The following is a 72,089-nucleotide window of genomic DNA, read 5'->3' as shown; positions in this document are numbered from 1 at the left end:
GAAGGATTGTAATCCAAATACTATTTTAATTAAAAAATTGTTTTATGATAAAAAAAATAAAATTGTGAGCCTTGATCAAGTTAATGTGTATGCCAATCCTTTGAGTTGGATAATTATAAAGTTTATAGATAACAAAATGACTTATATAATTAGTAGTTTAGCAATCTTTGTTAACTAACTTTTTTATTGAGCAATAAATAAATGAATTAAATCTTTAAAAATTAGTAAATGAGATAATATTAGTTAATCAAGGCTTAATCAAAACATGTACATAGTAATCAACATTTGAGGAAGAATATTCTTGCGTATACGCATTTGTTTCAGATTGTTATAAACATTTTTAGACTCTCAAATGAGTTAAATTCTAAGTTTAACTGTACTTATACAACAATATATATCTTTGAAGAAGATGCCTTTGGATAATTTTTTTTAGACATTTTAGGAGAAGACAATAAAAACATGAAACAGGTTGTTTTATTAACTAAAATTAATTAAGTTATAAAAATACTATATTAGTTTATTAAAAATTATTTTATATACAAGTTAATTTAATTCGTGAAAAAAATATATTTTATTTCTAATGTTTAATCTGAATTTGGAAAAGAAGAGGTTTGATTGATTGATTTCAATTTGTCGCATGTGCAACAGTAGTGCACAAATTAAGTGTTGAACTGTGTGTATAATGGGTTAATTAAACATTAATTAATTAAACATCCTTTGCAATTTGTTCAAAGTAGAAGCTGCTACTGTTTTGAGCATGCTTCTCTTCTTTGTTTGCACATCGATTAGATCAAATTGCAGAAACTTTTGCCATCACAAAAAGAAGTAGTCAAAATTATGGAGTCCCAAGAAACTTCATGTAAAGTTCATTTGGGCAGAATGGAGGATTTTCAGTTCATGCCAATATAATTTAAAAAAAATGCTTAAATATATTCTTCTTATAGTATGAAATTTATTGGATATTTATAGTTCAAATAAATTTATATTGTTTTTAACATGAATTATATCTTCTTTGTTTCTAATAATATGAGATTTGAGAAGTCAACCAATTATAGTTAGGATAAAATATATTAAGAAATAGATTTTAAATTTAACTCAGGGAGATCTCACCTCAACTAGAATGAAAATATTTCATTGTATATAAGTGGGTGTAAACCTCAACCTCATAAGTCGATGTCTAAAATTTCGATTAGACACAAAAATTAATGTTAAGTGAAAATGCTAATTGTGTAAAAAATATATAATTAGCTTAGATTAATGGAAACATTGGTTGTTCCAAAAAGAAAATAGGCAGAGAGAGATAAGTGTTTGGCTGTATGTGGGTTGTGCAAAGTCCCTAGTTGTGGCATTAAAATAAGGTTGCAATTATTTTGGTAGATGATTTTAATAGTATTATTGTGATTGCTGCTTTTGTCCTTCTTATCTGTTGGAGCACATTAAGGGTCATTACAAACTAATACAACTATTAATAATAATAAAAAGGGTGGACATGGCAGATCGATGTACTTTGGTGTGACATACAAACCTTCAATACATTGACCCTTGTTTTCCTTTTCTTCACATTGGGTTTTCAGATTAAAAAAATGCAAATTCATCACATTTTTCTACTTTTTTTAATATGTTATTTAGAATTTTTTTTTGGAATATAGACTAATATTTTGTTTGTGTTGTATTGTTTTTTTTTAAATATTAGATTTGCAGGTTGTATTAAGGCAGACAAGTAGTAGTAGTTTTTTTCGATTTATGACGTGTTGTATAAAATTTGAAATATTTCTGAAATACTTTTTATTATTTTTTTTTACGGATAAAAAAATAAAATTATTTATTAATCATATTACAATTTATAAAATGACTAAATTTTATTAATATAATATTTGGATATTCAATTAGCACGTGAAAGATTTATTATATTGTGAAGAATCTAATTGACACAAGTGTGATTTAAGAGATTAAAATTAAACAATTTAGGTATCTAGAAGATTAAAATATATTTAATTCTTAGTTTTCATGGTTAAACACTTGCTATAAAAGAGAAGTTAAAGTCTATATATTAAATAATTGTTGTTACAATATATAGTATTATAAACACTACATTCGATCCACTTTCTGCAAGTCATCGAAGATTAAACCTTTAAACAATTATTTTATAAGGATGATAACCTAATTTGCTTTAAAATAAGTTAAAGCAAATAGCAAGTGCTGTTCATGCTCCATATAAAAAAATAATTGTAAATTACAAGTATTATAAACTCTAAATTTGATTTAGTATTTGGAAGTGATGGAAGGTGTTTATGGTGTGAGATCTTATACCTTACAATGGTGTTTGAAAAGGTTTGGAAGGCACATGGAAATGGAGGACAAGTATTCTATAGTGTTCTATAAGATGTGTTTGAAGGAAGGAAAGAGCAAGTTTACATGTTGAAGAAAGTGGTGTATGGATTCAATCAACTAAAAGTGTGGTAAAAAAAGATATCTTATGCAATACGGTTTTCAAAATTTCACTTTTCACCATGTTTTATATATTTTTTTATAAACATTAATTTGTACTATTTGATAGTTAGAGTTAAATACCAATTTAAAAACTAGTTTACAAATTTTGATTAATAATATAAATCATTTTAGATACCAATCATTTTTAGTTTGTAAAATAATATCTAACTTATTTTGTTTTGATTTCTAAACTTAATTGTTATTTAATTATCTTCTTGAGTGTAACAATATTAGTATAAGTATTATTATAAATGATAGAGAGGTCTCTTATATATTAAATTAATTTTAATTGATGTAATTAATTAAAGTGTTGAGTTAGATGAGGGATTGAAGTTGGTAGTACTTCCTCTTGTATGTGTGGGGAAGAAGAGGAGACAACAAGACATCTATTTTTTGAATGTAGAATTGTTTGGTTAGTTTGGAACCAGTGTTATGAATGGCTTGAGGTGACGTCAATTGATCATAGTTATTCTATTTCACATTTTCTGCATTTTAAATTGTGCCATTTGTAAATGTTGTTTGTGGAAGTGTTTGGATTAATTGGAGGCATATGAATAAACACATATTTAAAGGAGGAGTAATTGACCATTATGAGATCTTTTCCTTGGCTCAACTAAATATTTGATATTGGTTAACATCTAAATGTGTTTATGCTTGTTTGTTTTTTTTCTGATTCGTGTTTTGATCCGTGGACTTGTTTTTTTTTATCCATAGCCTTTGATTGTTTTGAGTAAGTGGTTTTTGTGGTGTTTTCTTTAGCTGTCCATGTTGATTTTGAATTGACAGCTTTTGGTGAGTTTTAGGGTCTCTCTTTTGAAATGAGTTGTTTTGTAAAAAGGTTGAATCATCCCTGAAGTGATTCATATTTATTTATTTTTTCATCCTGATAAAAAAAAAAACTTAAAGTGCACGAAATTAGTGTTTTTGTCTCTAGTCCAAACTTTAGACATACTAGATACTTGTAGTAATAAACTATTGAAATGACATTTTCATTTTACCTAGCAAACAGATTTCCCGTATGAATTATGATGTTAAATATTTTATGATGACTAATAACTGACATAAATGTTATAATATTATAATATAAAATATTAAAAATTTGTTTGTTAAGTAAAAAAAATCTTATTCTAATAATTTCTTTTTTATATAAGTATACAAAATATCTAAAATTTATGCTTGAGACAATAATTAATTTTACGTTATATTATAAAAAAAATATTTAACCTTAAATTAAATAATCATCTAATTGATTAGTTTTATTTTAAAAATTTATGAGAAACTCATATGAATGAATATGTAATTTTCTTTTTATGTAATAGGTTGACTCTGTTGTAACTGGTTACGGTTACAGCATATAAAATGCAGTTTGTAATTCATTGCAATTCTATTGTAATTGGTTTGAATATACACTTTGTTTTTTAAAAAACGACAAAAGATTGAAGTGACATGGGAAAACTAAATTATGATGAATTATTGAATTCACCCCATCCACAACTTTAACCTTTCACAATCTTTCAAGACAAAAGAAACTTGAAAAAGGATCTTGTCTTTTTCCTCATTCTAGTTTTTGTCCCACAAAGAACCCTAGATTAAGATACCAAGACCTTACTAAACACACACAATTTTTTCCTACACACCTTTTCATACACGACAACATAAATATCTATAAAAAATTCTTCTGATCTTCTGTTTTTAAAATCATTTTATATATGCAGAGACTGTGATTGCATGCTTTAAGAAATAAAATTATATTTGTCATTTATATCATGTTATCATAATTAAAAACTTGTTTATTTACTACAATACAACTTTATGAATTCCATATATGTATATATAACAACATTTGTGAATACCCGAATGAGGGATACTTAATTAAAATAAAATAAACTATCTTCTTCCATTCTAATTCTAGATGTTAGTTATGGATTTTGATTGATTATACAAATATGCTACCTTAACTTACTTATTCTCAACATTTAAATAAAGTTGAACAATATTTAATAGGTTATATATTTAATATTGTTATTATATACTGGTGATATTTGAAAGTTTATATAATAAGTAAGTGTTCAATATTCAACTATTGTATCAATGATGTAACTTTGTTTTGTCTTATGTATTTAATTATACGGTTTGTGATAGATTATATTATCATGAGTTATATTTAGTGTATATAATCATAAAAATAAAAATACCTAATTTATTATATTTTTTTTTATCTTGAAATTTTTATCCTTAATTAGTTAGACAGTTTTCGATACTCAATGTTACAAGTCTGGTCCGACCAATACAAATATAGATAGTCTTCTTTCAACATTTTTCATATTAAAAGTGATATGTTATTATTTGAATTATGATTCACTTTATTAAAATATAAACATGCATAATGTTTTACTACTTTAATTACATATATATATATATATTGACTAACACACATGTTTCAAACAATAAATTTGCATTATTTTTGGCTGCTTAAAGATAGATTTAATAATACCTTACATATATGACCTTTTAACTTGTGCCTATAATGTTAGTTTCTGAGTATTTTAATTATGTGATTTTAATATTTCAATTTCTTAGAATGAATTTAAATATAAATATTTTAGTTATATGATTTTAGCCATTGTCAATTTTTAATAAAATATTAAATATATTTGGTCATGGTAAAACATGTGGCATAGTCAAACACACATAGTTAACATGTCACTAAAGTACTCATGTAATATTAATGTGACACGCTAAACCTAGAAAATAAATCATTCCTTCGTTTAGTCAACACTACTAACCTTGTTTAATATTTAATTGCATGATTATAAAAATCTAAAGTTATATAATTATTATTTTTAAAAGTCCGAGTATTTAAAATAGAACACTTTTAACTACAAAGAATGTATACAGACAAAAAATCAAATCTTTAATTTTGAAACATATTGTAAAAGTTTAAGACCACTCATAAAAGAATGAAAAAGAAAATCTTCATTTTTGTAATTAAATCAACATTACTAACTTAACTTTATAAGATCTATCACACTGTACTTTTTCATTTTTTTTATAAAAATTCTTATGTTATGACTATGAAACTTGACATCTCAACTAAGCTGACACCCCAAGTAACAATAATCATATATCACTACATGAAAAAAATAGTATTAAAAAAAAGAAAGAAAATACAATTCTAAGAAAAGACTAGATGAAAGCCTATTATACCAATGAAAATGTTCTCTATGAATAAAGCATAAATTAACAAATTTATCAGCACATGCATTCCATTTACAAAAAATGTGAGAAACGTTAAACCTGATTTTTCTACAGTAATTAAGGCATGTGTTCCATCTATTACAAAATATTCAAGAAACATTAGTCATAGCGGTAAATACAATACAAACCAAGACAAAATCACTTTCAAATTATAAACTAGTAATATTCATCTTTTTGAACTTGTTTAATAACATGTATAACTCACCGTACAAATTATCCTTTTTTTTCTTCTTTTCGAATAAAGCATAACAATAATGCACAAAACGAAGACTATTTAGGTAATAAATTAAAAGTGGAGCTAAAGTTATAACTTTCTACTTATGACCATTCATAGTTATCCTCATAGCAAAATCACCACTGATCAAACTATTATTTTCCTTAACTTTTATTTTCTTTATGAAATCATCACCCATAGATGGATGCAATATAAACAGCACTCATCAATCACCTCACAAATAGGATCACAAATGAACCCAGTTATCAAATTAATTAATTTTAATAAAGAATCATTGTATTTATCAGATATAGGTACAATATTTATTCAATAATATTTTAAACATGAACGTAGAAATGGAAAATAATTATATATTATTAAGAGGTGTGACTAGGTGGTACCATATGTCTCCATTGGTGGGTAACTCATCTACTTATGCCTTTGAAGAAAAAAAAAAAAACTTTAAAAAAAGCATAAGCATTCTTATGATGAAACTTGGAAAAAAAAGGAAGAAGAAAACGAGATTGGAGCATCCAATATTTAATATTTTTAATTGAATAAAAAATTTAGCAAATACCACGTTGATTTTAGTAGCTCAATTTTTTAATAAGCCTAATAGATACTCAACCATTCAAAATTTCCTAAAATTGTAATAAAAAACTACACGAGTCATGTGTTGTTATTTTATATATCATGCTGGGAAAATGAACTATTTTAAGCAAGTTTTTCCATTTGAAATATCATAAAAAATATAGAGCAATTGATGGTCAATGATGACCTTTTCTCTTTATCACGTTAATTAATAGAAAGATTGTCATATTTATGAAACTCATTAAGTACTTATCCAAAAGTTCATGTGATTTGCAGAACTAACTTTTCTTTTAACTACAAAACAAAACATTGAACATGTCAAACTTTTCTTTATCCTAGTCAAAACTAAAACAATTTTTTATAACTAAGTTATTGATATGGATTTTTAATCACTAATATATGTTAAAGATTATATTGATTGGGTGAAATATCTTATAATACTCAGTATCGCTATTCTAAACATTAAGATAAAAAAAAATACATAATTTTATTTTTATGATTATATACATGTTCATTAACACTAAAAAAAAAAATCGTAAAATAAAAATCAATTTTATACAAAAAAATAATTAGTTGGTATAGTGACTAAATTAGAAACCATTTTAGAGATTAAAATTTTTTTTTATTTCTAAATTAGTTTCTATTATTGTTAAATGATTTCTAAATTGGTATCTAATTAGCAACCAAGGTTTTTGCCACCAAATTTAGAATATAAAACCTTGGTAGCTAATTAGGTACTAATTCAGAAACCATTTAACAATAATAGAAACTAATTTAGAAACCAATTTTTTTTTTAGTTTCTAAAATGGTCTCTAATTTAGTTATAATTATTTTTTGTCTCTAAAATTTGTTTTATTTCATGTTTTTTTTTTGTAGTGTAATGATAGAGTCTGTTAGCATTTTAGACAAAACAAATGTGCGTTTTTATAACAACAATAATAACACCAAAATATTGAATAGTCACTTGGACGTCAAAAGTTATGCACTTCGGACTAAGAGTTGAAGTAGCTTGAAAACGGAAAAAGATAAAAAAGAAAGCACGACCAAGAGAGAGGAATCAATAGTTTAACAAAAAATAGATACTATCTTAGTCCTTTACCACTCTGATGACCATTTTTATCGAGTCTAATATTTCATTTATATACTTTAAACTAAAAAAAATCATTAATAAACTTAAAAATTGACTTATTAAAGTTTAGCAAAAGTTTAGCAAGTTGTTTAATTGATGAGTCCCATTAAAAAGAAGTTGAAGTATAGTGGTGAAAGCATCCTAGAGGCATAGCAATGGAGGACCCATATTTCACATGGAATCACGTGTCTTAGTTCCTAATCCACAATTATTAAATTCCAATATTGTTAGCAACTTGAATGCAACATTCCAAAGCAAAAGTTGGAAATTTGATGGACCCCATTATTTGTTAATCCAATAATTACGAGCTCTTGAATATTATAATCACCCCCATGAATGCCCATTATTAAACAAATATATTCTCTCCATCTAACCCAATCAACTAATTATATTGAAAGGAACCCACTAACCTTGCATTAATGAAATTTCGACCGCCCATTAATCTTTTTTTATTTCTAAAAGTGATAGTGAGAATTAATCAACTAAATAACTTGCTATGGTGGGGTAGATTCAAACATCATCAAGAAAAATCATGGAAAATCTTGGCTTTACTCTCTAAGTCCTTCTCCTTTTCTTTATTCTTCTCATGGAGTACACATCATCTTTTACCCAATGCATAGAGTTTAACCTAATTTTTAAAAGTGTGGAATAGTGTATTTGTGTGTTGAAAGGCAAATATTGGTGTGGATGTATTGGGCTTTGTTAGATCTTTAGTGGTGTCAACAAAAACATGTCTTAAATGTCTTTGCCATGCTTCTTCTTTATTATGTTGGAGACTTGGAGACTTTTCACATGCCAATAATGGAAACTCTCCATGCTCATAAATCGGTTTAATATATATCAAAGCAAGACAGCAAGGGAGTTTTTTTATAATTTAAATTTAGAATTTAACTCAATCTATAATAACCCTAATAAATTTTTAATCACATTTGTGAGTAATGTAAATAATGATGTATTCAAATAGACTTTAATATCATTTTAAAATTTGAGTTTAGATTCAATACAATTCTATACAAATTTGATTTCAAAATCAGAATCTCAAGCTTTGGCATAGGTGTGTTATAGGTCAACTTTTGTTGACAATACTAATTCTTTGGAAAGAAGTTAAAAAACCATAGGAGAAGATCTCATGACACTTAGTTAAAAAAAAAACTTTCTAAAAGGTATAATCATGATTTAAGATGACATGGTTATGATTTTTTTGGATTGTTTCAATTACCAAAAGTTTCAAATATGTGAATTTATAAATTTATGTGGTAAATATAATATTGATTGATTGATGTAAAATAAATGTAAAAATAAATATAATAATATTGTAAATATTAGGTCCTAATTTAATATTGGTTATGAAGTCAACTAATTACAAAGAGAATGAAGGAGCGAGACAAAGTTTTTTGAAAGAAGCTAGGAAGAGGACAATATTTTATGGGATAGTTGTTGTGGTGGAGTTGACGCCATGTACTGAACAATAAGTCTAAAGATTTTCTTTTCGCTCATCTCGTGTTTATAGTACATGGTGTTTTAATATGGTTTACAAAATATCTTGATCGTCATGATGTTATTTATGTGGTTCAGCTTTATTTTGTATTATAGCTTAATTGATATATTTTGAACCTTTTTGATGTATTTAGTTTGTTTATATGTCTTTTTTGGCTCATAAATATAGTATGTGGAGGAGTCCGTACTTGATACCGGTGGTAGAATTTTGTTAGGTTTTTGTAAAAGGGTTGAAGTACCTGAAGTACTCTCATTTATTCTACTCTTTTTGCTGATAAAAAAAACAAAGAGAATCGATGTAGAATGTCCTTTGACTAGATTGATTATGAAGTCAATTTATTACAAAAAGAATCATTGTAGAATGTCCTTTGTTTATGGTGCTAACTCACCCTCTCACTATAAATTTTGTCATGAATTTTCTTTCTCTTTTCTATCGCTCTCATTTCCTTTATGCATTTTCAAACTTTCACACACCCTCTTTTTCCTCAACCGACATACTCTTTAATTATCATCTTCACATTTTCTATGTTTTTACATACTACTCCATTTTTTTACTTTAAGCAACACTAAACTAAGTAGGGGTGGCAAAACGGGTCAACCCAACCTATTTTGACTTAACCCGTCAAGGCTATTACGGGCTGAAAATAATGATTCATCTCGTCACAAGGTGGGTTAGCAAACTGACCCACTATTTTTTTTTTATCTATTTACTTGATTGTAGTTATTGATATCCCTTTTTGGATAATAAAAATGCAAGGAATAAAAAAAAATTGAATCAAACTTTAATATTCTAATAAAAAAATATTTAATGCCTAACAAAATAAAGTAAATATCAACAATACTTCAATGAATCAAATTTTGTATAAAAAAATTAATGTAAATTAAGTTTTATATAAAATATTGACCATCAACAATTTTAATTTCAAAAGCACGAGATTTCTCTTTAAATTTTTTTTTTAAAAAAAATAGGTTAGCAGGTTAGGCGGGTTAAGCGTAGTTCAAAAAATTGACTTGTCCTGCCTAACGACGACGGACTGACAGACATACCCATTTTGCTATCCTATATTAAATACTAGAAACCATAGCAATTTGAAAAGATGAAGGGATTTGACTCAAGAGTTTAGAATAAACAATAAAAAGAAAATTAAAAAAAAAATAGTAAACTCTTTATTCTTTTATCATTTCATTTAAAATTATTTTTTGTTTTTATTACAAGAATATATAAGAACTATCAATATATACTCACATGGACATTTAAATCGACCCAATTAGAACAAGGTTGGTTTGATTCAATAACTGTTTTCATGATTGAATTCTTCCACTATTACAATCTTTTATATTTTGTGAGACTTCTCTATAAACATACTCATAAAAAAATTCAAATTTTTATAAAAGTAGTTTAGAAATTTTTTCACAAAATGTTAACAAACGCAGGAACGAATCTTTTTACTTGTCTGAGAAGAAAGAAGAAAAGAAGTCCCCACAAATTGGCACCTTAACGATGTTGAAAATGTAGTGTTTTGGAACAGTTTTCAACATTTGAACATACCACTTGATGTAATCAATATTTCTTGCAAGCTTAGTTTGCTTAATATTCTTTATCTGTTTAATTATTTTATATATATTCATAACTGCTACCATGTTTGGGCATAATGTATGAATAAATTATTGCAATTTGTGTGCATATGAGATTAGAAACCCAGTTTGGCACTTACTTGACATTGTACGCAATTAATTTAAAACATAGACCAAGAACATGTTTTGTCTATTGCGTGATGTGTACAATGGTATCACTTTATCACTTCATTATTGTATAAATTCTTTGACTCTACAATTATTATATATTATAATTTTTACTGCTCAATAACCTTACTATCAATACTAATACTAAAATTGTACTATTATATTTTTTTAAGAGGAATATTAAAATTGAACTATTATATTTTTAAGTTTAATTCAATATCATAAAATTTATTATATTTTTTAAGAAGTGAACTTTAAGTTTAACGCAATATCATAAAATTTGTTATATTTCTTAATAAATGAACTTTAAGTTTAACTCAATATCATAAAATTGGTTTATAAAGTAAGGTTTATAATTATTTATATACTATGAAAAGGTTCTAATCTTAATCGATATGAGATCTTCAGCACATCTCTCGTGCGTGAGAGTATGTATTATGAGTGGTCCGATAACGGATAGTCTAATAAACCCAACAAACAATCACTAGGATAAACCTGAAATGACTCTGATACCATATTAAAAAATGAACTTTAAATCTAATTCATCCTCAAAACCAACTTATAAAGTGAGATTTTTGTAAGAAATTCCAAATTAAGATTACATAGTTTGTTAGAAGTTGGTTCCTATGTGATATTTTATTATATAACGTATGGTATGGTGTAATAATTCTTAGAAATAAGAATAATTTCTCATTACCAGGCAGAAATATGCTTTCTAAAAGTATATATAGAAGAAAATGTCAATAAATAAGATATAGAACTCTTTAAATTTTATAATTTTTAGTAAATTTGAAATCATAAGAAAGCGTGTTACAAAAAATATTCAGAAAATATGTGCCTTTGACATTTTTCATTACATAAATACTTAGTGACCTGCTTACTTGATTCAAAATCGTCATAGTTGTTGTTCAGTACTAATCAGTCAGAAAATTATCACATTATCTTACAAATATTTTTTTTAATTGAAAAAAGGTACTTTTATGCTTGTGTAAATATGGTGAAGACATCAATGGCACTCTATGGGATAACTGCTTCCCCAAATTACAATTAATTATCCAGTAAAATAAACTAGATAAACGTGAAATAAAGATTTTAAAATGAGTTTTGTAAAATAAAGATGTTAAAATGAGTTTCATTGCGAATAATTAACTTAGAATTTAAAGAGACTCATTTCTTTAGTATACTAAGTTTCTATATAGTTTATACTAAGTTTCTATATAGTTTATTCTTAGTTTATTTCATTAGTATAATAAGTTTTTATATAGTTTATCTTTAGAGTTCTTTATAAATAAGTATAAATTATTTATATATTGTTTTTGTCAACATATGAGTTTTGATCTAATTTTTTCATATTTTTTTCTTTTATTAATATTTTTTTTTCATGTAATAGCAGATGATTGTTATTACTTGTGAGTATCAACTGAGATTTCAAATTGTATAATAATTCCTAACATTAACCTTTATAAAAGAAATGTTAAAATGAATTAACTTTTGAATTGAGTTTTATGGGTAAGACATAAATTTTGTAACTTAATTGAAATTAATGATTAGGACAGTTGACTAAATTAAACTATTTTTGTTTTTTCTACTTATTTTATATATTTATTTTAATATAATTAAATTTATTGTAGTATAATTAATTATTTTATTGAATATTTAGATGTTATTTGTCATGTATTATTAGAGAAGGAGGAATTATAGAAATAGTGAAAAATGAAAGAAAAAAGTCTCCAATATTTGGAGTAAGTTATTTTATCTACTTTTATTTTCTAGACTATAGACAACATATTATTCATTGAGGGCATGTGATTCACATATTACCATTTGAAGTATAAGTATAATGTAAATAATTACTCAACAATTTCAATAACAAATAGATAAGTCCTCTTAATTTTCTAACCTTAAACATGAAATATTGGTAAAATTTTAAAGATGTATTACATCTTTGTGCCTCTTTACCATATATTAATATTAATTAGCTTTTTAAAAATTTAGAAACATTCATGTAAAATCATAGATTTATCCCATAGTGTGTTTCAAATTTCAACTTTACCTAATTTTTTTTTCCATGACTAAGAATGTGATGCACTTTATTTATTATCTCAATATTTTTCTCAAACTATTGGGTAATTGCAACAAAAGGGCTCTAATAAGAACTGGGCCATGCTGAAAACCATGGGCCATGAGAAAAATATGGGCCATGAATGAAAACATGGGCCATGTAGTCATGCCATTGTTCCTACATATGCACCCATATATTTTATAAAAAAAAGGGGTTAACAACTATCTTTAAAAAAATTAAAAATATAAATGTCTAATAAAGATATATTTTTTTTCGAAACATACTTTAATTAATTATTATTTTAATATTCTGAAGATTATTTTCAATATTGACGTTTCAATTCAACTCTGGTTGGATTAATAGAAAATTTGTTATAGTTTTTATTAAAATTGAATATATTTAGAATAGAATAGAATAATGAAACGAAAAAAATAATAATATTAAGAGCATTTAATTATCGTCATAATACTCTGAATAGAGAAATAATTCCCAAAGTATATGTCATATTGAAAGACAATAATTAAAAAAAATGATATATAGCTATAACATCATAAACTTCAGGGGAATATTATATCCAGGTTCCAACAAATAAATAAGAATAACACATTTTTCCTTTATGGAATGATAAAACAAATGTGCATTGAATTAATATGAGATTATGAATATGGTTTGTTTCCTTTTTATATTTAAATTTTTGTTATTTTGTGAGTGCAGGGTCAATATTTGACAATGAAAGAAACAATAAATGAAGAAACAGAACTACCAAATAGACAAAGATTGAGCAACCAAAAGGTTAAGAGGTGATTCTTCTTTTTCTTTTTGGTTTAGAATCCAGTACAATTGTTAATAATAAGTGATATTGAAATTAATTATTCCATCTAAGATGAACATTTGATCACAAAATATGAATCTTCCAAACAATAATATTTTATATATCTTTATTGATGTAGGGAAATTTATAGCTCGACATATATCTTTATTTCATAAAAGATAATAGATTGAATAACACATTATTATAAAGAATTTCACTTTTTATTGTTTCATTTTTTATGCTTGAAAAAACATAATAAAATTCACTCCAATATAATATGCACATTTCAAAAGGGTTAATGTACTTATAGAGTCTTAGAAATCATTAATATTCTTCTTCTCTTTTCGGTATCTTGAGCTTTCACTGTTATCTTAGATTTTCAATTGCAAGGTCCACTGATTTGGGCTTAGGTTGGTTCTCGAATATAGGTTCTCACTCGTCTTGTTTGGTTAGGTTCAACTTTCGACTTCTGAACTTAGGATCAACTCTCGGGTAAGTGTATTGTAAGGGACTCCGATGATAAAATCAGAATCAATCTGCTTAATTATCAGATAAAATTCACTTTACTTACCTATGAAGCAGATCACCTAATTATGGCATTCACTTATTAGCCTTTTAACTTAATTAGACTTTTACTCTTTACAACCTTGCCATTACTAAATATAATGTAGATGTTTTGGACCTATCTTTTAGACTTTGGTATAGTATTTCCTGATTTTATTATTTATTTATTTTAATTTAACTTTTCATTGTACTAATGACTTCTAGATCTTTCGGCCATTACAGTTAATGTTTGGAATGGATTGCAAAATATTATGCATGCATCCGAATTGGAACATCATACATAACACTAAAAATGAAACAGATTGAGAGAAATAAAGAAACTAATTTGTATACCATATAAATTTGTAATGAAACTTGAGTATAGTAACTCATCATCTCTAAAAGATGAAACATTGCTGCAAAAAGGTAGCCAAAAACCTGCCAAGAATATGACTAAAAATATTATATGAATTAGTTTTTTACATGTTGAAAGGGCTTACACTTGCAGCATGAATGAATCCTCACATGACAGTATTTCCCTGCAACAGGATTCTTCTGAGTTCAGTGGCAATTCCATGCAACAAAACTGGCTTTCTTATGACTCCATTTATGCCTACTTGCATGCATTTTTCCCACAAATCTTCTGTGCTTGCAGTCAATGCAACAATCACTGGCCAGTTTCGGCTTCCGAACTTGCGAATCCTTGAAGCAACTTCAAATCCATCAAGCTCAGGCATGTGAAGATCCAACACAATGACTTGAAAGGAGCATCCACCAGTGCCAATCACACTGAGGCATTCAAATCCTGAAGACACAGAGGTCACAGAGCAGCCTAGTTTCTGAAGCAACTTCTGACTCACTGCTCTATTTACATCATCGTTGTCCACCAACAACACTTGCAGACCTCTGAAAAAAGAGTTGGAACTTGATGGCTCAGAACTTTCCCCAGTTTCAGAGATGGATACAGCAATAGATCGCTGCAGTTGAAACCGTAGAGAAATGGCCATGACCTGAGGATGACCTTGAGAGTTTGGTACATACCATATGTTCCCTTGCATCAACTGTAATAATAATAGTAATAGAAACAAAGCAGAAAATCATTAGAGAGAACATAGAAACTAGTGTTATAACAATATAACAGTTTCAACTATACATATAACATTGCTTAGTATTAAGAAGTGAACTTTAAGCCTAACTCAACCTCATAAAACCGGTTTATGAGATTGAGTTAGGCTTAAAGTTCACTTCTTAATATGATATCAGAGTCATTTTCAAGTTTATCCTAACGATTTTTTGTTAGACTAATCAGGTCACCCGCTATCAAACTGTTATCGGACCACTTATAATATATAGTCTCACGCACGAGTTGGTATTCTCGACGTGAATGTCGACTAGATATTAAGACATTTTATAGTATATAAGTGAGTGCAAACCTCACCTTATAAGCCGGTTTTATAAGGTTGAGTTAGGTCTAAAGCTCACTTCTTAATACTTAGTACTGTAAATATACATGGAACTAGTGCTATAACAGTATTCCTTGCAGATTGATACATTACAAAATGATTAACCAAATAAGCTAATAAAAACTATGAAGAGAACCTATCTAGATTCAACACTATTATGTCTAACAATGGTAATCCACAAGTTATGTATAGAAGTTCACACCATGTGCTAGTGGAGGTAAGAAAACATACTCCAAGGTCAAGTCCTAAACAAAGGATCAACTAAGCCCCCTAAGAATTCAAAGATTTTTCTTATACATGCATCAAATAACAGATGCAAATGTCTATTTAAGTGAATCATTTGGTGCTAGCTTTGGTGTATTACGTATAATGTGTTAATGCCAATTAAAAACAGTATCATAATGAACTTGGTACAAACCAAATCAATAAACACACCTGGATTATTCTCTTGCAAATGCTGAAGCTCAATCTTTCCTCAACCCTATCACTAAAACGCATTGGAAGCTGCCCTGAAGGAACTGAATTTTCCATTTCAGAATCACCAATATTGATCCCTATCTCAAATCTGATATTTACATCCCCACTTGAAGAGCTTGGTCTCCAATTTGTCCATCCCTGCTCATTCCTCCCTTGACTACCAGTTTCTGCATAAACTCGGAACACAAGAATCCCTCCTCCTTGGTTACCATTTATTGCACTCCCAACTATATGCAAAAGCACTTGGAACACCCTCTTTTCATCACCTATAACATTCTCTGGCAAAGACTTATCAGCATCAACAACAAAGGCAAGGCCCCTATAAACACACATGAACCTGGCAAAGCAAGCTGCATCCTTCACCATAGCATGCAGTCCAAAAGGCTTCATCTCCAAAGGGAATCTTCCATCATCATTTAGCAGGTTTGACATCACAGTGCTGGTTCTGAACATACAATCCACAATGAGTTTCTGTTCACGCTTTAACTTCTCTTCTTGCATCACTGAAAGCAGCCCCAGAATTGAGTGCATAGGCTTTCCCATTCCACTACTCATCACCTTCTGAAATGCTGCTCTAGCCTGGTTGGCCCTCATAGCATTGATCTTTTCCACTTGCAATGCTCGATTCTGTTCCTCCAACTTCTCCCTCATCAGATGAGACTCCTCAAGAATTGCAGCATGAGACAAGGCCACAGCCACCTGATCAGCAACCACCTTAATGATCTCAAGCTCTTGAGTGCTCCATGATTTAGGCTCCGTGACAGGAAGAATCAAAACCAATACAGCATAACATGTCTGCCTCAGCTCTGGAGTTCCCCCTTTGAAATTGCTAACCCGAAGCATCGGCATTCGAATTGCAGCAACTGGTCCTGCCACACCAGAATCTCCTCTGCTCGCAGTGGCAAGTGCTGAATCAGAATCAATCACGTTTACTTCATCACTCTCCTTGATTCTCGCCACATCTGGATCGGTTATGACAATAGAACAGTTGGCATTCCTCCCATTCAATTCATGAGTAAGGTTCATCTCAGTTTTCTCATCATTTGGCATCCAAATTGCACAGTTTTGCAAACCAAGTGTCTTAGAGAGCTCAACCAAGGTGGTGTAGAGAATCTTGTGCCTGTCCAAGGACTTTCGAATCTCTTGAGTAAGCATTCTTACATGCACTGAAGCCTCCTTCTGTTTCATTATGAACCCAACCTCCCTCCCAAGATCCCAGGTCTTTTTCTTCAACATGAATTCCCTGACCTTCACTTTCAACAGCAGAGGGATCAGAGTGAGGAGAGTAAGAGCAGTGGCACATGACACCAAAGCAGTGAGAGTCTTAAATACAGTGATTGCCACCATGAGTTGAAAAGTGTGGGGACCATAAGTCCACCCATTCAGCAAATGTGTCATTCCACAAAGTACAATGAAAGCAATGAACTGAAAGAGGACCCATTTGAATGGGAAGTTTGAGCAACTAACGAAGTAAAGAAGCTCAACAGGGATAGAGAAGTAGGCCACAGCAATCAGAAAATCACCAACCCTTTGGCACTCCAGAATGGTCTCAATAGTCCAGAAGCTCGACTCATCATCACAGTTACATCTTTGAATATCTGTTGCAAACACACACGTGAGCACCAGAAACCAAGTTAACAACACTCCAAATGACACTGACTTTAACATTATCCCAATGTGTAGCTTCTTCAATCCATTCAGTGAATAAGAAACTCAAAAAACATGAAAAAGCCTCCAACTCCCAGTGTTGCTTCTTCAACTATCGTCTCCTCCTGCCACAACACAGTTAAATAAAAACAATTACAATCTTGGTAAGATCCAAATCACAAAAAACACTACAATATTCAAAAGGGAAAAAAGTAAATAGAGAAAGAAAAAGGTCTAGGAAACTATAAATTCTTTTTGTTTTAACCTTTTCATCCACACCCCTTTGGGTGGAATGGCATGAACCAGTAAATAACACAGTACAAACGGTAAAGATAACATTTTTATTAACCAAATCATAATACATATATATATATATATACACACATACATATATATATATATATGTATATATATAGTATATATCCACATAGGGAATAAACAAATGCAAAAAAAGCAAGGCCAAGACAAAAGCTCCCTCCCTAAACACCCACACAAAAATCATTAAAAAAATAAAACTACTCCAACAACGTTCACTGCTTAAAAATGAATAAACAAAAGACCCAGTTATGCAGACCAAATTTTTTTTTTAAGAAAATAAAGTGTCTGCAAAACACAACCCAGTAGTTATTTAAAATAAACAAAACTCAGATTGCAATCATACATATAATCCAATCCTGATTAGATCGTAATTAACAATTATCTTAGCCCTACCCATGAGACACCAAAACCAGATTAAGAACACACAACACATTACCAGCAATCACAGCTTGTTTGAAAATCCTTTGAGAACAAACCTGAAGGGAGATAAGACGCTTCTCACATTAGACACAAGAAACGTGCCACGCCCCATTTCTCTCTACGCATTGATTGAACAAGTGCCACCCTTTTGATCATTGGGAAGAAGTAACAGAAAGAAACCGACTTTATAGCATGCAACAAATCCCACCACTGAAAAAAAAAACTTGTTTACTGTGGTCAAATCCAGCTACCTCGTGCCTTGTAATCCGGTGAGTGGGGTATGTTGTGGTGTGTGACAAGCAAAGGGTAGTAGTAGGACTTGGAAAAGAGCAGAAGTAAGAGACACACAGATGGAGAAAAGTAATGCAAGTGGTGTTCCTGTACTTGTTGTGGAAGTTAAGGTACTGCTACTGGTGCTACTTATAACCTCAATAAAAACAAAAACAATAGCAGTAGTTGTTCTGTGTTGGAGTATATGGAGAAAACGGAGAGAGGAGAAAAGATGTGCGATGATGATAGGTATGAGAATTGTGAGAAGTGCAAAGAAGAGTGTGGTTTTGTTTGAAGGAATGAGAGGGAAACCACAAACCATAAAAGGAAAGAGTATAGCGCCGTTGTTTCGTGAGGGAAGAGAGAGAGAGAGAGAGAGAGAGGGTCCACGGTTCTTACATGAAGAGAACTTAGACGCTCTTTTTGAACTGAGATGTCTTTGTCAGTCCCAAAAAGATTTGAATGTTTTGTATTCTGTTTCACTCTCTCTCTCTCTCTAGAACACAAAAATACCATTTTTTTTATTAGGTGTGTTCTCTTCTCTTTGGTGGATAAATAATATATAGAGAAAATAGGAAAATATTTTCCATGCTGTATCTTGTCCCTTTCCTTATAAGATAATCACCATCTTAAAACATTCATTTTTTCAATTAACTAATATTGAAATTATATTATAATTGTTATTACAATGAGAAATGTGAGAGTGAATATTTTCTATTAATTGTCTTATTAATTGTTTTCTGGCTTTTTCTTCTTTTATTCATTGTTAAGTATGTTTGATAGATATGATACCTGCAAAAATACTTCAACATTTAAGTTAGTTTGTTTGAATACAATAGTGTTTAGTGAGTTTAGAACTAAAAAAATCATTACCCATGTATTATTTATAACCTTCTGACTTAATTACATTAGTTGCTGTCCAATATAATAATGTTTATAAATAGATATTTTGAACATATAAAATATATTATAAATTCATAATAACTAATATGTTTCCAATTTATGATAACATAGGTGAAAGTCAATAGAATTGAATTCATGCATATATATATATATATATGTCTGAATCTATTTACTAAACATGATGAATGTAGATTATAAATAAAGTAGAGTATCTTAGTATATGCAATATACATAACAAATATTTATTTTATACACTTAAAAGTTGCAATAAATATTTTAAAAATATAAGATATGTTCTAAATTTATAATAAAAAATTTGTATATAATTTAATAACATGGGTGAAAAAGCTAATGTAGTTAAATTTATGGTATATCCGAATCTATTTATTTGACATATGTAGATTCTGAATGCATTAATGATATTTTCTTATAATGAATGATTTTAATATTGTATATATAAAGAAGTATGTTATATGTAATATACACACACAAATATATTTTATATAATTAAAAGTTGCAATAAAAAATATTATTTAAATTTATAAAATTATATTATAATTAATGTTTGTGATAAATAAATATTTTTTTATAAAAACTCTCATTAGACATCATTATAAAACTTGACATATAAACTATTTTTTAGTGACAAAAAATAATTAATTGCTATAGTGACTAAATTAGAGACCATTTTAGAAACTAAAAATTTTTTGGTTTCTAAATTAGTTTCTATTATTGTTAAATGGTTTCTAAATTGGTATGTAATTAGCAACCAAGACTTTTGCTACCAAATTTAGAAACTAAATAATTTGTAGTTAAAACCTTAGTTGCTAATTAGAGATCAATTTAGAAACCATTTAACAGTAATAGAAACTAATTTAGAAACCAATTTTTGTTTAGTTTCTAAAATGATCTTTAATTTAGTTACTATAGCAACTAATTATTTTTTGTCTCTAAAATTGGTTTTTATTTCATGTTTAAGTTGATACCTCAAGTAACAACAATTATCTATCACTACATAAAAAAATATTATTAAAATAAAAAAAGAAAATATAAAAAAATACGGGAAGAAATAGACCAAAACTCATATATATTAACACAAATGGTATATATGTAATCTATACATATTAATAAAAAACGATTAGATAGAAACCTATTATATCAATAAAAATATTCTCTATGAATAAATTATAAGTTAACAAGTTTATCTACACATGCATTTTCTCCGTAAAAAATATGAAAAACCTTAAACCTGCTTCACAAAAACATATGAAAAATATGAAAAATCTTAAACCTGATAAATAGGATGTAGCTAGCTCCATTTGGGAGGAAGAGGTCACAGATGGATTTTAGCACCGACAGATATATCTGTGTTTGGCTTGGATGCATTAACGTAACTCTTAGACACCACAAATTCTACATTTGTGCTCTCATGAATCATACTAGAAAAGACACCATTCTCTCATTTCCCATTCTTCGTTCCTTTAAATAAATATCATCAAATATAATAATAATAATAATCTCCATTTTATTTTATCTCTATCCAATTAAATAATCCATATTATTATATTCTTTTCTTTCTATTTTCATCCCATCAATAAAAAATTAATTAATTGCTTTTTATTTCGACCATCAACATTTCTTATTGTTACACTTAAGTTTGACTAGGAATCAAAGATGAAGAGAAGTAACTAATTTTAGGGATCTAAACAAAATCTTGAAATATTCAAAGACTAATTGTTTGTATTTTATACTAATTAATGTAAAAATTTCATAGCCACCACACTAATAATAAATAAACTCAGTGTGTCTTATATGATCTTAACAATTACAAAAGCAGACTCCATTATAGAAAATTAGGGCAATTTAAAAGTTATTGATTAATGAGTCATTGTAGTGCAATAGTAAAGTAGTATGGTTTTAGCATGAGAGAAAGGGATAAAAAAAGTCAAATGTTAAATAGTTGTTAATGGTGTAATAATAAGAAACATAAAGTTGATTTTGCCATTGCTTCTCCACGAAGGAGACATGTGTGAAAGGAATGAAAAAGGGATAAAGAGATTGTTTTGTGAGTCAAAGCAAAAATTATGATACAATGAACTTGGAATAGATATTATACAATAACTATTACTCATTCTATTCATGTATTGGAATATACCTAGTTGCCCACTTCCCTTTATAAACTTCCCAATCAATGTTTTCAGAACAATTCCTAATTTTTTTTAGGTCTTAAACATTTTTTTTAATATTTTTATTAAACATATTATTTAGTTTATTTAGTAAATTCAATAGGATGAAATTATACTTTACAGTAATCTAATATAGTCTCACTTAAGTGTCGAGATTATTTCGGTCGATATTAACAAATCATGTTATAAGATATATATTTTTTTTTTATTTAATTATATTAAATTTTTTATATTATTATATATTTTATAATTTCATTATTTTATCAATTAATTCATTTAGATTATGAATTTCTAACAATTGCAGACAATTTATTTGTTGAGTTATAATGACATTTTTATAATTTAGATTTAGATGAGGATAATGAATTTCTAGATTTATTTAACTACCTTTGATATTAAAATATGATGATTTCAATATTATTATCAATGATATAATCATAAAAGGTTATATATTAAAGAAAACCTAGGAGTTTACATAGAGATATGGACTGAGGTTTGACTTAATTTGATTTGTTAAAAAAAATCTAAATAAAGAAATTTGGTTCAGTTTGAATGTAATGATAAATTAAATCAAATCAATATTTTGCATATTGAATATATTGAATTGGATGGATTTTTTAATGAATCTCACCATTCTATCTCTACGTTGTTTTATTTGACTAATTATAATATTTTTGTTATTAATTGAGTTTACTATGATTTTTCAATTACATAATAATAAAGTAGTTTGATGAAAAAAATCTAAAAATATAAAATTCATACATAATTTTATGGGTTATAATAGTACATATATTACTTATATAAATCTTTAGTTACAGATATTAACTACGAATTAAAATCCGTAAATAATTATCCATTTTCCCAGTTAATATTCTTATCCTAACTTGAGTGGAATCATGGAGTACTTGACCTAAATGGTTTTCATCAGAATTAAACCATCATTAAATAGTTTGAAGATTCCATTCATTCTTGTATTTACATACCTAATATGTTAGAACTTTTAAATTATAATTAATGTTGTTTTTTTTTAAAAAGTTTGATTTTTTTTAATTTATTTTGATGCATTCAATTATTATTTTTATGTTATATTCATTGAACGTGCTAGGTATGGGTTCCATTAGATCAAAATAATATATATATATATATATATATATTTTTTTTTTGAAGAAAACTAAAATTGAATTGAAACCTTCTTAACTAATTAGATGTTAATTTAACATTTTATTAATTTAAAAATAATATCTAACTTAATTAATTTGATAATTTTTTATTTTTTAAAATTATTTTCTATTTAATATTTTTTTTTAATTAACATTTATATCCTTAATTACAAAAGTTGAAGATATTGTTTAGCAATATTAATGGCAGTGGTTTTGAGATTGTGTAGTCTATTTCCATTGATATTCCCTCACTAAAGATCTTATTCCATAATTTTGCAACAGCAATGATGAGGAAAAGAAAAGTCTTAGGTCAAACAAACCATAGAGTTGGGTATTTATTCTGAGGGTCCCCTACCTCACACATCTCATATCAATGTAATTAACTTAATTAAAGGCTATATATTGTACACTAGTTATAGGAATATATACCCTTTAATTTTATAATAAAGTTTTAAAAAATTAATTACACACTTTACTATCATATTATATGAATTTTCACATTTCATCAATATTTTTAATGCATAAAAGTTTCTTAAAAAAAATTGACATCAAAACATTACTTGTTTTTTTTATCAAAATGACATTTTATCAATACTTTTAATGTATAAAAGTTTCTTAAAAAAAATTGACATCAAAAGATTACTTGTTTTTTTTTTATCAAAATTACGTGTTATTTTTCTTGGCATGTCATGCATATTCATTATTATTTTTACTAATAAAATAGAATAAATAAATATTAAGTAGAATAAATGTTAAGTGTTTTAGAAATGATGTAATTCTATTACATAAAATAGGTTGTGTTTTTGTATAAATTTTTAAAAAAATAAAAAATTAGAACCATACATCTTCCCAACTAGCACCTAATTAATGATAAGTGAACCAACCAAACACCTAAACTCTATGTAATTGCGTATTTATTTAAACAATATAATAGGTGAACATTGATAAAATATAATAGTAAAAAAAATGTGAATAAAGAACTTTGGTAATAAAATTTACAAAATGATAATAATTAAGTGATAAAAGGTGCCATTAAACCAAAGAAAGGTTTATTTTGTTACTAATTTTTACATAACCAAGTTATTTTGCCGTGGTTTCATTTTGTTAGCTTCCATTTTATCATATATTAATATAAAGTTAAAAATTTAACTGATCATTAAATGCATAAAAATTAAAATATAATAGTAAAAATGTGTGAAAAGAGCTTTAATGATAAAATTTATGAAATAATAATAATTTATGAATATGGTCTTATATGTGTATTTAAAGTAAATATTAAGTAGAATAAATGTTAAGTGTTTTAGAAATGATGTAATTCTATTACATAAAATAGGTTGTGTTTTTGTATAAATGTGATTTTATTATTTTAAATATTAAGTATACATATGATATAATTGAGATACATATCTTAAAAAAATATTTATTTATACGGATTATCTACACTAAAAGCAGGATTTAATCTTCCATATCAATAAAATATCTGATAAATATCATATAGTTTTCACCCTACTTAAAACCCACTACATTAATAAAAAAAAATTCACTACTTTTTAATAAAATATTATATGACGTAAATCACATACACATGCTTAGTAGAAAAATATGAAAAACTTGAGTGGGTCTTTAATCCCTCCCAAACGCGACTTTACATTTTTTATTTGTTTCGTTTATGTATTAAATTCATTCATAACAAATCATTTTACACAACAACAAACACCAACGTAAGCCACTACAACAAAGATATTGTAATACCATAATGTATAATAATTTATTTAAAGAAAAGATAATAACTAAATTAGAGATATTTTAGAAACTAAAAAAATTGATTTTTAAATTAGTTTCTATTATTGTTAAATATTTTTTAAATTGGTATCTAATTAGTAACTAATATTTTAACTACCAATTATTTAATTTCTAAATTTGGTAGCAAAAATTTTGGTTGCTAATTGGATACCAAGAAACTATTTAATAATAATATAAACTAATTTAGAAACTAATTTTTTTTTAGTTTCTAAAATATCTCTAATTTAGTTACTATTACAACTAATTATTTTAGTCTCTAAATATTAGTTTCTATTTCATGATTTTCTTGTAGGTATATATTAATTGTATTGAAATAATTTTAATTTAAAATAATATATATATATATATATATATATATATTTACATTACCATTTAAAATTATGTTGGTGTTGAAAAATATTGGTGTGAAGTGAAGGGTTGGTATTATAATGCACATGCCTCCATCCATGTTCACATGGTGATGCAACATAGCATGTGTAGCAAATAAAAGTGCTTGCATTGCACCCCAGCACTCTTCTTTCTCTCTTTCTTTTCTTCTTCCCTTTCTCTCTTCACAATCTAATTCTTTTTTTTCTCTCTCTCACCCCATTGAAACCTTCAAAAGCTTCAAATAATTTTTTTAATGTTTCAGCGTCAAAAAAATAAATGGTGTTAAAAAATTTACAAACTAAAGTTGTTTTTTATGTCCTATTTTTTTTTTATAAACTTCAAAAAAGTTCTGAAATGTCAACACGGCATATTTAACAAATTCATAAATATATAAAAATAAAAATATAATAAAAAAGTAAAAAATGATGACAAAAAATTGAGAAATAATAATATTTTGTATTGCAAAATATGTAATTAAAATTGGAAATTTACGAGCATATATTGGAGAAGGCTAGTAACTTTCATAATTTGTTTTAGAGGAAAGACCTGAAATCTTCTTTATTATACTTTAAAATAGAGTAATGTCAAAGGCTTAATTCATTACATGGAAAATAATTTTGATTATTGTGAATGTATTAAAAATAAAAAAAACAATAAATTTAACTAAATCGTAAAAAAAAAATTGTATATATACTATGTGGTACCAAAATTAGAAAATAAAAATATCCCACGTGTTTGGAATTGTGACATAATTTAAATTGGGCCTATCAGTTTTGTTGGGCTACTACAGATTTACCATACCCAAGTAGCCAAGATGAGCCTTTAATTCAGGCTGCTTCTTCCTGCACCCCGTAGATTACTGTGGCACTCCCTTATTAATTAATTGTGCAATTATATTTTTGTCTTTCAGTTAACAAAATAAGTAAACTCTAAAATCCGACTTAGGTTTTTCCTATCCCGTTTTCTTATTTTTCTAAACATGTATATACTTAAACATGTATAATAAGTTATCCAAATATAAGAAAAATTCAGTGTATGATAGAAAAGTTGAGAGAATCACATTTTTCATCTAACTCCTCAAAAATTTCTAAAAAATTGATGACCAAATAAAGAAAATATAGAGAATAAAAAATCTTTAGAATAAATATAAACTTATTTTTTTTTTAAATCTCAGAGTAGAACTGATCTTTGACTTATCACCTATGTAGACATAAAAATAGAGAGATGCTGTCATTAAAAATCCACATTTTTTTTCTATACATAATAATAAATGTGCATTTAAACTTTTATTAAATGTTCTAGTAATTTTTTTTTCTAGTATGTCAAGAATAAAAATAAAAATATAATTTTTTTTATTATAATCATCTCTATCTTTTAATAAATGTGTAATTTTTAATTACTTCTATCTTTATTTAAATTACTTTTTAAGTGTTGTTCAAGGTGTTTTCTAAAAATAAAAATATAATAATTTTTTATTTTAGTAAAATACTTATAATATTTTTTATTTATACATAAAAATAAATAAATGTGTAAACTGTTTAATTATTCAGTAAAGATTAAAAGGTCAACGTTAAAAATGTATTTAATGTTTTTTTTTAAACTTTAGAAATGAAACTTGAGTTGAATTAAAAATCTTTAAAACATAGAAGACTTAAAACGCAATGAATATTATTAATGAGAAAACAATTTATTAGTTTCAATAATCTTTAAATGAATATGCATAAACACTGTTGACTTCATTGATTAGTTTAGCAACATTCTGAAAATAACCTACATTTTCTCTATGCAAAGAAGAAAAATATTAAAAATATAATAAAAACAATTAATATATTCTTTATTATGGTCAAAACTGAAAGATATTCACTGTTTTTATTATGCATATGTGAAGGTGTTACATTCATATATAGATATTAAATTCAATAATTCTTTTATTAATGTTTAAATGAGGTTAACTTCATTAATTGTTATTCTGAAATGAGAAATATAAAGAAGTGCATTGCATTGAATAGAAAGAAAGAAGACAAGAAAATGATTAGCAGATTTTGTTTCCTTGTGTTTGTGTTGTTCTTGTTTGGTTCAAGCTCGAATGCAATCCCAGAAAGTGAAGTGAAGAGCATCTGCATCAAAACACAAAACCCTCCATTCTGTGTCACTCTTCTTAGCTCAAACCCTAATGCAACCATTGCTGAGCTCACTCAGAACACCATTGACATAGCAAGAACAAATGTGAGCAACGCAATCACATTGATCAAAAAACTGATTGATGAAAGTGAGAAAAACCCTAAGGCAAAAGGGCACTACAAAGCATGCTTGGATCATTTTGGTGAAGATGGTGCTCTTGGTGATGTTGATTACACTCAAGAGTTGCTTAAGAAAGGAGATTTCCAAGGTGTGAATGTGGCTGCTGCATCAATAACAGATGATGTTGAAGACTGCATTTCAGGAGAATCACCAACTGATCCTGCTTTCGATGATCATTCTTCTCTTCCATCATATGCTATAGTTATTGAGTCTGTTGTTAGTGTTCTTCTTGTTCTGTCCAAACATTTAGGGCACTGATTGATTCATCTTATTCAAAACAATAATACAAAAATTGCTTCATCTTATTGCTACCTTATATCCATTGCCTTCCTTCATGATTCTTTTTTCATTCAATTTAAATATGAAATTTTTATTTTTATATCATTTTTAATTAAATAATTATATCTTTTAATAAATAAAATATTTTTTTAATAAAAATTATTATTTTATAATTATTTTAATGTTATCTTTTAATATTAATATTATTATTTATAATATTATTAATATTAATAAATAATAATAATAATAATAGTATTAGTATTAGTAAATATTATTTAATATTAACCATATTAATATTATTCTTAATATTATTATTTACTAATACTAATACTATTATTATTATTATTATTATTTATTAATATTAATAATATTAATAACATTAATAATATTAATAATATAATAATATTAATAACATTCACATTATTAATAATATTCATAAATTTAATGATATAGATAATATTAAAAATATTAATAATATTAAATTATTATTACAATATTAATATTTATAAATAATTATAAATAATAATTTAAAAAATTTATATGAATGATCACGAATTAGAGTTAGTACCTTTAAATTTAAATTTGAATTAAAGATATTACTTATGGATAATACTTAGATTATAATTAAGGAGTAGGTAAGAAATAGAGTTTGTGAGTATTAACTATGAGTTAAAGTTAATAAATATTAGTTACGAACTAAAATTATGGATAATTAGTGGGTAAATTTTATATGTAAAATTGTAGTACTTTAACGGAATTAGAAATGCACAGACAAATATGTTTCCACTTGTTCATAAGAATTGAGATCAAATTAAATTAGATTGAATTTTGACTGAATAAAATTATTAAAAACAATACAATAAAATATGAAAAGACTAAACTAAAACTCATATTGTTAATATATTTAATTTTCTATTTTAAATTATTGGGCTTTGTTTGTTTGATCCAACTTTCCTTTTCTGTTTCAGTTAGGTCTTAATCTTTTTCTTATATATACACAATGTATTTTACTCTCTAATATACAAGTGAATAAAAGTTTCTTTTTTCTCTACAATTAGGTTCATCAAAATCTCTCTTTCTTCATTACGACTACGTGCGATTACGTACGCTACATTAAAGCATCAGACAAGGAATATTCATCTTCATTTACTGTAATACATATATTAACAAAAATGATACATAGATAATTTATATTTATTAATAAAAAACTCTAAAAAAAATATTAGACGGAAGTCTATTATATCAATGAAAATACTCTAAAAATAAATTTTAAGTTAATAAACTTATCAACACATATATTTTCTTCGCAAACCAAATATATTATTGTTAAATATAATTAGAGAAAGCATGATTTAATTTTGCTAAACTGAAATTTTAAATATCAATTCTAAAATGAGGAATAAGGATTTTACTGTGGTCATGGGTTTAATACAGAAGGGTGAGAAGAGAATGATAACTTTTTTTATAGGCTAAATCAGTTAAAAAAAACATTTTAAAAATGTTATTTGTCATTATTCACTCAATAAAAAATCATGTAAAATATTTTTATCAATCTTTTCATGGTTAAATATTCACAATTAATCCACAAAATCAGTACTACCTCAAGTATTCTATGTATAAGAATTAAATATGTTATTGTGAGGACCAAAAAGTAGTTAAATTGATATTGGTTTGTAATTAGGACAAAACTTACCTACAATACCATAGCTATTTTCAGTGTGTTTTTTTCAGTCATATTTAGATGAGTAATATGATTGATGAACAACATAATACTAAATGCAAAATTTCTCCTTTTAATTAATAATATTATAATTTTTTTTCAAATATATCCATAAAATTAAATAGTGGCAGTTATGTAACACTCATAAAATATATCTAACTAGTACGATACAAGTTTTTACATACCGATTTCTATACAAACTTTGAGTTTTTCAAAATATTTTTATTACAAGATTATGACTTATAGAAATACAAATATTAACAATATAAGATTCAAAACTACATCATAAAGCCCTCCATACCCTCCAACATCATAAATTGGCTATCCGACTCTATTCAAACAGAGATAATTTTCCCTACCTGAAATTTTGTATTCCAGTAAAAATTATAACTCAAGCCGGGGAACTGTTCCAAACTCTAGGGACCTAGAGAAAGTTATCCAAATATAAAAAAATTTCAGTTTATGATAGAATAAGTTGAGAGAATCAAATTTTTCAACTCACCCCTAAAAAATTGATGATCAAATAAAAAAACGATAGAGAATAATAAATATTTAGAATAAATATGAACTTACACTATTTGAAAATTCTATCAGATATAATTGATCTTTGACTCCTCACCTTTGGAGACATAAAAGTAGAGAGAAGAGAGAGTGAAAATTTGAAAAAGAAGACTAGATAAGACATCGAGAATTTTGGTGTTATTCATCAATAATGTCCTTAAAAATCCATATTTTTCTCGATACATAATAATAAATGTGCATTTAAAATTTTATTAAATGTTCTAGTATTTTTTTTTCTAGTATATCAAGAACAACAATAGATATATAATTTTAAAAATAAATGTATTATAATCATCTCAATCTTTTAATAAATGTGTGATTTTTAATTACTTCTTTCTTTATTTAAATTACTTTTTTTACTATTTTTGAGTGTTGTTTAAGGTGTTTTAAAAAAATAAAAATATAATAATTTTTTATTTTTTAATAAAATATTTATAATATTTTTTATTTATACATAAAAATAAATAAATATGTAAACTATTTAATTATTTAGTAAAGATTAAAAGGTCAATGTTAAAAATGTATTTAATGTTTTTTTAAACTTTAGAAACAAAAATGAGTTGAATTAGAAAACTTTAAAACACAGAAGACTTAAAATGCAATGAATATTATTAATGAGAAAACAGATTTTAAACAATTTATTAGTTTCAATAATCTATAAATGAATTTGCATAAATACTGTTGACAGCATTGACTAGTTTAGCAACATTCTAAAAATAACCTACAATCCAAATAAGAACAATATTAAAAATATAATAAAAACTGAATCAAACATTTTAATAAACACTTTATTACGTTTAAAGTTGAAAGATATTCACTGTTTTTTCATGTATATATATATATATATATATATATATTTTTTTTTTTATTTTTTTTTTTATTATAAAAATAAATAAATATGATTCAATTTGGTTGAAATAACCCTGATAAACATGCATATATGTTACATTCATAGATATTAAAATCAATAATTATTTCATTAATTTTGAAATGAGGTTACATTAGTTGTTATTTTGAAATGAGAAGTATAAATAGGTGCATTGCATTGAAGTGAAAGAAACAAGAGATAAAGAAGAACAATGATTTGCAAAGTTAGTTTCGTTGTGTTTGTGTTGTTCTTGCTTGGTTCAAGCTCCAATGGAATCCCAGACAGTGAAGTGAAGAGCATCTGCAGCAAAACTCAGAACCCTGCATTTTGTTTATCTCTTCTTGGCTCAAACCCTAGTGCTACCATTGTTGACCTAACTCAACACGTGATTGACATAGCAAGAGGAAATGTGAGCAACACAATCAAATTGATCAGTAATCTGATTGCTCAGAGTGGGAAAAACCCTAAGGCCAAAGAACACTACAAAGCATGCTTGGAACATTTTGGTGAAGATGGTGCTCTTGGTGATGTTGATTACACTCAAGAGTTGCTTCACAAAGGAGATTACCAAGGTGTGAATCTTGCTGCTGCTTCAATAGCAGATGATGTTGATGATTGCATTTCAGGGGAATCACCAACTGATCCTTCTTTCAATGATCTTTCTCCTCTTCCGTCACATGCTAAAGTTATTGAATCTGTTGTTGCTGTTCTTCTTGTTCTGTCCAAATCTTTAGGGCACTGATTGATTCATCTTATCCAAAACAATAATTACAGATTTTGTTTTCTTATATTGATATACCTCATTTTCTTGGTTTGTTGATGATTATTTTTCTGCGAAAATCTGCGATTGTGTTGTGTTTTTGGTTCAAAATATTTGAGTATAAGTTTTACTTAAAATGACCTAATTGAATACCACTTGAACCAAAACCTACTTGTCAACCAAAATGTTCATTGGATTCTTTATATAATTTGATCAACAATTGAAAACTATTCATGCGATTGATAACTAATTTTTATGTCATTTTTAATTAAACAATTTTATCTTTTAATAAATAAAATATAATATTTTAGTTCATAAAATAAGTGTTGGATTTATTTTTTTGATAATTATTTTAATGTCATCTTTTAATTAGAAAATTTATAAAAAAAAATAAGATTTATCCATAAATTATTACTCGTGATTCTGAATCTGTATTTTAAGGATTATTTTACCCATAAATCTAAATTATAGGTAAATTTAGTATTATTTTTGGATTATTATTCACAATTTTTTATCCGTAAGTTAAATTTAGATAAATTTGTATAAGTAAATTCAATATTATTATTAATATTTTTATTTTTATTAATATTTATATTTATATTATTATAATTAATAATATTAAAAATAATAAAAGTATTAATATTATTATAATAATTAATAATATTAAAATATTAGTGATATTAATAATAATAAAATATTAATGATATTAACAATATTATTAATATTAATTAATATCACTAATATTATTATAATATTAATTAATAACATGAATACTAATTGATATTAATAATATTATTAATAACATTCATATTATTCATAAAACTAATAAAATTAATAGCATTAACAATATTAATAACATTCACAACATTAATAACATTCAAAATATTAATAATATAGATAATATTAATATTATACATAATATTAAAAGTATTATTATAATATTAATACTAATTATAAATAATAACAATAAATAATAATCTAAATAATAATATTGAAAAAAAATTAAAATAATATACATAATTATCTATGAATTTACTCATAAACTAAGGTTGGTAGGGATTATTTACCCATCAAGTAGTAGTCAATAATCAAACTTTTCATATTTTGAGTTTTTATTATTTTTGCCATAAATTCGAATTTGACAGAAGGGGAAGAAATTGCAAAAGCAAAGTTTTCTGGAATTGGGGTTTTGATGCATTTCTTGTTTAACCAATTAATTCTTGTTAACTATAATAAGAGAAAGCATGATTTAATTTTGCAAATTTAGACACTGAAATTTAAAAATCAATTATAAAATGAGGAATAAGGGATTTTACGGTGGTTATTGGCAGAAGGATGAGAAGAGAATTACTTTTTTTTTATAGGATAAATCAGATACATTTTAATTTATATTGTATGGGACGAGATATAAAATTCATTAATCTATTTTAATCAGTTAAAAAAATTTAAAAATGTTATTTGCCATTATTCATTTAATAAAAATTCATGTAATATATTTTTATCAATCATTTCATGATTAAATATTCACAATTAATCCACAAAATCAATACTACCTCAAGTATTCTATATATAAGAATTAAATATGTAATTGTGAAGACTAAAAAGTAGTTAAATTGATACTGGCTTTTAATTAGGACAAAACTTACCTACAATACCTTAGCTATTTTCAGTGTTTTTTTTTTCAGTCATGTTTAGAATTTCATCTGAGTAATTTGATTGATGAACAAATATTTATTTTTTATTTACAAGAAGGTAATTTTAAGAAGAGTATATATATATATATATATATATATATATATATATATATATATATCAGTAAATTTAATATAATTAATATTCTCAATAAATTGATGATAAAAAATAAATTAATAATGAATGCAATTGCAAGTGGTTGTATGTTTCTTTTGTGTAAGAAATCTTGAAAATATAATCTGTCAAATCCAAGACTCATAACTTATCATATTAACATATTTAAAGATCAAATTAGCAAATAATTAAATTTAAACACTTTCATAATAGTCTATTGTAGTAGCTTTCTACACATGGAGAAACTACAATGGCACTTTATCCTTCATACAATTGGACAGTGACAAAATTATGAATAGATGTTGGACTGATTCTTCCGACACCTCCATATATTCTTCTCACACTACCACAAATTTTTGGTATTTCAAAAATATTTTTCTAGATTCTGGATTAATCTGAAAGTTTTTTTCTAAATTTATAATTAACTTTCAGATTATATAATTTTTTCAAATTATATAATTTATAAATTTTTTTTATGCAAGAAGTCCTTTTTTAATATAATATTAGTTTTTAGACTACTCTTAAATTCAAACTTTCAGATTATATAATCCAAAATACATTCTTTTCAAATATATTCCAGATTATTCAGATTATATAATCCAAAATACCATTCTTTTCAAGGATTACATAATCCGTAAGTTATTTCCAAATTCAAAATCATATAATTCATGGGATAACACAAAAATGATAAAAATATATTTTCATATTTTGTATGGGATGACAGAAGAATATGGAGGTGTAGGAAGAAACAGTGTAGATGTTGAAATTCCAGTCAAGAGTTCATATTTTCAATGATCTTATGAGCGTCTTAGGCGAATGAAAGAGTATGTACAAAAAACTCAACTTTTAAGATTACATTGACAACACGCATGAAAGAGTATCTATAATCCCAGAAGGCCCAAATCCCAACACTGTTAGAAGGTAGGACATGTATAAATTTATGAAAAACTGGAACCAAATTAAATCGGAAACACTCTTTACAAAATGTTTTCCTATCAAGGGGATACAACCTCACTCCAATCTAAAGAGACCCAACAATTTCCTGAAATACATTATTACACTTGTGGATGACCACTAATTTGTGGCCACCCTGTCATCTTTTCCCTCTAAGGACCATTTGAAGGCCTGAATACAGTGTAACCATTGACACCATTCACACTGCTTCCCATGTTTGGGTAATCTTGATAGTATGAGTAACTATTCTCTGTGTTTCTCATGCCTAGATAAGATAGATCAGAACCAGCAACCTGCCACCGGTTTGGAGTCAGCCCATCTACCTTGCCATTTCCATATGATGACTGTGTACTTGCCTGTGGAAGATATTCCGGCCGAACATCGAAATGCTGCCGCCCGGATGAGCTATACCCTTGTTGAAACCTGGCATCCTGATAACTTCGTGATCTCTCAAACCTACAAGAACTGGCGGATGATCCCAAATCATCATTTGTACCCAAGTCTCCAGGAAAAGTGAACTGACGATTTAGCAACTGTGGTCCATCATTGAGGGAGGGGAAAACTGAACTTGCCCTGGCTGCCTTCCCCATACCATGCTCCTCATCAAGAAGATCATTTATGATATCAAGGTGTGGGAACTCATCCACCAAACCACCTTGGTTCTGGCGTCGGGATGTGCTAGCAGGGAACTCACTCGATACATTGCCCAATGATCTACTGTCTATTGGCTTGTACAAGTCTAGGTTTTGAACATCACTAAGTCGGGAAGGTGGTTCATAGTGTAAGTTTCTGCTGGCTTCCCTATGAGAACTATCAATCCAATTTGGTCCGTTTTGTAAAACATCCCGACTAATCATACCAAAGGGTCCAGATTGGGAAGCATTGGAATCCAATTTGTCAGAGATCCGCGATAAAAATAGTGGTGATGAAACCAATGGTGGTTGTGAATAGCCAGGAGATGGGTTTACTCCTGAACTAGAGTTGGAGTGAGGGAGACTGGCAGCAGTTGAGACTGCAGGATTCCCCATCATTGCATTTCTGTAGGACTGAGGAACATAGCTATGAGTAGCAGGCGAGGGATCAGGACCCAATCTACCAGTTGCACTCACAGAGCGTGCAAGTAATGGAGCAGTTTGAACCACTGAGACAACGGTGGCAGTGGGCCTGGGACCTCCAGGAACTAGTGGAGCACTGGAAGGCCTTGACATCATAGCGACTTGTGCCATGGACCTTTCGGTTAATCTTGGCGGTGAAGTTTTCTGGATCTCTGCTTTTGGACCAGTTGTTACTTGCGATACAGAAGCTAAAGATGAAGACACCTCTTTATCAGTCGGCTGTGAGGCACTAAAAGATGTTTTCCTGACATGGACGGGATCTCCCATAACTCTAGTTTGGTTTTCCAACTTCATTTGAACAGGTAAGTTTCGTGGAGGACTACTAGATGAGGATGGCACTGCTAATTTCTTCTCTTTTTGTAGGCTTTCATTGTTAACAGTTCTTTCTATGATAGCTTGGTCTTTGATGATTTGTTTATTTTGTAGCGAAGGTGTATCCTCTTCCTATCAAACAGAACAGCAAAATATATAAAAATCAAATCAATCATCAGTTTTACTACCATTTCAAATCTAATATCTCGTACACTTCAAGAAAATAAAGTCCAGATTTGTCATATATATACAATGAGGTCCATTTTAGGACGAGGTTAAAGCAGCACATGTCAAATAGTGAAAGGTGCGGAAAGCCTAGAAAGTGCAAAAGTATAAGATTACAGGTTCAGAGTACAACACTTCCCATGTACTGAAAATGCATGATATTGAAGCTCTCAGCATATCTATATTTGTATATATTCAAGTCTGAATCAGAAGTACAAAAGATAGGATAGAGAGGCGTACTCCTAGGACCCTATCGATCTGACAGGTACAGCAAAAACCGCTTTTATAAAAATTAAACATAAGACAACAATAAACTTTCTAACAATTACAAAGCCGATAATCTTGACATCTACATAGCTAAGAGGTATGACAGCAGAATGGAAGGATTTAAAAAAAATGTTGTAGTTCAGATATGCAGATCAACCTTTTAAACAAGATATATAATAAAGCATCACCTACTGGTTTTCGGCCTAACAAATTTTTAGAGTATTATTATTATAAAGCATATCTTGCTTCATGCATACATATTTTTCTTTCTCATTTCTGTTAGTGGATTGGGGCCAGTCAATTTGCTAGCCCACTGATATTATCTGCACCTAGAAGTAAGGCAATGCTTACAGTAATCATCATTTTAACAAACAATAATACAGTTACAACTAAGTAACGGAAATTTTGAGTTTTCTAATAAGGTATAGAGAGCAAGATTCAATCCTAAATGCCATTTTCGGGAACCCTATCTTTGTGATTCTACTTCAATCTTTTCCCACCTCTGTTGACTCTTCAAAAGCGGCTCCATCAAATGCTTGAGCCACGTTTGCATACTCAATTTCTCCAAACCTTTGCAACTCAAACTAATGCCATGTTGTCAACAAGTAGAATCATCACTAAAGCCCATCGGTTACAACATCTTCTGGTAAACCTAGATATTCCACCAAGGTTTGTTATAGTAGAAGATCGTAATGTTGATTGTGTTTTAAAGTGTTCCAATCATGGGAGAAATAGAACCGATTACTACTGTCCTAGCTCCAATTTTCTATCTCCTATGAGATGTTACCTCATGTTATCAGTTGCATGTTAGACACAAGTTAGTGTTTGATGATGTCTAAAGTATTGGACCCAGACTACCCTTGGATGATGTTTAAGAAACCTTGGACAAAACTCTGGTAATGAGTTTTGACAATAACAATACATAAGCAAGTTTTGGAGGAAAAACATTTTTACTGGAGTCCAAAGTGAACATTGAAAAACACAAAAAGATCTTATCACGTAGTAAATTTAACATAGTAATATAAAAGATTTCTCATGTAAATATATTTAACCATTCTGATTTCGAACACTGCATATTGCTATATTTGTTGTTACTTATTTTATCTACAATCAAAGCAAGGTAGCATATCATTCCAAAGTCAGACTATCATAAGAACATATCCTACAAGAGCTCTGGACATCCTCGTAGTAGAAAAGAGAAGCATGAAAGAGCAAAGAGTCATTCGTAAAAGGAGCAAAGTAAACAAAGCTAGAAAAGATGGCTTGCGCTGACAAAAAGCATCTCAAAGCAAGAGAAAGCTTGTCTCATCAAGAACAGACTTTAAATGCGTCATGACAACTACAACTACCAACATAATAACACTCTGATTCAGCAGCTGGATTCAGAAATTTTTCTTAAGGAGTTAGGTGATTTGAATTATTTTCTAGAGACTGATGTTTGTTGTCTATCTGATGGCTCTATTTATCTTTACCAAATCCAAGTACATTCTGGACATTCTTCAAGACTAATATCTTAGGCCAAGCCTAATTCCTCAGCAATGGTAGGTGGTTGCAAGCTTACCAAAGATGCTTCTGATGCTTCTTACTGCATGTCCGATATAGGCTCACTTCAGTAAGCTACCATTTCATGCTCAAAATTTAACATTATAAATTGTCAGTCATATCTTCCCCGTCCCCAAGATAATTGGGCTGCAGTAAAGCACAAATTGTGCCATTTGAAAGGCACCATAACATTAGCGTGCACCTTCTAACTGGGTTGTGGACCCCAATTGTCACAGCAGATCGAGGTCTAGAGCCCATGTGTTTTCTCCCCCAAGATTGTCTCTTGATGATCTAAAGAGCAATCGGTTGTAGCCTTTCAAGCCAGTTTTGTAAGATTGAATTAGGTCTACACTCACTTCCTTCCTAATATCAACTTTGGATCCAATCCTTGTTAACTAAACTTCATGTTTTTCAAATATTATCCACTGGATAAGCTGTTCATCCAGTTTATCCAATAACTAGATCTATAGCTAGTCAGGTCACCTCCTCTAATCAGTTATGCACTTGACTAGGTGTTGTCACCAAACTCAGTTATAACCAAATAAAATCAATGACTGGGTGACCTGCTCGAAGTTGAAATCCAACAGGTGACATGTCATACTTCATAAGCTAGTCTGAGACACCACAAGGAAGTTGGCACCCATGCACATGTGTGAGTCACCATGTAAGGAAGTAGCAACAGCTTACTGTAGGAGTTTAGAGAGTTTGAAATTTGAGAAAAAAGTGAACACTTGCACCTATTGGGTTTTTTATCTTGGACCATGGGGGTAAGCTTAAAAGAAATTAACAACTACACCACAACCTACTTTTTGAATTATGTGATAAATTAAATTTATATATAATAACATTAGTATAAAGTTACACATATACATATTTAATAAATATTCGTGTGGTTCAACTATTGGCCCAATACCTTGATCTAGTCTGTCGATTCTGACAACATGAGTTATGTTATACCAACCCTCGTGCCCTGGCTCACAATCCAGTACTCCAAGCTCAAACCAAGCATCTTCAGTTAGAATTTTTTTGTTAGAGAAAAGGTTCTGGCTTAAGCACCTTTCCATGTTCCAAGTTCCTTCTTTAGAGCAGCGTGTTGATATTCTTACAAAACCTCTTGCTACCTCTAGGTTCTGTTTACTTCTGTCCAAACTCAACTTGGGTGACTGTTCTGCTTTTCACCCAACCTAAGCTTGCGGGGTTATTAGAGTACAAGTAATAGAGAACATCACTTGCTTCTTTGTTAGTGGATTCTGTTTGCTGGCCCACTGTTAGTACCTTCCACCTATAAGTAAGTGATGCTTACCTATTGTAACCATCCTTTTAAAAATCAATAGCGCAGTTACAATTCTGTTACAGAAAATTTCAGTTTCTATTACAATACAAATGAATTTTATTTTCATTTCCAGAACACAGAGAAATAAGATAAAACAAGGTATTCGAAATTCTCATTTTCAAAACTAATATGTCTTGTAAAATCATTATCAATTAGCAAAACACTCCAGGTTGACCATTATGGTAAAAAAGAAACATGAACAAGTTATAGGCAATCTATAAAGGGGATGTATAAAGTAACCACAGTAACTTATGAAAGGATAAGCTTATGGTAATAATACCACCTTTCTGACAACATGTTGATCAAGCCACTTTAATCGATCCTGCAAAGAGATAACCGCACCCTCAGACTCAGATTCACCTAACTTACGACTTCCAGGTTCATTAACTTCAACAGCATCCCCAGTAGAACCAGACGGCTGACTGTCTACTTCATTTGACCAACTGCCCACATTACATGATGTTTTTACTTGGTTCTTGCCTCTACAGATAAGCAGTGCCAAATCAAATTAACACACAACTCAAATCACTAATATTCATCTACCTGAAAGAAACACTACACTATATACTTACCTGCTAGGAAACTTTTGGACTTCGTAATTTGAACAAGAGTTCCCCTTGTAGTGGTCATTCATCACCACTGATGGTAATGAATCAGTAGAACATGTTGAAGAACTGTCATCCATTACTGAACTGCTTCTTTTCTCAGCCATTCCATTTTGTACAGATGAAATACTACCTATACCATTGCTACTAGCCTCAGTTGGAGGATGGACTTCCGATGCATCAGTATCCCAATTTACAGGACTCACATCTCTGTCTTCAGAATCAGGCTGAAGCACTTCACCAACCCCATCCACAGAATCAGACACATCAGAAACAATTTCCAGGGTATCAAGCTTTTCATCAAGAGTTTCTACTTCCTCCATGTTAGAATGCTTTTTTTCATCAGCAGCATTGTTTTGCTGCTCGTCATGTAGTGCCACAGCCGGTCTATCCTCTCTAACTTTGTCCTTTCCTTTTCGATTGTTCCGTTTCTGTTTAGCCTGCAGCGACCACAAAGGATTTTGTCAACAGTTAAAAAGAAAATACAACTATTCACCAGTCACATACATATAACATCCTTTTAATCCCACAAATAACAGCCATGCCAAAGTAAAAGGAACATCAAGGGAGAATTATAGTTTATAAATTCCTGGCAAAATATTTTCAAATTATATTTAAGTAGCCTAAAGAATGCTTTAGCTTGCTGTTACGAAGCAATTTAGGCAAATATGGAAGGATGGAAAAGAAAATAAAGGGTCTTACATGTACATGAAACATAAATATAGGCAAACAATGTATTCATGATCTCATTATAAATAAAAAGGACAAAAGCTTGCGGTTTTTATATACAAATGTTCTAGCCATAGCAGTTATATGAGAAATTAAATGGTTTCTCCAATATAAGATAAAATAGTCATACTACCTTATTTTTTTCATGCATGTTCTGCAGTAACTAATAAGAAAGGTTTAATCTTGAATCTAAAGTTTTAACACCTAAATATCGAAAATTGAATATCAAGACAACCACAGAATCAATAGCATCTGTGTAATCAACTTTAGGACATGAAAAATCCATTGATAATGCAGATTAGATGAGTAATACACAGACCTGTTTTTTCTTTGACTTCTTTTCCCTCTCATTTCCACGTTTTGCTTTCTGCTCACTTTCAGCTAGCCAGGCTGCCTCTTCTTCACGAATAAGTTCTTCTTGTCTCTTTAGAGCAATAGCTTCTTGGTAGGAAACCTCAATTTTATTGCTGCACCCATAAAATAAATAATCAGGATAACCTAATCCATTTGAATCCTACAAATAATCAATGAATACATACAAAAAACCACATAAAATCCAGGTCACTAGTGGATAAATAACAAGCTCCGACTCACTTCTTCATAGAAAATGATATTGCACTACATTGGCATGGATAAACTTCCATGGACCACAAAGTTAACTGCAAAGTGCCGGAGACTGCTGGCTATCAAGCCAGCCATCCATCATTCCCTATTGTTTCACATGATACTATTATTAAGTCAAATTCTATCTGTCCCATGGTTGCAGACTTATATATCACAGATTCTGAACCATGTATAGCAGAGAAGGAATAGTATAAAATTCAAAGATAACCTCCAGAATGTGATGCCATGCACTGGAAGCAAGGTGAGTAGACAAGTACAAAATTCCTTATTGCTCATCCACTGTTAAATAACCCATTTAACAGAACTTTTGCAAAGAAAACCTTCTTCGTGCTACTGTAGATTGCACATTTTGAAATTTGAATACACAACGAATCCATAATTGTGTATAAGCATTGAGAAATACTCTGAAAGAGAAGTTTGTGGAATTCTGAAATAAAGGCTAAAAAGAAGTTCACGAAGTCCATAGGATTGCCTAGGTAACTTCATGGTGTGGTGTCTAAAAGCAAACATGAGCCATACCAACTTGCCAAGTTAGAACAGAAAATTCCCCGAAACTGTCATCATATTAAACCCTCATCCCTCTAAAATATAAAAAACCAACACTGAATTTTTTAAATAGTAAAAGAAAGTACAACCTTCAAACATGAAATATAACATATTGGTGTGAATTAAAAGAAATCTTATTCCTAAATATCATTGCTAACAAACAACCAGAAATTCAGAAGATAATCTGCAAATGACAAGTTAACCTAAGAAAACTAAAAGAATTCAGAAATAACATATACTACCTGAATATATGGGCAAGGACAAATATTTCCAAAGTCCTGCGACCTAATTCAGTGAGACGCCTTTCATCACGCTCAATAGAATCTTTATTGAAATCCTCCCCAGAGTTTCCATCCTGCCCAAAAACAGTGAACCAGGTTTCTTAGCAACCAAAAGAATTTTGAAACTTTCAAGATAATGTGTTATATATATAACGATTCTCAGGTTAGTCAAAATACCACTTTATGCGTGTAATATATATCCAAAACTATAACTAGGCTAAAACTTGTTTTATTTTTAATTTTTAACTATAATTTGAAAGAAAAGAAAATCTAGCAAAATATAGAACACTAGTCCATCCCAATATGATATAAATTACAAAAAGTGGTTTCCTAAGAAAATAGCAACACAACAACCCAAGATGTTTACCACTTGGTGGCGCCAACTAAATGGAACTCTTAGAAAGTGGGTTTAGGCCAAACTTACCCCAACAAAACTGACTTATAAGATGATGTTTGCATCAACTTATACTATAATTAGGTTGTGTCTCTAATTGATGTGGGATTTGCAACACCCCTCATGCCAAGAACTGGATATCTTGAGTGTGAGACTATATGTTTGTGGATAACTCGATAGTGGCAGAATATGCTCAACTAATCTCGTTAGGTTATGATACTATTTAATGAAGTGAACTTAGACCTAACTCAATCCTACAAAATTGGCTTATAAGATGAGGTTTGCAACCACTTACATATAATAATTTGGTTATATCTATAGTCAATGTGAATCTCCAACAAGAACAAATGACAAATATCTCCAAATATTTAGTTCTCTTTGTTTTATGTGTACCGAATGAAAGAAGTCGGATGACAAGGGAGAGCCAAGAGTGTTTCTTCGATACCATTCAAAAGGAACATACATATTGTACAACCTTATCAGCAAAAGGATAATGTTGAGCAAAGATGTTGTCAATGACAGTAAAGGTTACTATAATTATGCACTTCTCTATGTGATTAAATAGTCTTGAAGTTTGAGTTGAAGAAAAAAAAATTATTATAATTAGAATTTCACTTTGAAGTAATATACTGAAAAAACAACTTTATAAAATCCATTTATTTGAATGCAAAAGTCGTATTAATATACTTTGTTAAGTAACTTTTTATAGTTAAACATGGTGTACTAAGAAGTTTTCCTGTGCATTTCACAGTCATTACTATATATATGTTTGTGTGCACTCATATATATACATATTAATTTAATTAAAATGTATTACTTATATAAACAATTATATTATACAATTTAAAGTTAAGAATGATATGTATACAATGAGGATAACAAATATGAGAATATACTCAGCCAGTATGAGAATATAGATTAAAGTTGTTACCCACGTGCTATACCGATGATATAGTAAATATAGGGAATCATGCTTCTAAAATTTACAAAGAAAAATCTCACTTATTCAATCACTTTCAAACTTTATGCACTGGATATTCTAATGGAAACAGGTATGACTACTAATAGTCTTGTGGATATAAATCTCAAGTTGATGGCTACTCGATGAGAACCATAATCAAATACAAAGTGATACAGAAGGCTAGTTGGGAAACTCGTTTCCCTCAAAATTACAAAATCTGATGGTTTTTTTGTGGTCATGGTTGTTGGTCAGTCTGTACAGATCCACATAATGATCATTGGAATCCAATAATTTGTATCCTTAGATGTATCAAAAAAGTCCTACAAGGATTGTTGCATGAGGATAAGGGGGATGCCTAGATTTTTTGGTATTATAAGATTGATTGAGCAAGATCCCTATAGACAGTGTTATGCTACAGAATATTGTGTATCAATTGGCGAAAAAAATTATTCACTTTTTGGAAGAACAAGAAAAGAAGTGGAGTTGCTCAATCAAGTGTAGATGCAGAATAGAGTTCTCATCTGTTTATGAATTAGTGAGGATTAAACAAATTTTCACGTAGTGAAAATCTGTAAATGAGGGTTTATTGTGATAATCAAACAACTCTTCACATTGCCTCTACTACAGTGTTCCATGGAAGAACCAAACATATAGAGAATGACTGTCATTTTGTTTACGGGGAAGTTGTTGTCTATAGAAATTACTACAAACTTTCTCAAATTGAATGATCAAATTGTAGATATACTGACCAAATCTTATGAGCAAACTGTGAATTCAATATGTTCCAAGCTTGGTGCTTACAACTTATATGCTGTGGCTTGAAGAGAAGTGTTAGATTATATTAAATTTTCTGTTGCATTTAGTTGACTTAGTCCATGCTCTGAAGTTGTTTTGTTGTATCTGACATAGACTTTTAAGTTTCTCCTCTATAAAAATCCACTCTCTCTCTGTAATCACACACACACACACACACACACACACACACACACACACACACACACACACACATATAAACCTGAGTAGTAAACAACCTTTCCTAAATAATCAAAAACCTCAAGTTTACCAACCCATTATATTACTCACCTTTGTTCGATTTTGAGGACCCTTTTCATCTTTTGGAGGCAAAGGTTCTATAGCTGCTCTTTCAAGTAGCAGTAGAACATCATCCACCAGTACAAACATATCTTTCTCGGCCCGGACAATTGGTGCTGGCATTTCTTCAGCATCCAACAATTTTACCCTACCTTTCTTGCACTTAGTCTGACCTTCAAGAGCCCTCAACCCACTATACAAGGAGTCCATTACTAAAGTAGATGTTACTTCTTTTTCTATAAAGAAGTGTTTCACAACTACTTTCAAAATTACATTTGTCTTCTCCCTAGACATGCGGCGCCTAGAAGTTTGATCAATTTCCCGCCAAAAAGTACAGAAGCTGCGGATAAGCAAAGTACCAATTAGATCTACCAATAAAATCATACACCATAAATAGAAGTGGTAATGAATATAGATACAGCATACTACATATATATGTCCCAATTAAATATGTATGATGATAGATTAAACTTGTTATAGGTTATACTATGCACGACAAACTTCATATTTCATGTGCATTAAAACTACACAGATGTCTACAATACAGCATATACCATTATCACATCAACCAGAATAAACTAAGTATAGATCGTCATTTCTTTTCTTCCCAATATGCCTAACATTTTCTACACTCAGGATTAAAGGAAAACTAAATTAAGAATTGATACTTAAACAACATGAACTTTCTATACTACACTTAGAAGCAAGATAAAAATTACAGCATATATAATCAACCATTTAGAGTATACATACAAGTCAAAAGGGTGATGTTATTGATGAGTACGAAATACCTTGACCACCTAGCTTTATCCTCTATCAACTTCCCAAGCTTGCTTCTTCTTTCCTCCACAAAACGCCGGCAAATTTGTTCTACATTTGTCAAATATACCCTAACAAGTTCTCTCCTATACTGACAATCAAGGCAACGAAAAGGCCTGTCAGCTTTCTCCCTGCACATAATAATAGAACTGGTTACATACATCTCAAACAAAAGCTCCAAGACAAAATGGATTATTTAAAAACTCAAAATAACAGTACCAATCTTGCAGCAGTACAAATTTGAAAAGGGTAAAAGCAAACTAAAACTAAATTTGTTTTAAAACCAGAAGACAGGGCAGCCTCACAGCATGACTCAACCAAAAAACTCAATTAGCCAATGTAGTTTGTACTTCTCTTGCCTTTTACCTTGTGCAGAATAATTCATAGGCATAGTGTCACATATTATTCTTTATTGGCCCATTTGGATAATACATTATCAGAGACCTTTTTGCCCAATTTTTTAAGCTTATTTTCTCCTTTTAACAAGAAATATATTCCATAGACTGCGATATACACACAGTACACCCTGTACAATTTAGGAATGGGATTTAATCATTTAACACTCGTCATTATTACAAAGCCAAAAATAAGATGTCAATTTAACTACTTTCTAACTGCTGTAAATAGCAGATTATTAGGATAAAAAAATATTGCCAATATCTCCTCTCCATAGTAATTAGAAAAAATATCTTCAGAATCTTCCTATTTATTTCAGCGTATTTCGGTTTCCTCTTTTTAAAGGTTTTTGTTATAACATATAGAGATGATGAGAATGTAATTGGTGTGATCCATATCAATAAAATAATTCTTTAGTTTCCAAGTCTAACCATAAGAATAAAATAATTATTTTTTATGTCTATTGATGCTTCAAACATATGTAAGAAAAAATCTTCAAGATGATAGACGATGTTGTCGAGGAAGTTGGGGAAGAGAAGAATGTGATCTAAACTGTAACTAATAATGCCACAAATTACAAGGCAATTAGAGAATTGTTAATGCAAAAGAGACCAAATTTATATTCCACACCTTGTGCAGCCCATTGCATTAAATTAATGTTGAGAGATTTTGGGAAGAAAAAATCACAACCTACATCTATTCAAGAACTAGTCCTATTTCCTTGTTACATAAATTTACTAAAGGGAGATATTTGATAAGACCAATTAATACTTGTTTTGCCACTTCTTATTTGACTTTGGGATGCTTAATGAAAATAAAGAAGATGTTCACATCCAAGGAGTGGCAATCTAGTCAATTTGTAAAGAGTAGAAATGGAGGACTTGTAGAAAATTTGATATTGGATAAGGATTTTGGAAAAAATATTTTGAATTGCATGAGGATTGCTATTCCCCTAATTAAGGTGTTGTGCAAGGTGTATTCAAATGAGAAACCAGCAATGGATTTATTTATGAAGAAATGGATATTGCTAAAGCGAAGATACAAAGTCTCTAATTGCATAGGTCATTGCATGTTGCATGCCACTACCTTAATCCTATGTTGCACTATAATACTGAATCTAAAGTCTATTATGAAGTGAAGCATGGAATGTATGATTGTTTAGATAGGTTGGTGGGAAACATTGATGAGATCAATAAGATTTATGCTCAAATTGAGAGTTTCAAAAGCAAATCTGGATTTTCTGGCAATCTAATAGTTAAATTTGCACTCAACCAAAACTCTGGCACAATGGTGGAAATCGTGTGGTGGTGAACATTCAGAATTACAAAGGTTTGCTATTAGAATATTAGTTCATCTGGTTGTAAGTAATTGGAGTGCTTTTGAGAGGGGTAAGAATTTAAATTTATGAAATTGATTTTATAATTATTTACCTATACAGGCTAGTATGATGCGTTGAATAATTTTATAATTATTTCGGTCCACAGCAAGAAAAGAAATCCATGAACAATGTTGTGTTTGTGATGGCTAATTCAAGATTGAACAAAGAAGGATGTTAGAACAAATAAATGACAGTAACACTTATGATCTTGATTCTGATGATGAATGAACTGCGGAGGGGAATGAAGCAAATTCAACTTTGGATGCTTCAAATGAAGATGTATGAGTTAAAATGGTGTTGCTACTAACCTATGGATGACTAGAGGTTCTAGAAATTGCTGATAATGATGAAGGTCGTGGAGGAGATGGCATTAATGAAAATGAAGATCATGTGGAGGAGGATGACTCTCCTGCTTTTAATATGAAAGATCTCCTTGGATAGTTTGTTTGTATTAAGTATCTATTAATATAATCTATTTCTTGTGTAATTTTATGAATTGTGAACCTATTTTTAGTTGTGTTATGCATTGAATCTTATATTATGAGTTATTTATATTGTCTGTATTATTTTTAATGCATGAACAGGCTATGAATATATTTTTCCGTATATTCATAACTCTTATGAGTCGAGTTACAACATTTACCCCACTTTTGATCCATGAGTTTGACAACATTGTCTTAGGATCATTTTAGCAAAAGGAAACTGCCATATAAGATTCAAAAACAAACATTCTTGAAGTATAATATCAGCCACAACGTCAAAAAAAGCGGCTGCCTGCAACAAACTCAGCAAACATTTGCTGCTGCACAATTCAGCAACATATACTGCCAAGAAAAAAAAGTGGTTTGCTTCATAAAACAGCAGGAGCACACACCACAAATCAGTAGCACAAACAGGGGACCACCACCCCCAAACTGATAAAGCAAGAAAGCAGATCGCGACCACTACCGCATTTAGCTGCTAAAGCAGCTATTAACAACTGAGAATTACATTACAGAACATTCATATATTCTCCCAAGTAACAAAGTGAATATGCATAAAATCATATTAACAACCACTTAAACAGCATACAAAATGGTAGAGCATATCAGTAAGATTAAAAACAGAAAAAAATTACTAAATAAAATACCTAATAACTTGAACTTGAGCTTTTATTATCAGATTGTCAGATGCATCAACAAAGCCATCATACACTTTTGAGAGCTCCATAAACTTTTTCCATCCCCAGTCATGCTCCTTCTTCCAAAATCGGTGTAATGTATCTAGAATACTCAAGTAAAAATAACTCAAACACTACTAAAGAAATTGTAAAGTCCAATAATGAAGCCAATTATTTACCAACAGACCAGAATATTTTGATTTCTTTGGATCTTTATTGACCACAGCTATTGTAAATTGCGCAAAATGACTCCATCCTGTATTACCCAAAAAGAGGAGGGGAGAACCAAAGACAGGTCATGTACTATGGAACCAAGAGTAGATAGTGAGACTAACTATAATTAATGCATCTGAAAATTTCAGGAATCAAACCTGGAAGAAGTTTGTCATGATTAGCAACACAAAGAAACAGAGAGAGATGATTGCAGACATCACAACCTTGTGGATAAATTAAAATATACCTGCAACATACCACATCATGATTAGACAAAACCTCAACTAATATGTACTGCATATTTCAAGTCATAAGGACTGTCTCGGCAAACCATATGCACCTGTTCTATGATAATGTTCTACTCCTGATATACTTCACAACTTTCAAAAATAAAAAAATATATATTTTTCCTTGTTTGAGAAGTCAAACTCTCGTACAGTCATATTTTTTTGGTACATGTCTTAAAATTGCAGAGTACCTGAAAGAAACGTAACCCCAAAACCAATATTTATTTCCCCCTTAATAGTGAATTTTAGAGATAAATTCAAAAAATAAATTTTTCAAGACTCAGAGTTCATAATAAACTTGACACTATGATTGAATGAAGTCATAATGGTCAATTAGGCTGCAATAACTGTGTGAGAAAATGTTATTAACCAAAATACAGTTAAATGAGGGATGGAGAGAGAAACATCATCTTGGACCACACCTTTGTCATGAAATAACGAGCTTCAGAATAAACAAAGACATAAAGATGCAAATTAAAATTATACAGAAAAACAGAGAAAGTTAAACACTAAAGCACACCAAAATCAAGGCAAGGCAGGAAAGTTTATCCCAAGTCACATACCACTTGTAGCTGCCAACCTCGAAAGGACTACTGCGAAGTTCCCTTCTGGTAATCTGAGAAAACTTTTCAATCTTCCATGTATATCTTCCAAACAATTCTGAAGGTTTTGGTCCTGATAAAGAGTAAAACAAATTAGATTTTGAACAACTGTTAGTGGAAATTTTGTATTTAAATGATTACAAGTCCACCTTCATCGTCCTCATCAGTGTCCCAATAAGGAGGTGAAGTCGATGGGGTTCCATTCTCCACCTGCTCGGAAGATCGCCATTCAGCCACTGCTTCCCCAGCAGATTGACCATGCTGCCCACTAAAAGTTCCCTCTGCAGACTTTGCCACTCCAGATTCCTCACTCGTAACCCCAGCCATTCCCTGATCAACTACTGCTTCGCTAACACTACTCTTACAACACCTGCCATGCCATATATGAAATCACACGGACAAAGTGCCAAAATGAGCCCCCTTAAACCCGACATTACATTATAACATTGAAAACCGTTCACACAATTTTAGACACAACTAAACTACTGAAACATTCAGTACTCCTTATTAACTACATCACAGGAAATTCTATAATATATACAATTATAATGATTGAAAAAAAGGGCAAATTTTCGGGAAACAAATTATTATTTCCACACACAGAAAAAGAAGATTGAGAAGCGGCAATGCATTGTCATGGAAAATTGAAGATAATACAGAACGAATTCAAACAGCAAGTAGTTCAACAATTAAAACACATCTAACCAACTACATAACAAAGGGTTGATTCCTTACCCCCATTTCTCAAAATCCAACATACAAGATAACCCCGAAAAAAACCCTCCAATGTCATTAAAACCCAAAAACCCACCTCAGAAAAAAACTAATAAAAGAAATAAACCATGGATAAAACCCTAATATAAAGATTTAATAATAACAGAAATTAAACCCCGTGACAATCAAATAAACTGGAACAAGAAGGGAATCAAAACTAGCAGGCAGCAAGTTTAGAAAAATGGAGTTGGTTGACCCAAATTGCATGAAACCCACAACGGAAAATTTGTGACAAAATCAACGCCGAAAAAAGACCGAGATCTTGGGCAACGATTCCCGTACAAAACATGTACTGAAATCGAAGAAAATGACGAAGATGAACAGGGAAAAAACAGCGCAATAAAAAAAAATCAACAGGAAGTAGGGAAATTGAAAAACGACGTCGGATCCCAATTAGGGCACACGCACCTGGAATCGAAGGAGCAGACAAGACCAATAACTGAGATTTTAGAGAGAGAAGGGCGAAGAGAGAGAAAGAGCGTGAAAGAAAGAAGAGCAAGAACACACAGAAGGCAAAGGCATAACCCAAAATCGAAAATTAGTACCTTTTGTTGTCTTTATTTTGTTCTTATTATTATTAATTTTATTTTTTATATAGTTATCATATTCTTGTTATCTATACTATCATGTAATAAGAATATACAATTTCATGGAAAAAAAACATTTTTTAATTAGATAACTGTATCATTTAATTAATACAACATAATTTATTTATTGACTAGAAAAAAACATATATTTCTGTAGGTGTAAATTTTATATACAATTTCATTCTTTTACAAATAATTAATTAAAATAACATTACTTCATAATAATATATATGTATATAATTTTATAAAAATATTATTAAAAACATACAGTTATCTTTTAAAATAAATATTATTTTATTATTTTATTATAAAGAAATTTTATTCTATTAAATAAATTCTTTTTTATTCATCAAAGAATAAAATTGTCTATATTTTTAATAGAAAAAAATGTGAATACACACTAAGTGCATGTATTTTGTTGTCTGTTTGATCTGGATGTGTGTTTACATTTTCATTATATTATTATTATATTAAAATATATATGAATATTTAATTACAAAATAATAATACAATTTAAATATGTATATACATATATATTAATTAATTCTGAAAAAAATAGTATTACAAATTTATATAGTCATTATTTTTTATAAGTGGAGTTATTTAAATATTTTAAAATAACAAATTATTTTTTTTTAAAAAAGGAAGTTATGAAATGATATATAATATTTATATAATATAATATTATATATGTACTAGTATGGGACGACCGAGACCCTGCGGACTGCCTGGCTGATCGACACAATTAACCATTAACGCTCAAACCAAGGTTAGTGAAGTTAAACCACCGTTAAGAATTAGGTAATGCAACCATAGGTGTGATCAATTTCATTAATCAGACCCAAACGAGATAAGCACATTAAAATAATATAAATAACACACATTCTAAGGAACAAGTTACGTCATTATTACGGTACACACGTCCGAGTGTCGAACACACTCTTTACTGACTTAAGCGTCGGAGTGCCTTCTATAGGTACCTCCCCATTTGGCATTCACCCGAGACTAAGAGCTGAAGGAGTTGCGTGAAGACCGGAAGGATCACAGTGAAACCCTAGCGACCTGCCCGAATAAAGAAGACAAAGACTTCAATAGTTTTATGAGTCTCATCTCCTTAGCATGAACAATATAAAATACTAATAAAAATGCATACTCCCACACATGTATATGCTCACATGTCTTTATCTTTTTCTTATGATAACATAAAGTAAAAAATAAAATAAATTATTTTCATACTTATCAAACTAAAGAATATTATTAAATTTATAAAAAAAATCATAAAAAGTTAAAAAATAAATCATTTTTATAATTTTATTACACTGGTTTTATTTTATTGTAGATAGTTAAGTAAACATATAGAAAACATAAAAGGTAAAATAAAATTTTCATGTATGGTTTCCCATGTCTTGGATCACTTGAGTAAGTTATCTTATATGATTGAAATTGTTCTTTAAACGATTGAATTGAATGATGTACATGATTTTAAAACCGTTCTTTAGACTTATATGTCAACCTACGATCATCATCGTTCCATGGTATTATGAGTCACTCTAAAATGGATGATGGATAAATTAAGTGAAACAGTTTTTTTAAAAATGTGATAAATAATGTGAATCGACCTCTTAAAGACTTCATTCAATATCAATTATATTTAAAAAAAAAATAACAACTCACTAGTACTAAAATTTGAGGATTCATAACGTATCTCTTAAATTTATATTTTTGTTTTTACTTTTATACAACAACAAAAATATTCACTCCAACATTATCTATAAAAGATGCAAATGTTGAAAGGAAAAGAAGAAAAAGGTTGAAGAACTAACTTATTTACCCATAATTGATAAAAGTAAGATTATTAACAAATTGTGTACATAATCATAAAGAGAATTATTATTTTATTAATAGTTATAGATTATCAATTTTTTATTTTCTGGTTTCTTCTTATTATTGATAATTTTGTTTTTATGTATGTTTTAGGAATCTTTGTATTCTAAGAAATTGGAAAGCAAGTTCTTAATGAGAATTTTTTTACCGAAGTTTAAATTAGCTTTATATGATTAATTATGTTGAGTTTATTTTATTACAATGTTAGTTAAAAGTTAAAAATGACTCTTAATTAATTAATTTATTCATTTTATACAGTAAATAAATAAATAAAATGATAATATAAATAATAAAATTAAAAAAAAATATTATTTTTCCTACTTTGTTGTCTTATTTTTCCTTCACACTGTCCTGACAGTTCATGAAGGAGATTTTTGTGATAATTGGTAAGGAAAAAAACAAAGATTGTGTTGGTTTTAAAAAATTCTAACTGTATTTTGTTTGAATTGTTGTTTATACAAAAACAAGTTGGAAATCTTGGTTAATTTTATTATTATTTTTTATTTATATATTTTTAAATACATTTATTTGTAAAAATATTCGTTAATTGATTAATTAATATTTTTAATTGAATAAAATAAAATAAATATGATCTTTTACGTATTAAAATATTTTATTATAATTAATTAATAATAAAACTTAATTTATAAATGTTAATGATTTAAGTTACTTCAAATGATATAATATAAATAAAATAATTTGTTAAACTAATTCTTATTTTGATTGTTTTTTTAAATGATTTTGTCTTTAACCCACTTTTTTGAGATTAAGTGAGATAGAATAATGTGGACCATCAACTTAAAAATATTAACTTAATCCTCCAAAATTTTGACAAGTCTAAATAACTAACAACATTAAAAGTTATTATAAGAACTATAACAAAAATTAATTTAAATATTTTTTAAAATTATATAATTTCAAATTCTATTAAAAAAAATAAGATTTTGAAAATTTTCATGATCTCAAATTTATTTATTTATTTATATTTTTTTTCAACTCCATTTTAATTAAGATATTATCAGTTTAGTTAAGATTAAGACAATGTTGAATTAATCAAGGTTTATCACAATCTTAATATTTTTTTATAAATGTGGAAATGATTTTAGTATTAATGTTAGGCAAAAATTATTTTGTGACAAATACTATTTAGAGTTTCCTTAGTCACTATTTATAGTGGTTTTTATTAATAACAAACACGTTATTTATAAATTTATGTGGAAGTTTATTTTCATATGCGATTTGGTGATTTCAACCTATATTAATTAGAGTTACTTTTCTAAAAAAAATGTAAGTTGAGTTATTTATAATCAATGTTAATTAGAATTTTTTTAATATTTTTAACTTTTTAAATTTGTACGGGATTGTACGGGTTTATACGAATTTTTAGTGGTAGATTTTTTTTGTTTCTCTCATTTTGTTGGTTTGGGAGACCTGAGAAATTGATTCATATTATATAGGTATGTATAAGGTCGAACCACCTTAAGTGATTCCCGTTATTCAATCTTTATTGCTGATATTTTTTATTTTTTTTTAACTTTTTAGTTGATGTTTATATGAGTTTTTATTTACATATTGGTAGGGATTTTTTTATAAATAATTCTTATTTTTTTATATTAACCTGAGTTTTCTCACATAATTGAAGAGATTTTTTTTGGATGTAAAGAAAAAAAAAATGACTATGTATCATGATTATTTGTTTTATTACTGTAATTATTAGTTTCTTTAACAACTACATTAATATTATTCTTTGTCAATATTCTTTTTTCTAATTTTTTATTAAAAAAAACTTCTATCAACATTAATTAGGGTTGTTTTTTATTAATGGTAGGTGAAAGATTTTTTCAGCACCTACATTATAAATAGAAGTCACAAAATAAAAAAAATCAAACCAATAATGTAATAATAACTATGATCAATGCATGTTTAAATAATTGTTATTTACATTAATGAAAAAGAATAAAAAGTTTTGTCAATATTCATTAAAAAAATATCCTAATAACTTTGATTGAATAATAACATAACAAAAAAATCACTAGTATTAATATTTTTTAATTATTAACGATTATTTAATATTTAAATTCAATAAATTTAAATTATTTTATCTGTATACTTTAAAAAAAATTATAGTTTAAAATAAAATCAACTCAAATATAATGTCCTAAAACTTATTTTAAACAGTTATGAAAAATGTTTAAGTTCTACCTAAATGAATTTAAGGTGCATAACTTTTTAATCACTTATCAATGCTTTACACTTTATAAACAACTAATTTGATAGCTTTCTCCTTAATAAAATATTATTTCACATTATAACTTTAGAATATATACAAGAAAGAAAAATAAAATAAACAAAGAAAGTGAGAGAAAGAAAGTAATACATTCTTTTAATTCTTACAATTTTAAAATGTTGCTATATTAATTAGTGTCTCAAACTATAAAATATTAAAAAAAAGTATCTAGAAATTAAATATGTATTTAAACTTAACTATATGTCATAGTCTTTGTGAACTTTTTTAATTTTATAAATTAAAGTAACAGATAAAAATCGTTATTTATATCACTTTTAGGTAACTTTTTTTCTCGTATTAACATGTGACCTAAAGTGAAAAGTGATATACTGAATATCGTATTAAGCTACAAATAAAAATTTAGAGGTCATGTAAACAAACTTTTATAAATTAATTTATATATAAACTAATTTTCACTTATAAAAGATATTTTATTTTTTTGTTTGATTTTTCTTTTCTAGAAATGCTTATTGAGAATTTTGTTTAACAGAATTGAGTCAAATTTTACTAAATAATTTGAGAGTGATTGTTACATAAATAAACATGCATAGCTAAAAATTGTGTAACAGAATGCACTCATGCATCAGCTTCATTAATGATGTGAACCATTTTGGTTTTAAGAAAAAGTTGTTGTATGATGTTTGGAAAACACTGTTACTGTTCTTTTGTTATGCACATTATTAAGTTGAAGAACAGCATTTTAATTAGTGTCCTTTTTGAAAGAAGCCATTTTAGTTAGCACTAAAGTTAGAAAAGAAAATACATTTTTTTCCTTTCAGCTAATTGATTAATTACAAACACAAATTCTGAGAGCAGTATGTGTAGGCCTACTTAATATATGCAACATCAAAAACTAAGCTAAGAAACTGCCATTTTTTTCCTTCTCTCTTTATCTCCCAAAAAAAACAATAAAAGAATATTTTGTTGTACTTATAATACAATTCATCAAATATTCTGCATTAGTGTCTTTGTGTGTTTCAATGCCTAATGATGAAAGCAAAGCATTGCTTTCTTCACCCTTGTGTGCTTCCAAATATGCAATCCTTCTCTCTTTTCTTGTCACAAGCAAGAATTATAGAGCAAGAGATGCATCATTGTCAATGCTATCTTTGTGCTAAACTTCAGCAAGAGATACAACAGTTTTGGCTTCACCTTCTCTTTGCTAACTGAAATGTCCTCTTCAAGAAAAGATTTGCAGATCTGTCATTTCTATGGCACAACACCCTCAATATTGTGTTTGGATCTGATCTATTCCACCTTCCTGTGGTAGGTGGCATAGGCAATTTGTGTCCATTTCCCATGACTCCAATCCCACTTGTTTCACATGTAGCAATGCTGAAATCGTCCATCAGTTGTTCGGTGTATTGCCCCATCAGTGCAATGACACCTTTCACAACTGCAGCCTCTTTCTCCACCAAGTTTTCTGCTATTAGTCCCTCCCCACTAGTGCAGAAAACCCTGTTCAAGCTCTCAAAGTCGTCTTGGATCATCACATGTTCAGACCTGTTGAACACCCTTGAGCTTCCACCTGCAAGCAAAACCATGAGGAATGCATCAAAGGAGGCCTTCATCACTTCTCTCATTGCAAGTGCTTGAGCTCTGTCTGTCACAAGTGTAGTCATCAATGTGATGTTTTGCTTGAGAATCCTCAATGCTGGCTGAATGCGTGAATTGGCTACATCACCAAGATAGAGGCCACCATAGAAGGCTGAATTAGAATCTAGGAATATGAGGCGATATGCTGCAACTTCTGAGACATGTTGACATGCTGCTGGGATGGAGGAATTGATTATTTCAAAATAGGGACCACTGTGTTTGCGGTTTGGGGAAGGGATCACACCAGGAGTATGAGAGAGTGATTTCTCAATGACATTGATGTGAGAGAGGAGGTAGTGTAAGGTATTGAGACGAACATAGAGGCGTTGTGTGCCACGGCTGGTTGATGGTCTAGGATGATGACCTTCACTTATGTGATCTATATCTGAGGAATTAGCACCACAAGGACTAGCTTTCCTCCACAACTTGATGAACTTTGAGTCTCTGTTGCATCTTGTCAAAGGGGGAAGTGAAGGAATATAGCTCTGCTTTGTACCTGAAACATATTGGATTGCTCACCATTTTGCATAGGTAAATTGCAATTTTTGCATCAACATAGTGATTATTAATCAAAAGTTAAAAATGCATTAAATTTATAGTAAAGTTCTTATTGATGCTTGTGTTTGTGCTATCTTAACTATTTTGATTGGTTAGGCCTATAAGTGATAAGTATCGCAGTCTTGCAAGAATTGTTTACTTCCATGTGCAAATAAACAATCCCAGTTGCACCAAGTAAAATAGAAATCTCCAGTTTAATAGTTTTCATGTGTATTATTTATTCTCTAGAGAGAACGACTTTGATTGTTTTTGCATTGGCACAATACTTACCACATGGTTCACTTAAAAGTTTGGTATTGGGTTATGTTCAAGGTGACTTCAACTGTTTTCTCTTATTCTGATGTTTTAACCTTTTGGTTTGTATGAGGATGGTTAAATGATGTGTTAGGCCGTTTGTTGGTTTCTTTGGTGAGTTTTGGGTGTTTGCAAGTATTTTGTTTTTAGTAGAGGTAGGGTGAGACTAAGTGTTTTTTTTTCCGGTTTGTATAAGGGTTGAATCACCTGTGAAGTGGTTCACATTTATTTATTCTTTTTTGTTGATAAAAAAAACAATACTTACCACATGTTGTGACAAACATCATGTAGTCCTGGAATAGGCTTTCTAATCCATCTGCAAGTTCTTGAACTATATCTTCTGTTATTCCTATTGGAATTTTAAAGAATTGTTCCACAGCTGTCTTAGCACATTTCAACAGTTCTACGACTGATGGTGCATGGGGCTCTGATTTGGATTTTGGATTCCATGTCTGCAGTGAAAGAGAGAGGAAATTAAAAATTCATTCTCAGTTCTACTATAAATAACAAATGTTCTTAATTGTATCCTTCCTTTTAATCTTTGATGGAAAGAAACCCAAAACTTACTTCAGTTTCTTTTGCTCTTTGCAAACAATCTCTTGCACTGCTCAACGCTTCATTTATCCATTTTCTCAGGAGGTTCAATATGATTGAATCAACTTCATACGGAACCATCTCTCTCATAACTGTTTTAGCATTATCCTCACCACAGTCCTCAACCACCAGTTGGAGCAGAACCTTTTCTACCTTCTCAGCCCTTTGCAACACCTCCACGGTCTCACGAGTCAGAGAGGTCACATCACCTAAATATTGTCTCAGCACATGCCCGTAGCAGCTATGCAACATCATTCCTGCAACTGCTCCTGCTGCTGGGTGCCATTTTTGTAGCATTGGAGTAAAATTCTCTCTTTCTTTCATTGCCAAATCTTCAATCTCCTGAGCTAGATGAAGTAGAATATCACCGAACTCTCCCTTTATTTCCATTTCAATAGCCTTGGCATTCACCTCCTCAATTACCTGCATTCATAAAAATGACTAAATGTACACACCCATGCACTATAATCTAACATACCAAGGTGTAATGAGAAGATAAGTTTAGAAACAAACCTTTTCAAATGAACTTTTTATGGTAGATCTAATGTAATAGTCAACCCTATCCCCAGATGAGTCCACTATGGTTATATCTCCTTTCTTTCCCCCTCCCACATCATCAGATAATGTGAGATCTTCACCTAGAATCTGTGAGACTAACAACACCACAGGAAGAACATTTTCTAATTGGCAAATATTTCCTCTCTGGAAATACTCATGATAATTAACCAATCTCTTCTCAGCCCAGCCCAAGATTGAACTCAACACTGATGTCAATAACTTCACATAGAATGATTCCTTTTCCCTTTTAGCATCAACGGCTACCTCAGACAACATGGCATGTGTGGCACAGAGAAGGTCAGGTTCTATCTGCCCAGTTACCACATACTGTTGAAACAACACCCAAGTGAAGCACACATTGTGAACAGCCCTAGTGATTCCCAAGATGGACCATGTCTTCTTCATCAACTCAAGGAGCTCATCAACCTCATCAAGGACTAATGTGTCATCCCTATTGTCAAAAATGGCTTGAAGAAGAGAAGTGTACAAGTGAATGTTGAAAGGGAATCCATCAGCCCAGTGACAAATATCAGTGGGGGTACCATTGGAACTTCTCCATGCCAAGGAAACTACTGAGTTGGAAAGGGTTCTCAAAGTGTCAGAGTTCTTACCAGTGTCTATAGGTTTTGACTCACCACTTCGAATGACGTCCCTAAGGCGCAGGGCAAAGGTGGTGGCCTTTTCTATAGGGATTGATGGGTGTAGGAGAAGTCCTGCTTCAAGGACTCTGAGCTGTCTCTTTTGCCACATGTGATACTCAATGGAATCACTAAATTCAGAGGGTTTTAGGTGCCTCAGAAGTTCCAAGGGAAGAATGATAGTTTCTGCTCTTCTTCCTGCCTGCAATGTTGCAACATTTTGAGAAAGTTAGACCAAACCAGTGCTCTAAATATGTTTATGGTTATAGTTAGTAATAATCTATCCAACAAAAAAGTTCAATGTATCAAAAGTTTTTTTTTTTTCATACTCTACTCATTATTATAAGCTATGTCTTCATTTTGTTCCTCACTAAACCTCAGGATCTGAATGAAAAATTTCAAGCAGATAAACTTGAGAGCAAGTTTGAAACTAAGAGTAACTTTTAGTTAGCCTGTTCTGTTTCAAATTATTGGTTGTTATTATCAATTCAATGAAATGAAATGAAATCACCCTAATTAAGTCCAAAATGTGCAAAATGGAAGCAACAAAACCAATGTAGCTAGACATGTAATCCTTTTCCTTTTTTTTTCTTTTTGTTTGAGGATAATAACAAATGAGAAAAGTTTTGTTAAGAACATTGTAAATGACTAACATTTAACAAACACTTATAATAATATAATAATATTTTAAATTAAAAAAGAAAATAAAAATAAATAAAATATTAATTTATTGAAGTGTGAATTACATGTTTTTACGATTTTTCAACATATCAACATCCATAACAAATTAACTTGAATGTCTAAACACTATACATTCTCAATATATTTTTAAAAGTAATTCGGCTTCACAAGTCTAGTTCATTTTTTTATATGAACTATGCCATTCTGACCAATAATTTGTTTGATTGTCACACACACAGACAAACATATAGATATAAATATAACCTTGTCCTCTTTTCTAACAAAATTGCATGTGTTAGTAATACATCAAATGTAAAATTACCCTCTTTTGAGATGTTCTACACCCTGTATATTGCATGTTAATAATGAACCCGAAAATATACAATATAACCAAAACAAAATATGGTCACAAAATTACAACAAATCACAGAAATCATAATAATGAAGTTGAATCAAAAGGTAAGCAAAAAGCATGTCCAAAAAGAGAAAACAAGTTAATTCATATATCTAACCTTCTTCTTTCTTCTCACCTTTCAAAGTCACCATATAATAATTTCAACACAAAACATAAAAGCACAACCAAAACGATTTCAAATAATAATTACTAAACTAGCAACATATTACGTGCACGCATGCAATCATGCATATGCTTTGTAATGTAATGCATCTGAATTGTTAATTTAGTTTTCAAAAACATCACAATATTAAGGGAGGTTTGCTGTCATAGAAATAAAATTATTTTTAAAGGTGGTGTGATAAATCACTCTAAAGTTTTTTCTTTTAGCTCAACTAAAAACTTGGCTGTGTCTTAATCCATTGGTATATATTCTTTCGATCTGGTTGTTATTTTTGTGTGTTGTTGGTTTTGATCTGGATTTACCCTTTCTTTGGTGTTTGCTTTAGATTTTTCGGTTTAAGTAGCTTTTCGTGATGTTCTGAAATTAGTTGTTAGTTTCTTTATGTGTTTTGGTTTTTTCGACATGTCTGTCGAAGTGTTTTGTATAAAAGTTGGAATTGATCCCTATTTATCGATTTTTTCTGCTGATAAAAAAACCTATGCATATGCTTATTACATACTTGGCCAACAAGGGTCCTGCTCATGGTTTTCCTTAACCGATTATCGTTGTGCTCAGTCACTTTCATCTGTTGCCTCATGATCTCTGCAGAAGTCATCGGCCGCCGCGGCCTAAACGGTGGCGTGGTGTTATGAAAAGGGCTGCCTCCCCCTTTCGGCGACGACGACCCGCCACTGCCACCAGACACCATTCTCCTTGATGGTGACCTCTTCAACATCTTCAACCCCAGGGCCCGCTTCACCTTGCTCGTCGGCGACATCACCACATTCGGTGACTTCGCCTCGTTTTCCTGGTTATTCAGGTAAAAGGAGTGCACTTGCCGGCTCCCAAATCCCGGCGAGGACCGGCAAGCGGTGAAAAAGATTTCATAAGCACATTCCCTGATATCATCTTGGCTCAGTCTTTCGAGTTTTTCCAACGGTGAGATCAGATTGTTCTCACCGTCGTAAAGAATCGGAAGACTGTTGTGACATCGGTGATGAGAATAACTGGAATCTTTCCGATGTTGTGTAGCAAAAGGCAAAGGGCCTGAATATGATTCTCGGCGGGTTTGCAGACCCATGAGGAGAAGATGGGAGGTGGGTCGCAAACCTAACGGTGAATGGTGGCGGCGACCAGAAGAATGACTATATATATATTTGTTCTGTCAAAAATGGGTGGAGATAAGGAATTGGTTTTATTTGTGTTAAATGAGGTGATGAGAGAGAGAGTGCATGAATATTAATGCTATGGTGTTGGTTTCGGTTACGTTGATGACAACACTTTTGTGCATGGATGGTGCATGGGAGAGAGAGAAAGAGATGAGTGATTCTGGTTTTGCCCACGTTGTCATCTGCGAAGAATACGAGAAACAAACGAAAGGTTGTCTACTACCCAAAATAGAAAAAGACTCATGCATGCATGCATTTTTCTCGGAAGCATTCTCTTTTTTCACTTTTTTCTGCAATGTTTTGTTGCCACATGCAAGTGTTGATTAGCATAACTAAATTACAGGGTGGTTTTTACCAATTTTTTATTTTTGAAAACAACTTACGGACAACTCTATTTCTTTATCTAAAATTTTAGTTTTTATATAAAACGACCAAAATATATTTTCTTCATATTATCAATCAAGAATCACAGGTTGTTAAAGTATCGTTCATGTTCTGTGTTCTTCTGTCTATAAGTGCTGTCACATGACCCATCACCTTCTGGTTTTTGTTCAGAGAGATGTAGTTAGTTAGTTTTGAGATAATAGGTGGACTTTCAATTTGATTTTGTTTAATGTTTAACAGATTCATCATGTTACCCTGTCATTGTGATGAATAATGGATATACATGGTTCTTCTTTTTACTATATTTTACATAAGTAAAATTATTTTCGAATGGGATTGGATATAGAAAATTATTGAGACTACTACACTCTTTTCTATGTCAGTAGTATATATAACACTTCATTTTCTCTTCAAACAAGTTCATTTCCTTCCGTCTACTCGTTTTACCTCTCGGTGTTATCGTAACCAATACTCGGACGACGGTACTCGCAGAAAACATTATTAACGCTGAAATCAATTTTAATATTCAACACTCGATTATGATTACGTACTTGATTCTTGAAATATGTGTTATTTATATTATTTTAGTGGACATTTCTTATTGAGCCAAATTAGAAAACTTGGATCATGTTTAGAAATACATTACCTATCTCTTAATCATTAATTAATTTCACTAATTCTGCTTTAACGTAACTGGATTAACCCACTTATATGCCTTAAAAATTATTTTTTTATTATATTTTATTATTTTAACTTAAAATACAATATAAGTTATTACATTATTAAAACCGTGTATATTTTATTTTAAGGGCCTCCAACTATCCTTTTTCATCATATGATCATATATACATATAAATATAATTAGTCTTTTTTAAAATAAATTACTTGACACTATAATTAAAATTATCAATTCAACATTAATTACAAACTAAATATTGTAGCATAGAGATGGATCACAACAATAATAAAGAATCATAATATTAGTATACAAGTTTTTATAACTGATGTCATAATATTTAAGAAAATAATAAATGTTATGATAATCTTTTCATATATATATATATATAATATCCTTTGAGTTTGACCTTTTTCTTTAATCTTTCTCATGAATTTTTGGGAGAGACATATCAATATCTTGTTCAATCAACTTAATCGACCAATTATTAATTACTGTTTATGATGGAGAATTTCTATTTCAACATACTAAATATCTTCAATGAATGTTTCATTGGTGAACGATGACAAACAAATTTTGTGGGCTCTTTGGAGGTGGTATCTCACACCTTGATATGTTATAATAATTTGTCCTTTTAACATAAATTTGAAATTCTAAGTTAATATTTTCCTTCACATAGTGAAGTTATCTTAATTACAATTAGATTGTGATAAGTATGTCATAAGCCACAACTTATACTCCAACCAAATTAAGGAACCTTCATGTATAATTAGTAGATTTGGTGGATTAAATAAGTATTATTTATATACGAAAATAGATGATGAAAAACCTAGAGTACAAAATAGTGGGTTGTCATTCAATTTTGCTAGTTCTAAAGATAAAAGTCTCACTATAACATCCATGATTTATTTCAAATAGAAAATAGATTATGTGATATTTAGAGTGTCAATGTTATGTGGATGTGTGAATGAATGCTTTAGGATTTACTTTGTTGGATCTAAAGGTGTGTTATAAGGATAAATATTTTATTATAGCATATCACAAATATTTTATATATGTAATGACAAATTGTCTGTGGTCTTTGATAAGAACAAATTTCTTAAGTAAAAGTGTGAAAATTTAAGAAAAAAAGTTGAGGTTGTTTGCATTTGAGTATGTTAAAGTGGATATGTTGGAAATTTTTTTGAAATAAGTGAGTGATGTGATAATTATAAGAGTATTTTAAATTAGTTTTAACGGTGTAAATTGTAAGATTACAAATTTATCTTTATATATAAAAAAATGGATAAATAATTATTAATTTTGTGCATATTTTAGTTAATTTTTTTTTATCAGCAATAAAAAATCAATAAATCAGAAACACTTCAGGGTGGTCCAACCCTTTTACAAACACACATACAATTTAACTCCTAACTCGACATCCAAAACCGCCGGTCAAAAGACCAACCAAACCAAACACTAACTAGCTTTACCGAATCAGCCCGCCAAAGGATCCAGAACCCAACAGGGATAGGAAAAATAAATTTCGCGGGACTTTGCAGCAATCCAAGACCACACCTTTACTTGTGCTGAGGCATATTTTAGTTAATTAAAATAATTTAAAGTTTCATTTATAAATAAAAGAAAAAATAAGGTCAAATTCAAAAAAATAATTAAATATAATTTTAATTTTAAGTATAATTTTATTATTTATCATTTTATTAATTTAAATTAATTTTGTTACTTAAATTAATTTATTTAAATAATTTTAATATTATTTCTGATTCTTTAAATTATGTTATATATATATATATTTATTTATTTTATATACAGTGGCATGTGCATAGCAGTGGTTGGTCGATGCATAGAAGACAACCTCGTGAAGAATCAAATGAAGAAAAGGAAGGCTAGGATGATAACTTCACATGTGTGACATGGTTTTCCCTTTCTCACTCTATCCTTTCTCTTCATTCTTGAGATGATCCTCCAACCCCTCCACTTTTTTTCCATTAACCCCCTCACCCGCATGTAACTCTTGAAGCAAACGGGAGTGACATCCATACATCATTCGGCGACAACAGTGCTACCCCCTAAAGCAAACACACGGTTAATTATTGGATGTTTCTTCCTACACCTTCATAGCTTCTTCAGGCATCGTCATAAATTTTATAATTCCAAAAATACCCTTATTGCAGAAAGTTAAAATGTTTGAAGGTTTGGTTATGAAGGTGTTTTTTTTAATCTATAATGTAAATTTATATTCCAAATTATATAATTCAAAACGTGGTTTTTAAAAAAAGACATCATGGATTACTTAAATCGAAAGTCAATTTATGTTAAATCCTAAAGTCTTTCCTAAATGTGGAACATACCTGTATAAAACTCACATCCGAGTTACATAATTTAAAAATCTTTTTTAAATTCAAAATGTATTTAAGAAAAAGACCACGGTGAAATCATTGACAAACCTGTGCAAAAATCAACAATTTTCACCAATGCAGTATCACTATACCGCAAACAGCCTAAAGAACCACCAAAAAAAACCTTGAAAGAGCACAAATGGGGTGATGGGGTGCTTGGGGTTGCCGCAGGGAAAAAGAAGAAAAGAAGGAAGCAGGTGAAATGTGTAGGACTTAGGGATTTTTTAATTTTTTTACTGAAGAGCCAAAACGTATTTTCACATAAAGAATGGGGTGCCAAAAAACGTATGTTGGTGCAGAAAGAAGCAACCTTAATTACTTTAGCCAATATGAAACATTAGTTAACGTTGTTCGATATAATATAGTCAAATTCCTCGGCTTCAATGTGCTCTTTTCATTAGGGTGCTCTACAATGGGATGTTTTAAGACTTGTTTTGGTTTATCCAAGAAAACAAAGCGTCCAAAGAGAATCTACAGAGTTATAGCTGAAGACCAAGTAAACCCGAAACCCCTTCTTGAAGATTTTCATTGGATCATGTGTCTTCCATGTTTTGTGATCTTATTTCGTGTCATTCAAGAATAATGAAGCTTATATTCCAGTTTGTTTATCAATTTAAGCAATTGGGATTCCCTTTCATCTTGCAGAAATATGGATTTCATGAAACTCTAACTCTAAACTCTTCTCTCACTGTGAATCATGCCATCACAGAGAATCCATTGTCCCATTTAATGAGTATATGGTAATAAATTAATTGTTTTTGAGTTTTGACAGAGATGGGGAAAAGTGTAATGAGCATACTAGTGGCAAAAATAGGAAGAAAGTAAGGTTTAACTTGAATGTAAAGATATATCGGCCAAACCTCACTGAATATCAAAATTTTGGATAATGAGAGATAAAAAAGTGGCACACTTACGGTGAAGCAGAAGGGTCTGCAGCTTTGACAGTGACATATCCTTCTAATTATAGATATTACAACTACAAAGAAGACTGTGATCACAAGGATGATATAACATATGATGAGTCTGACACAATGACAACAAGAACAACAATGAATTTGATGATGATGGTAGTGAAGGGAATAAAGAGTTTGAAGCATGTGTTAGAACACAAGACAGAAAGAGTTGCTTAAGCTGTATTCCTTGGTGGCAGAAGAAAGAATAAAGAGTCAGTTGCCACTTGCTCCCACTGAAGCTTACTTGAAATCATATTTATGTGGACAAAACAGAAACAAGTGCATGTCTTCTGTAATGTGCCCTGTAGAGAAGCTGACTCAGTGGAAAGCAATCAAAGCAAAAGTTACATTAGGTAATAAGCAAAGGAGAAAGGACATCGAGTGACTAATTTATGATTTATTCATTAAGAAATATTTTATTGATATAATAAGTTTCCATCTAGTCTGTTCTTAGAATTATTTATAAATAGATATAGTTTACCTATGTATCGGTTTTGTTAACACAAGGGTTTCGATTTAGTCCCCTCATATTTTTTTTTGTATTTTTTTTAATAATATTTTTTTCATGTGATGACAAATGATTGTTGTTACTTAATGTGTCCACCTAGCTCAGATGTCAAGTTGCACAATAATGTCTAACATAAAAGTTTTTACAAAGAAAAAAAAGGAGGAAGGACGTTGTTCCACCAGAGCCAAAGAAAACTATACCCTTAGCCTCAGAAACAAGCTTCGATTTCTCACCCTTCAGTTTATTCCTTCAACAAGTTGGTAAGAGCCAATTGGGATGACTGAGTAGTGTTTGTATGTCTAATTCTTATCCTGTGTTTTGCTGTCAATAGTTATGTATAAATAAAATGGAGAAGGTTCTGTCTATGTTTATGTATTCATGTTGGACCTAACATAAAAGAAAGTAAATCTAATAAAAGATCAATTAATTTTTCAGTTTTACAAAAAATTTAAGACTTGATCTTCCCCATGATAACTTCCGATTGATAAAATTCAACTTCCATAGAAGATATATTGTCAAAGTCAAACACGTGTAAGAGTTGATTCACATAAATAGAACTGAATATAAGCTATTCTAATTTCTACAGCCAAATCATGAAAATTTGTTCCATACATTGAGGAACAAAAACAAAAAACAGAAGGAAATACTTAATAAAGGTGCCTCCTCTTCAACTAAAAAATGGTGATTAAAGAAATTTAGTGCAGAGCTATCACCACTGCCCAAATCACATTTCTATCATGTGTACTTGATCTACATCCGAGAACTCACCCCAAAGTCCATCTATGAAATCATCTCAAAACCCAGTGAAGGTGAAGTGGATACACTAGGTAGAAATGTGAAGCTGCTTGTGTAGGTTTATTGGACTGTTGGTCCCACCTTAAAACACAGATCAAACATGCTCAGTTGTCAAGTTTTGGTCAAAGTAAGGGCTGGCAAGCCACAGTAATGCCCCCTGATCCAGCAGAGTTTGAGACAATTATCAAGATGGTTTCTACATTATTGTACAGATGCAAGAATCCGAATCCTCATCTTCTGAATCACTGACATCACTGCATACAGAATGGGAGACCAAATGGGAAAGAATTCTTGTATTATCTAAATAAATGATCCACATAAGTCTGATTGTCATACTCAGTTACATTTTGTTAAATTGTAGTTGTTTTGCATGTGCATTGAACTTTTATCCCAAATAGAGAGAAAATATGGAAACATCTTTACTTTTTTTCTTCTTACTGTTTTCCTCCTTTGCCTTTCTTTTGGTGAAATTAAACTAGGGAGTTTAAAGAAAGTTTTAGTACACTTTAACACATCCTTAACTCCACCAGCACAGGAACCACTCCTACAAATCTAAATGAGTTTCAGCAGATCAAGAAAACAGACAATATGAGACAAGTATAATTTTTCTAAAATGGAGAACAGTTGCTCACTTCCAGCAATATGGCTTCTATATGATATAATTCTGTTCGCATGTAGCAATACAAATCCTTAAAACTATCTATTTCCAATATTAATTTTTTCTATTTTTCACAGGGTTTCTATGTCACAAGCTCTATCCCTGCAATTTATATTTTCTGTAGGTGTCACTATAAGTTTACCCTCGTCAACAGATGCAGTCATGTTTGTAACCTATCCTATATAAATAGGAACATAATAACAAATGATATGGATACAAGACTTATACTTCAATATTAATTTTGTCTTTTCTTTCTTATTCTGGTCTTTATTGACTTTTATTTTACATTATGTCTCTTTAATTAAACCTAGAATAAGTGTGCTGCTTGTATATATTCAGACTCTTTGCTTTGCTTTGATCTAAGTAAGGAAAAGAAAATAGAAGAAATATTCCTTCTCATATCCTTTGATTTATCTCAGTTCTTTATTTATAATACTTAAGATAAGTGTTCCCCCCTAAAATTGTTTCTTGAGTCTCACTAAGAAAATACAATAACCAATAAATCCCCCGTCAATACAGCATAGGCTATTCTTAAGAATCCTTTTCAACTTCTTCATGAGTGAGAGAAAAATGAAATTCCACCTAAGAACTCACATAAATCTGTATTTCTCTTCATTTTTTCCAGTCTGTGTAAAAAATAAAACACCTTCATCACCAAAACTAGCCTGCATGTTTGCTACTTTTTCTCCCTCTTTTTAGCCCATCATTTCCATTCCTATCTGGAACAAAAGGTTTCTAAATTAACCTAATTATTGGCAGCAACTTACATTGACAGTTTCCATGTAGTACAATTAAAAGCATCGCCAATTATCAAAGATTAAAAATTTAGCAAACTGGAGTTTAGGTCCTTGAAAGATTGTGCACCCATTGATTTATCCGTCCAAAGATCATCTATATCAGTTAACAACAATGTTTTTGCACGCGTTAATGCTCAGGTGATAAACAAGATTAAAAGGCCCCTGCATGTATTTCTATTGGTAAGATCAAACACTTGTAGGGATCAGGAATGTGATAAGACGGGCTATGGCATATCAAATTCCATGCAAATCCTAAAAGCTGTGGGTTTAATTAAAACTCAAACATCACTTAGCTTGTATTTTACAAGTCTGCACACAAAGTTGTAAGTCTAAGAAAATAAATCCTTCATAGTTTAAACTATAATTTAATGTTCTTTAATCCTTTTCACTTTGCTATATCTGCTATGTAAGTGGTACATTTTTCCAGTACTGTCATGAGATAAGAGACTTGTAAGTCAATAGGAGAGGGTAGCCCTAAAGGGAGGACAAAATATAATGCACTTTAATGAATAATAGTTAGTCAATGAGGGTGACACAGAGTGAAACAACTGAAGTGCCCTCCAAATTTCAATCCTCTTGGGTATATGTCAAACAAAACACTACCTAAAAGTACCATTTACAGATTCTCACAAACATACTTATAAAATAAACTGCCCCACAGTAAGTCCTAAGAAAACTCAGCAGCAGAAAGTAGGAGGATTTCAAATTTATTACGTTAAATCAGACTAAGATCTGATGTCAAATGTACACATGCCAACCTATAAGAGAGTAACCAATAGTTCTAAAGATCCAAAGACAACATAAACACATGAATCAAGTTGAAATTGATTTTTCTTCTTTTAACAAAAAAAGCAGTAAAGATCAAGAGTCAAGACTAAAAATTGTTTTCTATAAAACAAGGTAAACCCAATAATTAAGTTGAAATTGACTTGTTCTTTTCGTTTATGGTGATAGAAGACAAAACAAAAAGATCTCAAGTTCCAAATTCATATCTTGAAAGTTTCAGCCGTGACAGAAGGTCCAAAAGTCCAACACCAAAACAGCGAAATGAGAAGAAAAAGGGGACCAGAAATGTCTAAATTAGAGGAATGTACTGGTTCAAAGAACCTCTAACGAAGCAACAAAACCAAGCAGCCATTAATTATCACCACTACACAAATATTCTGCTAGTATTATAAACATAAAATATAATCAGTTTCACATTTCTACTCCAACTTGACCTTCTGACAGAGACTTCCAAGTTTAATTACCTTATGCTGATCCAAATACTCCTAAAATAATCATCATAATGAATGAAGTAATATAATCATCATAAACTCCTCCGTACGACCAAATCAAGAGTAATGAACAAGAAAATGACAGACACCAAGTTTCCACAGCTACCCTAAACAACGATAATTTAGCAAAAACTCACCAAATGCCCCAAATTTAGAAAAACAGAAAAAAACCCATGTTAACAACTTCTTTCCTCTTCTCACAGCAACACAAAACTGAACCAGTCAATTAGTGCGCAATAAATGTTCCAGTTATGAACAATAGAACATCCAAATCATAAAATTGGAAACAGGTTACTACAAGAAAACAAATCTAGCACAACATAACAATTCCTGAATTCAGAGCAAGCAACCTAAATTCACCAAGATTTATCGAATTGATAAAAAAAAATGTACCTGGGCTCATATTCCAACACCTCAGCAAGTTTGTTTCCATTCCTATCATTCCATTGCACTTTCCGGCGAGTCTTGTCACTGTTTCTGGACATGCCACCTCTCCGAGGAGGCAACAAAGAATTGGAATCACTCTCATCATCTCCGTTGACATGATCTTCAACCTTTTCACTCCCCAAAGTAGAAGCCACCACCACAGGTTTGTGTTTATCCATGATGCAACCATTAACATCCTTGGAATCCATATCCACCAACAACCACACACACAACACAAACAAAAAAGCAAAATTTCAACCCAGAAAAAATTTAGAACAATGTGAAGACTTGGAAGAGACCCATTTGACTAAAAAATATGTTCCAACATCGAAATCTGAAAAAGATAAAAACTTTGAATTGCAGGAACAAGTCTAAGAGAGGTCAACGCGTTCTCCACAAGGGGGATGCAGAGAGATCAATGGAAAAAACAGAGAAGAGTAAGAGTGAATTGTTAGAAGAGAATCTGAGTGTCAGGAATAAATATTTATTTCTCGAGAAATTGAGGGGAAAAAATTCTCGTTGCAAAGTACAACCCATCATCGGATTTATTTTTATATATTTATTTATAAAATGGGAGAAAAATTCCAACACGTAAGAACTAGAGAAAATAATAAAAATTAAAGAAATTGTCAAGTAATAATAGCTTCTTCTTTCTCCGGATCTATGTAAGCACACAAGGACACTTCTTTATCAAAAATATATATAATTTCTAAAATATAGAATACGAATATATTATATAATTATAAATTATATAAATTAATAATAAAAATTTATATGTATTAAATATGTTTTTAGTTTTTTTGAAAAAAAATGTTTTTCTGTTTATTAATGATTCAAAAAGAATTTGTTTTTTTTATAATCCTAATAAAAATTTATATAATAAATTTAAGTTTTTAAAAAATTAATATATTTTTTATTTTTAAAATTGTGTTAGACTCGTACTATAATTGTTAAGTCCAATAAATATTTTTTAAATTTAATATTTCAACGATATATGTCTTACGATTATCGGTATCTGATACGTGTGTCCGACACGAACACATTACTTAAGAAAAGTGTTCGATTTTCATAGCTTTCAATTTTTTCACAAACAAAACCTATTTTCCAGAAAAATTGCAAAAACCAAACCCTTTACTAAATATTTATACAAAGTGATTTTTTTTATGAATTCTAAAGATATATAAAATTAATAATTTTAAACTTATTATTATTAAAAAAAGTATAGTATTTAAAATGTTTTTTGTTTAATCTTTATTAAAGTAACTGATTAAAAAGAGTCTTTTTGAACCTATATTCTTTGTTATGTAGAGTTTAGTTTTTTTATTTCATCTTGTAATACTCGTCTCAATAAATGTAGTAGAATCATTTTGTAATTTGTGTCTAGTTAAGTTGGTCATTACTAATTAGCTTTTTTCTATGTTTTAAGATAATATATTTTTTGCACTTTGATTTGTTTCATGTAATATTTGTGTCACTAAATATAATGTTATTATTTATGTACAATGAAGAAGCTTTATGACTAGAGAATTGAATACCAAGTTTATTTTAATTTTTTA

At 29.6% G+C, this 72,089-nt stretch overlaps 6 protein-coding genes across 10 annotated transcripts; 2 read left to right on the top strand and 4 right to left on the bottom strand.

The window, feature by feature from the left end:
- Positions 1-14,661: 14,661 nt before the first annotated feature.
- On the bottom strand, positions 14,662-19,363 carry LOC137827479 (ethylene receptor 2). The gene is made up of 3 exons (XM_068633638.2): positions 18,720-19,363; positions 16,237-18,050; positions 14,662-15,399 (listed from the first exon to the last, which is right to left on the bottom strand). Exons 2-3 carry the CDS (start codon positions 17,944-17,946, stop codon positions 14,860-14,862), a joined length of 2,250 nt encoding a protein of 749 aa, XP_068489739.2. The 5' UTR covers positions 17,947-18,050; positions 18,720-19,363; the 3' UTR covers positions 14,662-14,859.
- A 7,965-nt stretch (positions 19,364-27,328) lies between these two features.
- LOC137828602 (pectinesterase inhibitor 1) lies at positions 27,329-27,971 on the top strand. Its single transcript, XM_068635243.2, has one exon. It carries the CDS (start codon positions 27,329-27,331, stop codon positions 27,911-27,913), a length of 585 nt encoding a protein of 194 aa, XP_068491344.2. The 3' UTR covers positions 27,914-27,971.
- A 3,323-nt stretch (positions 27,972-31,294) lies between these two features.
- LOC137828701 (pectinesterase inhibitor 1) lies at positions 31,295-31,844 on the top strand. Its single transcript, XM_068635382.2, has one exon. It carries the CDS (start codon positions 31,295-31,297, stop codon positions 31,823-31,825), a length of 531 nt encoding a protein of 176 aa, XP_068491483.1. The 3' UTR covers positions 31,826-31,844.
- A 2,632-nt stretch (positions 31,845-34,476) lies between these two features.
- Positions 34,477-50,821, bottom strand: LOC137827485 (TNF receptor-associated factor homolog 1a). Of its 4 annotated transcripts, none has more exons than XR_011083757.2 (13): positions 50,666-50,810; positions 49,633-49,853; positions 49,445-49,556; positions 48,753-48,841; positions 48,569-48,637; positions 48,352-48,484; positions 45,421-45,579; positions 44,621-44,969; positions 42,144-42,256; positions 41,051-41,198; positions 39,970-40,442; positions 38,978-39,879; positions 34,477-36,162 (listed from the first exon to the last, which is right to left on the bottom strand). XR_011083757.2 is itself a non-coding variant. In XM_068633644.2 (13 exons), exons 2-13 carry the CDS (start codon positions 49,808-49,810, stop codon positions 34,756-34,758), a joined length of 3,429 nt encoding a protein of 1,142 aa, XP_068489745.1. In that variant the 5' UTR covers positions 49,811-49,853; positions 50,666-50,821; the 3' UTR covers positions 34,477-34,755. The 4 variants fall into 4 exon arrangements, 3 of the variants coding, with proteins under 3 accessions (XP_068489745.1, XP_090161091.1, XP_090161090.1); XM_068633644.2 differs by having other exon boundaries at positions 39,681-39,879; positions 50,666-50,821; XM_090304965.1 differs by lacking the exons at positions 42,144-42,256; positions 44,621-44,969; positions 45,421-45,579; ... (4 more) ...; positions 49,633-49,853; positions 50,666-50,810 and adding exons at positions 41,326-41,440; positions 41,564-41,759 and having other exon boundaries at positions 39,681-39,879.
- A 4,929-nt stretch (positions 50,822-55,750) lies between these two features.
- On the bottom strand, positions 55,751-61,752 carry LOC137827477 (protein unc-13 homolog). Its single transcript, XM_068633637.2, has 5 exons — positions 61,012-61,752; positions 58,571-59,455; positions 58,031-58,480; positions 57,729-57,915; positions 55,751-57,107 (listed from the first exon to the last, which is right to left on the bottom strand). Exons 1-5 carry the CDS (start codon positions 61,570-61,572, stop codon positions 56,164-56,166), a joined length of 3,027 nt encoding a protein of 1,008 aa, XP_068489738.1. The 5' UTR covers positions 61,573-61,752; the 3' UTR covers positions 55,751-56,163.
- Positions 61,753-65,927: 4,175 nt separating this feature from the next.
- LOC137827484 (uncharacterized) lies at positions 65,928-71,206 on the bottom strand. 2 transcript variants are annotated; one of them, XM_068633643.2, is made up of 2 exons: positions 70,501-70,978; positions 65,928-66,374 (listed from the first exon to the last, which is right to left on the bottom strand). In XM_068633643.2, exons 1-2 carry the CDS (start codon positions 70,740-70,742, stop codon positions 66,329-66,331), a joined length of 288 nt encoding a protein of 95 aa, XP_068489744.1. In that variant the 5' UTR covers positions 70,743-70,978; the 3' UTR covers positions 65,928-66,328. The 2 variants fall into 2 exon arrangements, with proteins under 2 accessions (XP_068489744.1, XP_068489743.1); XM_068633642.2 differs by lacking the exon at positions 65,928-66,374 and adding an exon at positions 67,062-67,629 and having other exon boundaries at positions 70,501-71,206.
- Positions 71,207-72,089: the final 883 nt, after the last annotated feature.

The sequence above is a fragment of the Phaseolus vulgaris genome, chromosome 7 (assembly GCF_051622355.1).
Source record: "Phaseolus vulgaris cultivar YP4 chromosome 7, ASM5162235v1, whole genome shotgun sequence".
Lineage (NCBI taxonomy): Eukaryota > Viridiplantae > Streptophyta > Magnoliopsida > Fabales > Fabaceae > Phaseolus > Phaseolus vulgaris.
This window is presented reverse-complemented; position numbering and strand designations above follow the sequence as displayed.

Coding starts and splice junctions, on each gene's coding strand:
- LOC137828602 (XM_068635243.2), top strand. CDS start 27,329: ATGAGAAATATAAAGAAGTGCATTGCATTGAATAGAAAGAAAGAAGAC.
- LOC137827479 (XM_068633638.2), bottom strand. CDS start 17,946: ATGTTAAAGTCAGTGTCATTTGGAGTGTTGTTAACTTGGTTTCTGGTG. Junction 15,400..16,236: donor TTTGCAAGAGAATAATCCAG/GTGTGTTTATTG, acceptor TTATTATTACAG/TTGATGCAAGGGAACATATG.
- LOC137827485 (XM_068633644.2), bottom strand. CDS start 49,810: ATGGCTGGGGTTACGAGTGAGGAATCTGGAGTGGCAAAGTCTGCAGAG. Junction 44,970..45,420: donor GATAAAGCTAGGTGGTCAAG/GTATTTCGTACT, acceptor GCTTATCCGCAG/CTTCTGTACTTTTTGGCGGG. Junction 40,443..41,050: donor AGAAGTCAAAGAAAAAACAG/GTCTGTGTATTA, acceptor TGGTCGCTGCAG/GCTAAACAGAAACGGAACAA.
- LOC137827477 (XM_068633637.2), bottom strand. CDS start 61,572: ATGGGTCTGCAAACCCGCCGAGAATCATATTCAGGCCCTTTGCCTTTT. Junction 58,481..58,570: donor TAAAAAGTTCATTTGAAAAG/GTTTGTTTCTAA, acceptor TTATGAATGCAG/GTAATTGAGGAGGTGAATGC. Junction 57,108..57,728: donor GATGTTTGTCACAACATGTG/GTAAGTATTGTT, acceptor AATATGTTTCAG/GTACAAAGCAGAGCTATATT.
- LOC137828701 (XM_068635382.2), top strand. CDS start 31,295: ATGATTTGCAAAGTTAGTTTCGTTGTGTTTGTGTTGTTCTTGCTTGGT.
- LOC137827484 (XM_068633642.2), bottom strand. CDS start 70,742: ATGGATTCCAAGGATGTTAATGGTTGCATCATGGATAAACACAAACCT. Junction 67,630..70,500: donor GTGTTGGAATATGAGCCCAG/GTACATTTTTTT, acceptor TTCTGTATGCAG/TGATGTCAGTGATTCAGAAG.